General features: G+C 45.4%; 1 protein-coding gene across 2 annotated transcripts; it reads left to right on the forward strand.

The window, feature by feature from the left end:
* Positions 1–2,604: 2,604 nt before the first annotated feature.
* On the forward strand, positions 2,605–59,135 carry ACLY (ATP citrate lyase). 2 transcript variants are annotated; one of them, XM_053360934.1, is made up of 29 exons: positions 2,605–2,761; positions 17,378–17,542; positions 21,519–21,641; positions 22,127–22,189; positions 22,531–22,721; positions 24,923–25,002; positions 26,724–26,854; positions 28,720–28,838; positions 29,736–29,872; positions 32,114–32,175; positions 32,619–32,736; positions 33,540–33,694; positions 34,718–34,808; positions 35,691–35,720; positions 39,241–39,382; positions 41,131–41,299; positions 42,636–42,740; positions 43,401–43,597; positions 44,722–44,803; positions 46,246–46,356; positions 48,298–48,425; positions 48,587–48,680; positions 49,778–49,932; positions 52,036–52,186; positions 53,260–53,403; positions 53,555–53,668; positions 55,613–55,695; positions 57,719–57,795; positions 58,279–59,135. In XM_053360934.1, exons 2-29 carry the CDS (start codon positions 17,384–17,386, stop codon positions 58,371–58,373), a joined length of 3,306 nt encoding a protein of 1,101 aa, XP_053216909.1. In that variant the 5' UTR covers positions 2,605–2,761; positions 17,378–17,383; the 3' UTR covers positions 58,374–59,135. The 2 variants fall into 2 exon arrangements, with proteins under 2 accessions (XP_053216909.1, XP_053216910.1); XM_053360935.1 differs by lacking the exon at positions 35,691–35,720.
* The last annotated feature ends 1,264 nt before the right edge of the window (positions 59,136–60,399 follow it).

Here is a 60,399-nt window from a genome sequence, read left to right on the forward strand (position 1 = left end):
AGTCAATACCGTTAAACCGCTCAGGACTGTAATACTTTATGGACCGCCGCTTTCCATATGAACCTACCCGGACCCTGAGATCGTCTTCTGAGGCCCTCATTTGTGTGCCTCCTCACTGAGAGGTCCGGAGGGTGGCAACACGAGAACGGGGCCTTCTCTGCAGTGGCTCCCTGTCTGTGGAATGCTCTCTCCAGGGAAGTTTGCCTGGCGCCTTCATTACACACCTTTGGGCACCAGGCAAAATGTTCCTTTTTAACCAGGCCTTTGGCTTACCTGATCCGACATCCCATGCCCTTTTAAAATGCGGCTCTATTTTTTTTTGGGGGGGGTGTTATAGGTTTATTGTTTGTATTTTGATTTTATATATTGTGATTAGTTCTGTGAACTGCCCTGAGACCTCCGGGTATAAGGCGGTATATAAATTCAATCAATCAATCAATCAATCAATTGGTCTCAAATAAAGTTGTGCCACTGATAGTGTCAGGGCTCTGAATTGAAGGGGTACAGGATATGGCGCATGTGCGATCTTCCCCAGTGCAGTTCATGCCCTGCCAGTGACTCTGCACCTTTTAACCTGTTTCACCAGCATGCATATCTTGTGTTGTTCTGCCAGCACCTCTGCCTGGGCAGTGGCGTATCTGACATTCTGGTTTGGTGTACTGGGGCTTCCACCGAATCTTATTGTGCTGGAGGATCTCCAGTGGTGCTCATAGCCTCCAAAATTTGTTTTAGATACCTGTTTTCTAAGGGCTCGTTCACACTTCCACTTGCCTGCTCCTTAAACCCCCTCTTTAGTGTTCAGCTGGAAATCCAGATTGCCAATTGTTCCGATGGAGCACTAAAGGGTGGCTTTTCACTAAAGAGAGCAGCAGGATAAAAGGCAGTGTGGATGAGTCTTAAATTGGAAGTTTGGGCTGAGATGAATAAAGTTTTCACCAAGGAACAGGTGGGTGTTAGGCCGGGGCATCCTATAGTCAATAACTGTGTGGTTGCCCAATACACTTTGCTGCCTGAGGCGAAAGGACAAGATGGCACCTTCTCGACTGATGGTGGGCTAGAATTTCCGCTGCACCTGAGAGCTGCCTCACTCTTCCTAATGGTGGGGCTGGCCCTGTGTCCGCCATCTGACGAATAAAATGCATAGATAAAACAAATATATGAATAATAATCAGAAATTGTATGCTGCACAATTGCAGCCTAAATTATAAACTGATAAGGGGAAATGTTCCCAGAAGTACTGGGACTTGCCACGTGTTCCAAGGAACTCTAGCTTCTGCATGAGCCTATAGTGACCCATTTTATAAACATAATTATACATTTGAATCATAAAATTGCAGAGCGGCACCAGAGTGGTAGGGTGGTGTGGGTGGTTCTGCTGCACAGGGCACGGAGCTAAGGGGGTACAAAATAACAAAAACAATTAAAAAACCTATATTTAAACGGGTAAATATATAAGTAAAATAATAATAATAATTTTAAAACCTATATTTATATGGATAAATATACAAGTAAACTTAGGGGGAAACTGTACCAAAAGGAATTGTTGTAAAAATAAGAAATATCTGGGGGAGAGGGCAGCCAAATTTTGCTCAGAGTGCTCTATTACCAAGTCCACCCTTGTTGTAGAGTTGGAAGGGACCCTGAGGGTCATCTAGTCCAACCCCCAGTATTCAGTTTCCATTTTTTTTTTAAATTATAATTTCACTTTAACAAAAAAAATTAAAAGTAACCCACATGGGTGTAACCTCAGGGGAGGCAGGAGGGCAGGCTGCCCTCCCCCAATCAAATAAATAAATAAAAATACTTAAATAAAAGTAGAAATTGTGGGAAGATTTTGATAGATTTTTCTGAGCGCTTGGGGTCAAACGGCAGTAATTTAGAACTGTTCTTGAGACATTTCATTCCAATTCTGCTCGACAGACCTGGATGGAGGATGTTGACAGGTGTCTTGCCCCCACAACATAATCCTGCCTACGCCAATGGTAACCCATTTACAATATTCTAAATAAAATTTAAATGTCGTTGCTTAGCCTCCTTTCACGTGTCCCTGTTTTCCAGGGACATCCGTGACTTAGAGAAGCCGGTTTCTGATTTGATCCTGGAATGTCCCACTTTTCCTTAGGAGGTCGATATTTTTCATTGGAGAAATGTTGGAGGGTTATGGAGTTACCCGAGCCGTCTGAAGGCAATCCTGTGTAAGGAAGTTTTTACAAAAATGTTTCATGTTTTATTATGTTTTTATATATGTTGGAAGCTGCCCAGAGTGGCTGGAGCAACCCAGTTAGATGTGTGGGGTATAAATAGTAAAATTATCATTCTGGAATGGGACGTCCCTATTTTCATCGGGGGAAAGTTGGAGGGTATGAAACACCCGTCTTGTTAAGTTACAGTAAGGAAAGTGGGAGCCGGCAGATCGAGAAAACTACAGCTCCCAGAAGTCTTTGCAACACCTCCTCGCCACGCATCCCCGTCCCCCAAGCATCCCGTGTTCAGCTCGCAGGCGGTGAGCCAATGGGCGAAGTCAGGCATCGCTCAGGCAAGCAGCACGTGGGGGCCATGCTGCCCAATGGCAGGGCCGGGAGTGCATCTAGCCATATGAGAAGAGGCAGAGAAGGAGGAGTGAGCCAAAAAGAGGGGAAGGCGACGGGAAGCGAGGGGAGAGAGAAAGACTCCGACAAGAAAGCAGCAGCGGGGAGCAGCAGCTTCCGAAGTTGGGAAAGGCCCGGGGGAGGGAAGAAGGACAAGGCACTTTGCAGCAAAGGTAAGAGGAGGGAGACATTGATGATGATAATAATAATAAGAATGCAAACTCAAATGAATAAATGCATCTGTTTATTTCCATCGCCTCGTTCTCCGCATGGATGCAATGGGGGTAAATATATATCTATATCATTGCATCTCCTGGGCTGTCAAGGGGAGCGGGGAAGAAATGATTTTAGAGGAGCATTGTTCGAGAACGACCAGGGACCCATCACTTTTTCCCCACCCCAGCATCCCTGCAAGAGGTACTAGAGAAAAGCAGGGCCCCTTCACCCCAGGGAGTTTACCTATTGCTAGTTTTAGATTGTAAAGTCATCGGGGCGAATGCCTGCTCGGTTTTCTCATTAAAATTGAGTGTAAATCTTGGTCGTTAAACTTTTTTTCTTTAAGCACAATACACTTGGCACAATTTTAATAACTAGTCTTCCATTCTGTGTGCATAGCACCAGAAGTGCATCACTGTTTTTATTTCCCGAGAATGCATCTATGCGCCAGGATAGAAGTGAATTGTCTGCTCCCCCACACCCAGAGGGGTTGCAGCCAAATTATTTGGGCGAAATATTGCCAAGAACATTGGAGGTCTCGTTTGTTCCATCAGCCCTTGATAGGATTAAGATGACAAAGGGGCAAGACTTGGGTGGAGAAAGGAAGGTCTGAAGTTTTGAACCATGGGCATGTTGAGGGAGAAAGGGATACCTGCTTAGGTGTGTTTTGGAAGAATGGAAAGTTGAATCAAGAGAGAGAGACTTTCCTCCTTTTCATAAGTGCTAGCATGTAGGCATGACCTAGTGAAACTGACTGCCACAGGTTCAGGTCAGAGACAAGGAAGTACTTGCACATCGCATAATGAAATTACGGAATGCCTGGTCACAACATGTGGCCATGGGTGATAACTTTAGATGGCTTTTAAAAGGCTTAACAAATCTTGTGGAAGTTGAACCTGGCACTGGATATCAGTCTTAAGAGCCAAAATAGAGTCCATATTCTCAGGCAGTGTTGCATCAGAGATGTTTGGGAGCAGAACAAAGGAGGGCTTAATGTGCCCTTGTTGTGGGCTTCCAAAAAGCTACCAATGTGGGAAATAAGATGCTGAACTACAAAGATCTTATACCTTGATATAGAAATGCCATTCTTGCTAAATTTACCTTACCATCCTAAATGTAACCGGGGAAATCGGTATGGTGTGATCGAATCAATCCAAAGCCAAAGCTTCCTATGGTACTTACTGAGTTTTTTTGTTTTGTTAATTCTTTTAAGGAAAGGTGTTTTAAGTCCTTTGGCTCATCAGGTAACAGGAGATTAGCAAGTTTAAGAAATCATCATTACCACCTCCTCCCCTGGCCTTGCCACACTTTTGTCAAGTCTTTTGCCTCAGCTGTTGACTTCATTTTGTCTCTGGGCAGATCATATTCTCTCTTGATAGTTTTCTGTAGGCCCTACAGTGTTATGTTGGCATGAGCTAAGTGTTAAAAAAATAATAAGACAGCAACATGATAGAGAGCATAGGACACAGGAACCTTTAACTCAAACAAACACATATTTCACTACCCACTGAGAGAGCTCATGTTATTTTTGCTGTTAAGGATATATGGAGCTGCCTCATGGTGACTCAAAACAATGGCTTAGTATTGTCTCCTCTGGCTGGTAACTGGTCCACCAATGTTTTGGGCCAAGATACCTTTTACAGCTCTGCGATGGCAGATCATTTTTAATTGGAGACATTGGGAATTAAACCTGGAATCTTCCACATGTGGTCTTTTCCCCTTAGTTGTGACCCCCATCTCAGAGGACCCGAGAGACTGTTTTCTTTTTACTGGAAGAGTTTATGAGTAGTAAAAAGGCAAGAACATTGGTCAGTGATCCAGTCTGAGAAAGTTGGAAGGCTTACAGTATTTAAAGGGCAGGTTATTGGTAACAAAATATTCCAGAGCCCCTATGATGAATATCTTGCCTCCATCAAAGCAATGTCACTCTCTGCTGTTGGAGTTCACGTGGGCTAAACAAGCTGGTACCAAACAGAGAATTCAGGGTGAGGGGGTAAATATTATTGAGATTTTACTTAGCTGACCTCTGGTATATCATGTCGGAGACATCAAAGTTATATTGACATGTGAACCTGGGAAATCAAGAAAAACAGCTGAAAGTTCTGCTGGCCAAAACATTATTCTATAGAAGTCTGGGGGCTCTTTTGGTATATATCAGTATTTCACATCTCTAAGTCGAACAGTGAATTGTTTTCTTTTACTGTAGAAAGAGGACTGGAGTGTATAATTAATGATATTGGGAGCTCTTTGAAGGATGTTCTGGACTAAAGTGTGTGGGTAGGTTTTGTAGTTGTAGATCAGAGGGGCATCAGGATTATTGCTAAGTGCTTAAGCCCAGGCTGCTGACACACATTTGCAAGTGCTAATTTATTTGTACAGGAGCCTCTGGACAAGTTAAGTTGGTAGCTGGCTGGGGTGGGGTGGGGGAGTCTTACCAACATGCTGCTTTGGAGGATGCCCAACTGCCTTATAAGCAAGATTAAAATATTTTTAAAATTGGGGGGGGGGGAGTAGGTCAGGAGACATGTAAAAACCGCAGGGTTTGGGCCCCCTGAGACCCACCACTTTTGTCTGATCTTCCCATATGCCAAAGCAATCCAATAATGGGGCCGGAGGGAACCATGAGGTTATGAAGTCCGACACTGCAACCCAGGCTTTCTTGTAAGTGTGCAGTTTTGACCTTCTTTTAAGCAGCAAATTGGGAGCTTTCAGAGATGCTCTGTTTCATTCAAATCAGAGGCTGGGAACCTGGTTCCCTCATGTTGTTGGACTACAACTCCCATCATCCATGGCCATTGGCCATGTTAGCTGGGGCTGATGGAAGTTGGGAACCCAGCAATACCTGGAGAACTGCAGGTTCCCAGCCTCTGGTTTAAATGCTCTAGTTTTCAGACCATAGAGATGTTTGGAGGGACTATTCCAGTGTTAAAAGCTTGAGACTTTATATAAACGATTCCTTCCCACCACCATTTTTAAAAAGCACAAAATGTGTTCTGAGACATTCTGCCTGATACTGGTTCCAGCCAGAGCCCACAAACCCAAAGTGCTGCTTAGTTTTCTTAGCTTATTGTAAGCAAGATGAAAGATGCACTTTTAACTCACAGGTTCGTGGTATCTGTGCAGATATGAGGGATTTTAACTGTGCAACTGAGCAGCTCTTTACACATGTGTGTTATTTAAAAATGGAAAAAAATAAAAATGTAGGCAGGCTCCATTGAAATCCATGGTTTGTTGGTTTCCCTCTCCCTCACCTCATGTCATCTTTCACTGACTCCAATCAAAGATGGATTGCAGCCATAGATTTCAGGTATGACCTGTGTTACGAAAGCACAAACATGACAGACTCAGCCTGCTTGAAGCCATGCGTTGGCTTCTTTAATAAATCAGAGTGAATAATGGGGAAAGCTGATCTTGATCAGTGTTTTTGTGTCTTGGCTGGCACCTTCCCACCCACTATCCTCCGCTAATCCAGAACAAGACCTGTCTGTTAAGTACCCATTGAACTTTCTTTACAAAGCAAAGAGGGCAGATTACTGGGGTTGGCTGGACTGCGTAGCCGGGACTGCAGTTTGCCTGCCTTCTGAAGGTGGCACACGCTTGTAGAAATTACAGTTTTTAAAAACCTGGATACTTCTGCAGTCCGACGGCATAACATTTGGTGTAACAGTGGTGATCTGTTGTGCTTCTTAAGCTTCTTGGTCAGTGTCATTTCAGTTCTTTCCCCCCCAATTGTCCAACGGGAGAATTAAGGTCAAGGGTTAGGTGGTAGAGAAGAGGAAGGACTTTGACATTTCTTCCCCTGTGAGTTCTGTTAGGAACCAGTGTGGATAGCTAATCGGTGCTAGGGCATTGAGCTCTGTGCGTCGGTCCATATCTAATCCCTTGCAATGGCTGTGGATTGTCTTGTCTGAAGACCAGTTGCTGGGGAAAGTGCTTTAGTCCTCATGCCCTCATTGCGGGCTTTCCATAGGCCGTGAGAACAGGATCGTAGAACCATAGAGTCCAACTCCCTGCAATTCAGCTGTCTCTTATGGGGATTGAACCTGCAACCTTGATATTATCAGCTTCATGCTCTGAGCTTTTGGTCTGATGCAACAGGGCCCTTCTTATGGGTGCAGTGCTCTTACATTACACACACAAAGTCTTCCTGAGTACCAAGTCTGATGCTTTCTTTGTCTTGGGCAACAATGGACACTTACGGTAATCTTCTGCTTTGCTCTCCTTATCTGTATACAGGAGTCAGTGGATAGGAATTGAGGTTAGCTGTGTTGTCCTTCCTAAGTGTTGGCTAAACTGTCACTGCAGACTCAAACTGGCTGAATCCAACTGGTTAGTTTCTTATGGGGTGTTTCCGTTTTAGTCGGCTGGGTGGTGGTCATTATGGTCTAGATGTTGGGGGAACTGTGAGTGAAGGCAGTAGAGGATGGAGCCGTTCTTAACATTTGCATTATTTTCTGTGCTTTAACCAGAATTCTTAAGACATGTCTTCTTTTTGTGTGTTAAATTTACTGTTACCTGTCCAGGACTTTGGGATGAAGCAGGTGCCTACCTGCCTTTTATTATCAGTCCGCACTACAAGATGCATCAGTAAGTCTAGAAACAACGTCGTATTTGTCATGATTATTATTATTTATTGGTCCAAACAATTATTTTTAAAGACCTTGCAAGATTTTTAGTGTGATGGAACTCTTACATCAATCAGGTAGAACAGGCATGGATCTAGAATAGCTGTTTTCAAGCTATATTCCCAGGTGCTTAGTGGTTCCTTGCCAGGCAATCCTGTCCATGTTTACCTGGAAGTAAGTCCTGTTGACTTCAATGGGACTTACTCCCAGGTAAGTGTGTATAGTATTACAGCTTATTGGAGGTTCTGCAATGGTTGACTAACCATTTAGTTTGGCAGCATATGGGGGGCTATCAGTGTTCAAATTTAAAAGGTAAAAGGACCCCTGACCGTTAGGTCCAGTCGCAGACGACTCTGGGGTTGCGGCGCTCATCTCGCTTTATTGGCCGAGGGAGCCGGCGTACAGCTTCCGGGTCATGTGGCCAGCATGACTAAGTCACTTCTGGCGAACCAGAGCAGCACACGGAAACGCCGTTTACCTTCCCGCCGGAGTGGTACCTATTTGTCTACTTGCACTTTGATGTGCTTTCGAACTGCTAGGTTGGCAGGAGCAGGGACTGAGCAACGGGAGCTCACCCTGTTGCGGGGATTCGAACCGCCGACCTTCTGATCAGCAGGCCCTAGTCTCTGTGGTTTAGACCACAGCGCCACCCGTGTTCCTTGTTCAAAATTAGCCGGGCACATTTTGCACCTGGCTATTGGCCCCTTGCAACTAAGTGAATACGCATGGGCTCCAGGATAGTGCCTGACATCTCCACTATCTGGAGGTGCATGCCTGGGAATCATTGATTCTTGTTTTCACACACGCATTCTGTAGAATTCTATCAGTTATGTTTATCTGCACAATCAGAATGAATTTCAGGAACAAAAATGCTTTTTTTCTGTGCAGCCTGAGCAGGGAACAACGTTATAGTTAATCATTGTTGCTTGTCTTCATTTACCGTACCCCACTGCCCTACATTATGAATGGCCTGTGTCACCATTAAGAAAAATAGGTTGGAGTGGGATCAAGCGACTTGTCTTCTTTAAGTTCTCCAAGCTCTTAACTTTGCTCAAGGTTGTCTTCTGAAGCAGCCAGGTGTTGAACTGATAATCAGTCACAGCCAGTCCATCGTTTGAAAAACCAAGACTTTAGAGCCACCTGGCCCCAAGATGGCAACCAGACATTCCGTTTGGGCGACTGTAACCATGGTTTAAGGAGCCATTTGGCGCCTAACTTATACAGTATATCTTGAGTTCCTAACACTGTTTCTAAACCTGGCTTATACCTGCTGATTGTCTCTACCTGTAGGGCCTAGGAAAGGTTATTGTAAGGCTTGCCTTGTTTGTTAGGGAGAAAATGTTCAATTGCATCGGGGAAAGGAATGTTTCGGCAATTAGGTATTGGGCAATATTTAATATTCCAATCCTTTTGCAAGCCAAGATCCTGTTCCCAGTATTTGCAGAGGGGCAAAAGTGACGGAGGAAGCTCAGCTGCTGACGTAGCCATGCTTTGGCTGAGGTAGCCTCCTGTCTGTTAGCACAAGGCAACTTGCCAGCTGTTACACCTTTTTGTGGAGTCGAAACCCCCGTTGAGAATGGCAGCTGTTCTGCCTGAGATCAGGCAAGCAGAACAAGGATATGTAGTCCTTCCTGTGCATTTGACAGCTACTTGAGGAAGGCTTTGAATATTTATGGTTGATGTGGCATTTTGTCTTGCTTTAATTTGGTTTTTTTATTTCTTTTAAAAATAAAACCTTATCGTATGCTGAGCACCAATGGGGAGATTGCCCCAGAGTGACGATGCATGTTAATTTATGAGAGCAGGAGGACAATAGCAATTCATCCAGTCCATTTCCCATTTAATCCATAGAAGTGCATGGTCATTCCTGGACCCACTTTCAGGGAACCTAAACTGAACATCTCTCCCTTGTATGACTTAGCTCACGTAAGTGTTTTGCTAGCGGTGCTTGAATTTTATTTATCTGCTCTTAGAACATTTTCTGTTTGCGCTTCTCTACAACCCCCCCCCCTAAAAGAAAAAAGTTCTCCTTTTTGATGGATGCCAGTGGGGAAGCTCCTGTGATGGTGCATATTAATGTTACAAATTTGGTCAGAGGCAGACAGAAAAGCAAATGGCAGGTGCAAGGCCAACAGCAATGCTTTGTTTACTCAGCAAAAGCAGACACTGAGCTAGCTGTTTTGCATGAAGACTTTTGTGAAAGCAACTGAAATGTGGCAACCTGTAAAAGGGTAAAAGAGTGCTGGGAAATAATTCATAATGAATTGGAAAAAAAAAAGTTTAAAAGTACTTTTCCAAAACAATCCAGAGTCCTTTTTGTTGGGGATAATTTAGACTGAAATTCCCAGGTGTCAAAAAAGGTTATTTACGTATGCCACTACTGCAGACCTTGGTTTTGTTAGCCCAAAGATGGAAAAAAAGCGAGGTCCCAACAAAAGAAGAATGGCAACTTAAGCTGATGGAATATGCGCAGCTTGCAGGCCTTACAGAATAAGACAGGCTTCCTCAACCTCGGCCCTCCAGATGTTTTGAGACTACAATTCCCAGCATCCCTGACCACTGGTCCTGCTAGCTAGGATCATGGGAGTTGTAGGCCAAAAACATCTGGCGGGCCGAGGCTAAGGAAGCCTGGAATAAGAGAACAAGAAAAACATACGTTTGAAGAAGATTGGAAAATGTTTATTGATTATTTGGGGGGGGGATTGTGTACACTTGAAAACGTTGGCAGCATTAAGATAAATTCAACAGTGTACACAAGTTTTGATGAATGTAATAATGGAATACTGAATGGTTTAGTTATGTAAAGTATGCAGGGATTTATGCATTATGAACCATGGAAAGAGAAGAAGGGAAGTCATTGACGTTTTAAGGTTGCTTAAACGAATATTCTAAATTGTAAAACAGAACATTTCATAAAAATTATAAACATAAAAAAATACTTTTGTGAAAGCTCCTTATGCAGATTTTAAGATCCTGTGCTGGTAACCAAAGAGTGTAGGGCAGGGGTCAGCAAACTTTTTCAGCAGAGGGCCGGTCCACTGCCCCTCAGACCTTGTGGGGGCGGGGCTGGACTATATTTTTTGGGGGGCAAATGAACGAATTCCTATGTTCCACAAATAACCCAGAGATGCATTTTAAATAAAAGGACACATTCTACTCATGTAAAACACACGGATTCCCGGACCATCCGTGGGCCTGATTTAGAAGGCGATTGGGCCGGATGCGGCCCCCAGGCCTTAATTTGCCTACCCATGCCCTATACGATGACCTGTTTTTACTTGAGTAGAATGTGCCCTTTTATTTAAAATGCATCTCTGGGTTATTTGTGGGGCCTGCCTGGTGTTTTTACATGAGTAGAATGTGTGCTTTTATTTAAAATGCATCTCTGGGTTATTTGTGGGGCATAGGAATTCATTAATTATTTTTTTTCAAAATATAGTCCAGCCCCGCACAAGGTCTGAGTGACAGTAGACCGGCCCCCTGTTGAAAAAGTTTGCTGACCCCTGAATAGGGTGACCAAAGCAGTTTCTGATACTCAGGAACCTTGCTCAAGAAGGGTATTCTTTGGTTATGACCCCTTGGTTGGGGGTCTGTGTGGCCCCCATGCCGTGTAGGAGTTAGAGGGGAAAGTGGAATTCTTTGTATGGAATTGCTTGTCTTGTCACGCTCTTTGGAACTGCTCCGATCTCCCTTCTTCCTGTCATGCTCCCCTGCCCTTTTCTGTCAGATTCGGAGCGCTATTTGACAACAGCGTCTGGAAGATTGATGTGACCTCCGTTCATAGAAGACCTTTGAGAAGCAGGTCTCTTGCAACATTCCAGGGGGGAAACGAATCCTTTGCAAGCTTTTCATGACTACTCCTTAAAATGAAATGGAGACTTGTGTCTCTTTCAGCGCCAAGAGAAGTAGCAAGTGTTTGTGGTGGGTGGAGGTCTTCCAGAATAGGGAACAGGGTGCAATTCATTCTCTCCCTACCCTGGCAAAAGGTGGGTTGTACCCAAAGCAGGAGAGGGGAGGAGTGAAATGATGGGGGCATGGCTCTTGGGCCTGAAGAAATTAGACACACCTTCAGTTCAGAGATGTAGCAGAATTGACTGCCCTCAGAGGAGGTACAGACAGAAAAGTGATGTGTGCTGAGGGACAGGAGGTGAGCTTCCGTAAGGGCAGTTAGTTCTCTTTCTTGCACCTTCTAAGGCTCTGTGCACATCATTTGTAGCTCAACCCCTCCCAAGAACCCTGGGAATTATGGTTTACTCCCATTGGAATTCCCAGCACCCATTACAAACTACAGTTCCCATTTTTGAGTGGTAGGGGAAACATGCTTTAAATGTATGTTGTGTGCACAGCCTAAGAATAAAGTTGCTGTTTTAAGTGAAGTGTACCATCACCTTTAATTCAGAGAAAAGTGTTCCTCTACTGCCAGACATTGGGAAGCCGAGCCCTGTGGGAAGATGCAAATGTTTGAGAGTTGCACAGAGGTCTTCTGTGTCTTTAGCAGGTGCATGGCAGACAGAAACCTGGCCAACACAGTCTTTTTCAGCTTGGCACTATGGCGTTTGGGAAAATGCTGTACTTCTGGTGTGGGCAGTGATGAGCAAACTTGGCCCTTCAGCTGTTTTGGGACTACAGTTCCCATCACCCCTCACCACTGGTCCTGTTAGCTAGGGATGATGGGAGTTGTAGTCCCAAAACAGCTGGAGGGCCAAGTTTGGCCATCACTGGGTGTGGGGAACCTTTAGCCACCAGAAAAAGATGGCAGTCCTTGGCTGGGGGGCGGTCAGTATCTTGGAACTCTTTTAGAAATCCTAAAAACTCTCTAGCCCTGTTCAGGTGTTCAAAGAATGTGTGAGGACACCCATGTGCACACTAGCCTCCCACTTCTAATGTCTCCATCTCTTCTGCCTCCAAACTCATGATATTTGAATCCCCTAATGGGGCTTCTATAAATAAATGCATGCTTATTATGGGTTTATTCTGGCCTCCTTTGGGAATAAGAATGCAAGGCCAGCCTTTATCTAAAATGCTCAGTTAAGGGTGGATTTGCTTCATGTGCTTGGGTCTGTTTTCATCCTGGCATCTTGATGGGGTTTCTTTTAGTTATGGCTCCCAAATGCATCCATGCAAAAGCTGGCCCTGGGTCTGTTGGAGAAACAAGTGCTTTGACGGTTCTCCCCGCCACGTTTGGGTGCTGTTGAGAGTGTGCACCTGTGGCTTTCAGCAGAGAGCTCAGTGTGACTAGGGATGCCGGATGTGTCCATGTGTGGATGTCCCATTAAAGAAAGGAAAGGATAGCAGGACCGTTCGTAGCTGTGTTGACTTTTCAGCTAGCTTGGTGGCCCAGGTGCTGTGGAAATGACTCTGCAGCAACGCGTTTGACAGCAAAGGAAAGATGTAGCTTGAGAATGCCTGATTGACTTGTGATCTCTCTCCTTTTAACCTCACTGGCCTGGTACATTAGTGGCAGGGCGTCTGTAGCTGATCTCAAAGGCAGGGGAACAAGAGTTGGTCTGATTCCTGCCTTTCTGCCGTCTGTGAATTAAAATACTGTGCGTCCTTGTCTGTCCTGCTCCTTCATGCCATATCGCATGCTGTTCAGCATAGCAATCGTCCGTCAACTGAGCAAGGGGTGAGCAGGATCCTATTTTCTCATGTTCTCACTGTCGAGAGAAGTCTATCATTTCTTTATTCTCCCCATGTACAACTCTGTGCTCTGAGATCCAAAGCTGTCTTTGTGTGTGTACACACTGTCTTCCCTTGGAGCAAAGATAATTGGTTATCTGTCGCCGGTTACATGCATAAGCAATTGACAGCCTTCATTGGGTCTGTCTGGGCATGTTGAATTGCGAGAGTTCTCGGATTTATCATCCAAGAAAACAACTCTACCAAGAAAGCTCTACCAGGTGATTTCCAACTTCTGGTGGCCGGGGGACACTTTGCTTTCATGCACTGCAAAAGGTTTCTCCTGCAGTGTGAAAAACTTAATAATTTCCTTGCCTTTCCAATGGAGCCTTCTTGCTATTATTCTACATGTATTGCTCCTCTGAGCTTGCTGCCTGTTTAGAGGAGAATTACGATGCAAGCAAGCCTTTCTCTGCAGAGATCCAACAGGATGGGGGTTTGGAATTATAGGCATCTTGAATTATTTAATTTCTCACAGCACAGCTAGGAATTCTCTTGTGGTCCAAGTTCTGGAAATTGTTTTTCTTCCTGAAATGTGGAAAAAGCAAAGCGAAACAACACTTTCACAAAAGCACCCTGCCAGTCTCTTCAGTTCCTTTTTTTCCTCCCCAGCATCCTCCAACTTTCTCTGTTGATAAAGGCTCTTCAATCAGCACCCTCATCAGCCTGATTGCTTTGTGTGTAATTGTGTCCTTAACGCTCTCCTGCAGGGCTGAGATTGTGGTGTCTTCAGGCTTGAAAATGGAAAGGAGAGAACTTTTGGTGGATGCCTTTGTCTTTTAAATTTTGCTTCTAGTTAGTACAGTGGTACCTTGGGTTACAGACGCTTCAGGTTACAGACTCTGCTAACTCAGAAATAGTACCTCGGGTTAAGAACTTTGCTTCAGGATGAGAACAGAAATCGTGCTCTGACGGCGCCGCAGCAGCAGGAGGCCCCATTAGCTAAAGTGGTGCTTCAGGTTAAGAACAGTTTCAGGTTAAGAATGGATCTCCGGAACGAATTAAGTTCTTAACCCGAGGTACCACTGTAGAATTATACACGGCCTTGGATGTTTGGGATGACGGGTGATACAGAAACGTGAAGGCCAGGGGTCAGCAAACTTTTTCATCATGGAGCTGGTCCACTGTCCCTCAGACCTTGTGGGGGGCCGGACTATATTTGGGGAAAAAAATATGAATGAATTCCTATGCCCCACAAATAACCCAGAGATGCATTTTAAATAAAAGGACACTTTCTTCTCATGTAAAAACATGCTGATTCCCGGACCATCCGTAGGCTTGATTTAGAAGGTGATTGGGCCGGATCCGGCCCCCAGGCCTTAGTTGCCTACCCATGGTGAAGGCTATAAAAAGGTAAAGGTACCCCTGCCCGTACGGGCCAGTCTTGACAGACTCTGGGGTTGTGCGCCCATCTCACTTAAGAGGCCAGGGGCCAGCGCTGTCCGGAGACACTTCCGGGTCACGTGGCCAGCGTGACAAAGCTGCATCTGGCGAGCCAGCGCAGCACACGGAAATGCCATTTGCCTTCCCGCCGGTAAGCGGTCCCTATTTATCTACTTGCACTTTGACGTGCTTTCGAACTGCTAGGTTGGCAGGCGCTGGGACCGAGCAACGGGAGCTCACCCCGTCGCGGGGATTCGAACCGCCGACCTTTCGATCGGCAAGCCCTAGGCGCTGAGGCTTTTACCCACAGCGCCACCCGCGTCCCGGTGAAGGCTATAGCTGCCTTTAAATGTGAAGGAGGAGTATCTGTGCAGAATTCATTCCTTTTGCCAGATTTATTTTGCAAGGTATCTTGTCCCCCTGCCCCCACCAGTCCATCCACATTCTCAAGGAAGGTACTAATTTGCAACATGTTTCACGGAGCAATAGGGAATTGGAGATCTCACTGGGAGGGGACCCCACCCCTTTCCATAAAACCTACTATTAACAAAAATGTTTGCCTGAAAGGAGAGCGTTTTCTAGCTCTTGTAAAACAAGTAAACCTGGATGTTAGAGATAAGATTGGTAACAGCATCTGATTTGCTATGAAGGAATAGCCTAAAGTACAGAATTGTCTAAATGGGGTCTCCTTCTCCGTATTTTGAGTGGGAGTGGCAGTGGATTAGAGCATGGGTAGGCAAACTAAGGCCCAGGGGGCCGGATCCGGTCCAATCGCCTTCTAAATCTGGCCCACAGGCGGTCTGGGAATCAGCGTGTTTTTACATTAGAATGTGTCCTTTTATTTAAAATGCATCTCTGGGTTATTTGTGGGGCCTGCCTGGTGTTTTTACATGTGTAGAATGTGTGCTTTTATTTAAAACGCATCTCTGGGTTATTTGTGGGGCATAGGAATTCGTTCATTTCCCCTCAAAAAATATAGTCCGGCCCCCCACAAGGTCTGAGGGACAGTGGACTGGCCCCCTGCTGAAAAAGTTTGCTGACCCCTGGATTAGAGGTTTGTTTCAGCATCCATTAAAAAACTCTTAAGTTTGGCTCTTTGTCACAAAGGGCAGCACACTGGACTCCCAGGCAACTTTAATACAATTCCTGCAGTGGGCTCCCTTTCTGTTTCCAAAGGCTATAGGTTTGAGTACCACACAATTGCTTGGGAATCCAGTCTTGTACTGAATACCCGCCGGCTGAAGTACTTCAGGATTCGGCCTTGATTGCGCAACAACGGGATCTGGCCGTGACAGCACAACTTTTAGCAAACCATATCGCAAAGAAGCGTTGCCAGTTTAAACCCATTGTCTGAAGTAGGAACCAAATCAAAGAAAGGGAAATAAGTACCCAGCCTCCTCACACCTTTACTTTTTGCTTTTTTAAAAGTTCCTCGCAGTTAAGAACAACACCTCCCGCTATCTCCCAACATTACTTAGAGACTTCCAAGGTTGTAGATCCAAAGTGATTATTAAGCTCTATCCTTTATTCCCTCAACCCTTCTTTAATCTGGTTCTCTGCTTGCTCCAGTTAGCATAGGGACAATCACTTGAACAGAAGTAACTGCCTTGACTTCCTCTATCTCCTTTTGAATTCTGGCTAATAATAATAATAGGCAATAGTAAAACATAAAAACTCACTATTACCTAATTCACCTGCTGGAGCAGGGGCGACCCTGTCGCCATAGTAACCCTGGTGAGTGGTTTTTGTTAATGCCTTTTAAAAAATAAATTCCTTCCCCGGAAGACAAGTTCAAAATATTATACATATTTGTACTTTTCTGGGACTAATGGGTTGAGAGCACGGTCAAATGCTTTTGAACTTCCATATGCTTTTTGGAAAGCTTTATTTGGTCTCGACTTGGTTATTGGCACAGAGTGGGCTCACCAAAAGCCAAAAAACCACAGTGGGACTGAAAATTCAGACGGGGTAACGTTTGCACTATACATTTAAATTACATGGCTTCCCCCCAAAGAATCCTGGGAATTGTAGTTTATTAAGAGCGCTGGGAATTAAGACTCAGTAAGGGATAAACTGCAGTACCCAGGATTCTCTGGGGAAGCCCAAGTGCTTTAATGTGTGGGTGTGACCTTGAATTTGCGAAAAAGGCAGTCATTTCTGCCTTGGAGGACAGAAGCTCTTATGTACCACCAGCACTCTACTCCCAGTTTGTTTTACAAAGGGGAGCATCCATGCATTCTCTCCCCCCCACCCCCGCATTTTGAGTGGTACTGCGCATTAGGAATGTGACTACCATTGGGGACTGTGCTGGGAATCTGTACCTCCAGATCAAAGGCCGTATTAATTTACTTTCTAGGATTTACACTTTTCATCAGAACCTTTAAAATCACTGACCTAGTGTGATCTAGTGGGTCAGTGATTTTAAAAGGTTCTGATGAAAAATGTAAATCCTAGAATGTAATTTAGAGATCACACTAGACAAGAGTTTCAAAAAGCATGGGGGAAATGCAGAAAATACTTCACAAAACAGTGCCCTAAAATACATACCTGGACTTGTTTCGATTAATGTCTGCAGGAGACTTTGTGGATATTTAAGTTATAATTAGAAAAATCTTAATAATTATTCATAAAGGAAACAGCTTATAAGAAGCAAATAAGGAGACCAGATACAGGATAAAGGAAGTCTTTTATTTGGTTGTTTGTATTGTTGTATGTTATGCTCATTGTATGTTATGTTCATGTTTAACAAGGGTGGATTTGTGTATTGGGGGGTGGGGGGTTTATGTTATGTTGTAAATAAAATTCCAACAAAAATTTAAAAAATAAAAATAAAATCAAATCACTGACCTAGGTGTATCCTTCTTTTTTTAAAAACGTTTGCATTAGGTAGCCATGTCCGCCAAAGCAATTTCGGAGCAGACGGGGAAGGAATTCTTGTACAAATACATCTGCACGTCCTCAGCCATCCAGAACCGCTTCAGATATGCCAGAGTGACTCCTGATACCGACTGGGATCGGCTAATCCAAGATCACCCCTGGCTCCTGACTGAGGTGAGCAGAACCGGCTGTAGTTGTTGTAACACACAAAGCAAGAACCCATAAAGTAAGAAGCTATACAGGCCCAGAACAAAATGCTTTTAAGCCTCCTTGTTGTGCATACAATGGAACGTACACAGCTGAAAGTTCATGGGCATCGGGAACGCTTACATAAAGGACTCCAGCCACTCTAACATGATTGACGAAGAAGGGCTTTCCAAAGCAGGTTAAACCTTTTGCCCATGGGCAAGAAGTGTTTGGTCCCCCTATGTGCTGGCATTCGTCATGCTTGCCTTGGTGCTGAAATAGACCCTTGTCTTCTCGGTTATAAAAGATTATGATAATACATTTTTATTTATACCCCGCCCTCCCCGGCCAGAACCGGGCTCAGGGTGGCTAACACCAATAAAATTACTATAACACATCATAGGAAAGAAAAAAAACCCAGTTAATTAAAATACGGGTTAAAATACAATTTAAAATGCAGCCTCATTTTAGTAGTAGCCATAAATCAAAACCATAAGGGGAGGGAAACATAAGGGTCAGACTGAGTCCAAACCAAAGGCCAGGTGGAACAGCTCTGTTTTGCAGGTTCTGCAGAAAGATGTCAAGTCCTGCAGGGCCCTGGTCTCTTGTGACAGAGCGTTCCACCAAGTGAGGGCCAGTACTGAAAAGGCCCTGGCCCTCGTTGAGGCCAATCTAACCACCGTGCGGCTCTGGGCCTTGTTGTTATTTGTGGACTTTAAGGTCCTCCGTGGGGCATACCAGGAGAGGCGGTCCCATAGGTACGAGGGTCCTAGGCCGCATAGGGCTAGGACAGTTGGCTGACAAAATATTCAAAAATCATTTGTTCTTTTTTAAATTAGAAAGACGACAAAACTATTGTGATCATCGGCAGCTTCGATTCCTTACCCTAGTTACAGAAACAAATCAAGTTAGCTGTTAATATTAACACATTAACAAGCCTGGATAGCTCAGTTGGTTAGAGAGAATATTATGAAAATGATATACAGGTGGTACATGACCCCAGTCAAGCTTGCAAAAATCTATCATTTGCCCGATAATAAATGTTGGAAATGTAAGGAAACCGAAGGTACATTCTTTCACCTTTGGTGGACGTGCCCTAGGATTAAGGCTTTCTGGGAAATGATATATAATGAATTGAAAAAGGTATTTAAATATACCTTCTTGAAGAAACCAGAGGCCTTTCTCTTGGGCATGGTCGGCCAAGTGGTGCCAAAGAAGGACAGAACGTTTTTTATGTATGCTACAACAGCAGCAAGAATACTCATCACAAAGTATTGGAAGACGCAAAATTTACCCACTCTGGAAGAATGGCAGACTGGCAGAATCCGTGACCAGGGAGAAGAGTCGGCAGAAGAAGATTGGAAAAAATTTAAGGACTGCTTACAGAAATATTGTAAAATTAAGGAATGTTGAATGATGCTGGATTGAAATTGAGTGGTTTCTAGCTGTAATGATATAAAGGAATATGAAAAAAAGGATTGGATAGAAAACAAGGTGTTATTATAAGCTGTAATGCTTTAAGTTAAGGATTTGCTGAACAAATAATTTGAAATGGAATACAAGAAGGGGAGGTATGAGGAGGTCAGAGAAATATGTTATTGAAAAGTATGTATTATGAACTATACGTTTTTTAAATGTTTTTTGTTTGCATAAAAAATTGAAAACTTTAATAAATATCTTTTAAAAAAAATGGATAGCTCAGTTGGTTAGAGCAGGCGTCCCCAAACTTGGCCCTCCAGATGTTTTGGGACTACAATTCCCATCTTCCCTGGCCACTGGTCCTGTTAGCTAGGGATGATGGGAGTTGTAGTCCCAAAACATCTGGAGGGCTGCATTTGGGGGTGCCTGGGTTAGAGTGTGGTGCTGATAACACCATGGTTGCAGGTTTGATCCCCTTATTATGGGACAGCTAGATATTCCTGCATGGGGGGGTTGGATTAGGTGATTCTACAGCTCCCTTCTAACTCTACAAGTCTATGATTCACAGTATTTGACCAGTCGGCTGACAAGTGTGGCCAGTTGCATGTTTGGGGTGCAAACTTTAACTGGCACAGAATCTTAGGTCCTCTGTGTCACCCTCTTGGAGAGTTTTAGGACCTCGCCCCAGTTTTTAAGTGTGCAAGGAGACATCCTGTCCCCAGTTCCTTTCTATAGCTTGATCTCCTGGCTGCCATCCAGTTTAATCACATTTAGCCAAACACAGATCTGCCACACAGTCCCATTTTTCTCTCTGATGGAAGGCAGCTGTACTGCTGGCTAATTAAATACCCTGCACTTAGTTATGTGAGTCAGTGGCTGGCATGCCTCAGCGAGGAGAATATAGTTTTCCGTGAGCTTTGCCGGAAGGCAGCAAGGGCTCCGGGTGCCTTTCTCAATTAATTCAAGGATTAATAGGATCCTTAAAGCAGGAGCTGGAAGAAATATTTTCGGATCCTTAAATGCTGGCATGAATGTTTCGACTTGCGGTTATGTTAGGGCACTTGCTCCCCTGTGGTGAGTGGAATTACCTACAGCTGACCAGACAGGGAAGTGGAAGAAGCACCAATGCATTTGAGGGGAGGCAATTTGAGATAGTTAAAGCTATGGTTTTCCCAGTACAGTGGTACCTCGGGCTACATACGCTTCAGGTTACAGACTCTGCTAACCCAGAAATAGTACCTTGGGTTAAGAACTTTGCTTCAGGATGAGAATAGAAATTGCGGCGCGGCGGCAGCAGGAGGCCCCATTAGCTAAAGTGGCGCTTCAGGTTAAGAACAGTTTCAGGTTAAGAACGGACCTCCAGAATAAATTAAGTACTTAACCCGAGGTACTTAACACGAGGTACCACTCTAGTAATGTACCATAAAGCTGGACCATAAAGAAGGCTGATCGCCGAAGAATTGATGCTTTTGAATTATGGTGTTGGAGGAGACTCTTGAGAGTCCCATGGACTGCAAGAAGATCAAACCTATCCATTCTGAAGGAAATCAATTATGTTATATGCTATTATTGTAATTTTACTGTTGTTAGCTGCCCTGAGCCCGGTTGTGGCTGGGGAGGGCGGGGTATAAATAAAATAATAATAATAATAATAATAATAATAATAATAATAATAATTAATATTAATATTATTATTAAGCCATGAGGAGAGAGCAATGCCTGCACAGTTGTGACTGCTTTCTTGTGCTAAAAATGTGCACAGATTGCTTCCAGGAAGCAACACTTATCTATGATCTTAGCTGTGCCGGTTTCTTTGTTACTTCTGCTATGTGACCTCTTTGCATGGAGAGCGTATGAGAACCTAAACTAGGCCTCGCCCTTCTCGGAAACTGGCAAGTTGTTTGCAAATTTTTCACTTATCACCTGTAGGGATAGTTTTCCAGTTTTGGTTTTCCTTTTGCTAGAACATTAGCAGTGGCAAAATTTTTATCTGTGGTTGCAAGAACCAATGATCCCTATATTCTGAACAAAATGCTTGTTTAACCTGGAGGCAGCGGCGTAGCGTGGGTTGCCAGCACCCGGGGCAAGGCAAGTAATTTGCGCCCCCTAACCCCTAACCTGCCGCCGCTGCCAGCTGCTTCTTGCTGCTGCCTGGTCTGGTCTGGTGTGGTTCTCTCCCGCGCTCAGCGCTGCGCTGGGCGGCCGCTGCACTGTCCCTCCCCCAGATAGTCCCTCGCTCTCTCTCCGCACCGCACGCCTGGCACCCACCCCCTCCACAGTGGGCAGCGACCCGGCGGCTCGGATCGGATTTGCACAGCCAGCACTGCAGTGAGAGTGAGTGAGTGAGCCAGGTAGGGGCAGAGAGCTGCGAGTGCGAGCGCGCCCCCCCCAGATGTTGCGCCCGGTGCGGCCGGCCCCCCCTGCACCCCCCACGCTACGCCACTGCCTGGAGGTAGGCTGTATGAAATGTGTATTGCTTTGTAACGATTTGTTGGGTCTCTGGACCATAATAAAGATTGTTGTTCTTGTTTTTTCCAAATCCCAGCGTCTCGTGGTGAAGCCTGATCAGCTGATAAAGCGGCGTGGCAAACTTGGCTTGGTGGGGGTGAATCTTGACCTGGAACAGGTGAAGGCCTGGCTGAAGCCGCGTCTCGGACATGAAACCACAGTGAGTGTTGCCATTATTTCTCTGCCCCACCTGCTTAACCGAGCTGCTGTCAAGATGAAATGCTGCAATAAGCTTCCTTTTGAGGATGGGCAGGATATTAACGAAGCAAATAAAAAGCGGCAAGATTAATTTATGACCTTAAAAGAAGGCATTTTCCGTGGCAGCCCACTAAGTTGTGGAACTGAGGCACCTTTATTAATATAGCTTCTGGTGAATGTTGAAGACATACCTCTTTGTCCTGGCCTTTGAGGTGCATCTTTTTAAGACCCACCTTATTTTTGTAATTTAAAGTTATTTTAAACTGTTTTTAGTATTGTGCTTTAATGTGGTAACCCACCCTGGGAACTTAGGGTGAGGGGCAGGGAAATGATAATAATTTTGTGAGAATGTAGCACTTCATAATGCAGGGGCGAATAATACCTTTTGTTTTCGATATCTGGGTGGGGCTTCTCATTCAGAGTATGTTTGTTTCTCATTTTCCACAGATTGCCAAAGCTAAGGGCATCCTAAAGAACTTCTTGATAGAGCCTTTTGTTCCACACAAACAGGTTAGTTTTATTTGTACACGCAAGGGGAGATTTTCACACATAACAGTTATTGCAGGAACATCTTTAGTCTTGCATCATAAAGGTTGCTACTCCTTTCCTCCAGGACTCTTTTCCCCACGGAGTGGCTTTTATTAATCAAACCAAAGAATTTTGAAAACCTTGCAGAGAAATTGGATAACCTCGCCTTGAGGCAACGAACACTGTTGCAGGGAAGGGTATTGGAAGCTTTCGGCTAGCCCGTATTCTCCTTCATATACTTCCATTGGTTCCGAAAACGCAAAAAGCTCTGCTGGTCTTTGGTCTGGTAAAACCTTTACCATCCCGGTGTCTCAAATCCACAGGCGGAGGAATTCTACGTGTGCATTTACGCAGCCCGCGAGGGAGACTACGTGCTGTTCTACCACGAGGGCGGTGTGGATGTGGGGGATGTTGACACTAAGGCTCAGAAGCTGCTGGTGCGCGTGGACGAGAAGTTGGACGAGCCCAGTGTCAAGAAGCATCTACTGGCACATGCCCCGCCGAACAAGAGAGAGTAATTCTGAAATCTTGCTCTTTTTATACATATATTAAAATGTTAATTGTGGGTTATGGACAGTCGTGTTTTACATGACCGTGCAGGCTAGGTACCCCAGCTCCCCCCACACCCCCGAGTAGAGCTGGACGATATATTGATAAGTTGTCCGAAACCGGTATGGCATTCAGATCGCACCAGCTCCAGTTGCCTGCGGATGGAAAAGGCTTAGGCAGGCAGGCAGGCAGGCAGGCAGATCCCGAGAAGGTTCTGATGAGCACCTTCTTGGACTCCATCTGCCTATGCCCTTGAGGAAGCCCCCTGCCACTCGTGAACCTGAGCAGTATCGGGGCTTGCTCAGCTGGGGGTGGGGGTGGAAGGCTTCCCATCCCCCATCTGAGCAGTTTAACGAAGGACCGACACTCCTCGTTTGCGCAAGAGCAGGGGAGGCATCTGGCCTTGTTCACTAGGGCTGGGCGATGCATCCCTGCTGCTGTTTCTACCTCCCCTAACGCGGTGGAACAAGAAGCAGGCGAGATACATTCCAGACGTGGTATATCAGCACATCACGGTATTTAGCTGCCCATATAGCACAGTGTTGAGAACCAGCCCTACTCCTGAGAAGAGCTTTGTTTCGAAGTCATCCAAAAGGTGTCTTCTGTTTTGCTTTTACAGTGGTACCTTGGTTTACAACCAGAATCCGTTCCGGAGGCCCGGTTGTAAACCAAAACAGGTTGTAACCCAAGGTGCGCTTTCGCCAATGGGGCCTCCAAAAGGGGGGGGGGGCTGTAATAAAAAAAATGGGTTGTAATGCAAAAAAAGGGACATGCACTTCCGGGTTTGACGTGGTTGTAATCCAAAACAGTTGCAAACCAGGGTACCATTGTACATGGCAGGCAGAGGTTCCCGGGAAGGGTTTGGAAAATGCTTCTGGGCCAGCTTTAGTTTAAAGGGACAGGAAGGAACTGCTTTTCAGTACAGTGGTACCTCTGGATGAGAATGGAATCCGTTCCAGAGCCCCATTTGCATCCTGAAGTGAACGCAACCCGCATCTGCGCATGCGCGTTACGTCATTTTGAGCGCCTGCGCATGCGCGAGTGGCGAAACCCGGAAGTAACGTGTTCCGTTACTTCTGGGTCGCCGCGGAGCGCAACCCGAAAATGCTCAACCTGAAGCAACTTCAAGCCGAGGTATGACCCATCAGATTTCAGTTATTTTCCTCCTCTAGCATCTGAAGCTGTCAGGCAGGACTTCCACGCTCAAGGCCCGGGTATATCTGTGGCTGGAGCAGGCCAGCCATATAGTGGTTGGCTGGGCTTGAACCAAAGCTTGTAGTCGCCACTTGCTTTGCCCCCTCTGCCCCTCTCTGGACAAGATCCCCTCCAACCAGCCATTCCCATAGGAGACACCAGTGGATAGGGGAACATACCCTTCTGGACCACAATGCTTGAAGGTGCCCTGAACAACTTTGGGTAGCAGTGCCCAGCTCTCCTCCGCCTGCGTTCCTTGCTGTAGCAAGAAAAGCCAGCCCAGGGAGGGTTTCCTGCATGGCAGAGGCTGTTTAGGCATCTTGACCAAACAACCCCCAAGCCTTCATCTCAGCGTAGGAGCTGGTGCAGTGGCAGGGACTGCAGAGCAACCCACGGGACAGCCCTTCACCTGCCTCTGCGGCTTCGAAATCTAGAGGAAGGCCATCAGCTTGCTAGAGGGAAGTGCTGCTTGCTATGGCGAGCATAATTGTCTGAAGTCCACCTGGTCTTTAAGAAAAGCATCCTTAGTAATCACAAAGGTTGGTAGAGAAAACATCCTCTGTTTTTTTCCTGTCCTTTTTTTGTTTCTGTGGTGGTGAACAGCTGGGTTCTTTCCCCCCCTTTTTCTTTTCTTTTTACACTAAAAAATCCTTTTCTCGACATGGAGGTGCCCTGCTGACATTTTGAAGGAGCCAGCTTTCCTTTCAATGTCGTCTTCAGGCGGATAATAAATGGCCTTTAGGGAGGGATCGCGATGGCAGATGACGCAGTCCCAATGTCTGACTCATTCAGGCCTGGGCGTCTGAAACCTCAGCTGGACTGACGGCAGACAGACTGAAGAAACTAACGATAGGGCTGTATAACAGGCCCAATGTGGAGTGTCTTTGGTGTGCACCCATTTGGTTTTGATGAATTTGTCTGTGTCTGTGTCTGTTTTCCCATTTTGTGTGTGTTTCTGCCTTCTTTATATAGTGTCTTGGCGAGCTTCATCTCTGGCCTCTTCAATCTTTACGAAGACTTATATTTTACGTACCTGGAAATCAATCCGCTAGGTAACTCCTCTCTGTTGTTTTTCAGTGAAATGTCCACATCTCATTCATTCTGTATTCTGCAGTTCTCAATTATACGGCGAAGTGTGGTGGAATAGAAAATGAAGATGGAGCACAGGGCCACCACTGCAGACAGGCAATGTGTTTCCATGAACTTGTTCTTGTCAGAATAATTTAAATTAGACCTCCTCCACAAACAGGGAGCGTAGAAAGTGTCCATCAGTCTTTGAGAGCGCTGATGCAAGCAAATCTTTTCAGAGATTAATTTTGACGTCGAGTTCTCGTAAGCCGCCAGAAACCAAAGTCTTCGCCAACAGTGTAGAAGAACAAATCTTCAACCTCTGTAAATCAAACGAGGGTCAAACTAGATGCAATATAAAATGCACTGTCGTCATTCTCCCTCCCTTGTGAGTTTAAAATAACAACCATGTCCCCTCCCAGCTTTTTTAAAAAATACATTAAAATAAATGAAAAAGAGGGTAAATGATGAACAATGATGTTTAGCATCACATCTAGTCCGGTCCTGAGAAATCCACTTTGATCAGAACATGTAGCATCCTTTATTTCTGAGGAACACTTAATAGTTTTATTTATCTAGGAATTTTATTCGTCTAGGGATATATTGTGCAAATTCACTGCATCCTTGCTGCATGTAGCAGGCATGGTTGGTGTATTGCATGATGTGTGACCTTCCCTTCCCCCAGCTCTATAATTCCCAGGGGCTTCTTTTGGCCCATGGTGGGTATGCGCAGGAAGCAGAGGTGGGGTTGGGGATGACAAATTTGCCTGCCACTTCCTGTTATTGTTAAAGATACATACTGCTTATATGCCAACATGGCTTCCAAGTGGTTTGCAACTATAAAATCAACCCACAATTAAAATACACGTAATATTAAAACATCCTTAATTGAAATATATAATCAAACAAATAACAAAAAAAGCCACTAAAAACCCACCTCTCAGATTAAAAGAACTAAATACTTAATAACCAGACCCAGGTGCCTTCATGAAAAAGGAGGGGGGAACGACCCACAGATCATCATTAAACTATTATACACTTAATGCATTCAGGAGATAGTTGTAAGAGAGGTATTTGTAAGAGAAAGCCAGTGAAAGTTGGCTTATTCACGTGTTACGCAATGTTACTGGCCTTTCACCCAGTAAAGATAAAAGGGAAAAGTCTAGCTCCTCTTTCAGGCCCTGAGGGAGACACATTTTTTAAAAATACTTCAGGATCCACTGTGTTTATTTTCTAAGTAAAAGTTTTGTTCTGAGTCTTTGGATGCTTTTTGTTTTGTTTTGTTTTCTGGGGTACTCCTGCGATGTGAAGCAGCCTGCAGCCATGTTCATAATGGTCAGAAGTAGTTTGCTGCAGACTAAAAGGCACTTTGGCACATAAACATCACAGAAAGTGACCATGTATGGAGTTGACCTTCTTCAGCATGGACTGGCTGTGGGTCTTGGGTAGATGTTAGCCACCCCTGTCTTTTCTGCGTCCAGATTTATTCCAGAAGTGTGCTCCAGCCATTGGAAGGTGCTGGTTGTGCTATGGTGGTGGATCTGGTTCAGCACTCAACAGGGAAAGACCCCATGAAATTGAGAACCATTTCCTACCTAGGCAACACCTTGAAACTAGATGTTTTCCATTCGTTTCTCCTTGTTAGCTGGTTCATGCTGACTTCCTCCTTCTTCTTCTGTCTCCCCCTCTCCCTTCACCAACAAAGTTGTAACCGCAGATGGCGTTTATGTTCTTGACCTTGCTGCGAAGATCGACGCAACGGCCGACTATATCTGCAAAGTGAAATGGGGCGATGTGGATTTCCCCCCTCCCTTTGGAAGAGAAGCTTATCCAGAGGTAAAAGAAAAGGGCTGCTCTTAGGGTGGTGTTAGGGAATTAAGGTAGCCTAAGTGCGTTCTGTTGAGCGTGAGGCTCCTTGACTCCAGCTAACTTGCAAAAAAGCCTCCATCTCGAAATCCGAATTCCCATCAGAACAGTTTGGTCCCACTTTGGTCTCCCAAAATCCCCTGTTGCTTGGCAGAATGTCTCCAGCGTTTATCTGATGCTCTGGCATTTCTTAATTTAGTAATTACAGCAATTGCACAAAATACAAACCAAGGTGGAAGGTTGTTGTTTTTTAAAAAAGAATTGTTGTCTAGCCAAGAAATCCATTTAGATACCTCTTTTCTTCCCTGCCCGCCAACCCCCATTAGTGTGTTATGGCTCAAGTGCTGACACTTAACTCAATTTGGCCAGGTTTCTAATGGATGAGTTTTAAAAAAAACAAACACAACCTCACTGAATCATCCCCCTTGCCAGGCACTAATGAAGACTCTTAGACTGTACACTTGTTAAGAATATTAATGAACTTGGGTCTGGCCTCTGCAAGAACAGAAATGAATGTTCTCAAAATGCACAGGATAGGAGCAGCTCCCATAGGAAGCCTCAATCTCTGTTGTTAACTGAGGTTTGGGCCCCTACCTAATCACTTCATCAACCCCCTTTTCCTTCGTACACCTTTCTTGAACATCGGTTCTTTCGTCGGTCCCTCCAGTGGTAGCTGTGGTAGTTTGGCTAGCCTTGGAGATGAACAGAAAGCACCTCTCCTGTTTTTCACTGGTTTTCCTCTCTCTCATTTTGGGGGGGTGCTTCTACAGCATTATTTGGGACCTGGGGTAGTCCAACTTCCTTCCTCTTCAGATCTAATATTTGCACCAGAGATTTACATTGGCCTGGAATCGTTTAACTATAATTTATCAGATTCCCATAGCACCTCACAGTATAAAATTGCCAGGATGACAAGTCTGGTATCCATACTTGACAGGTGGGGCAAGCACAGGGGTCCATTATCCTGGAGGACCAAACACAACTGATACCTGACTGCCTTTTTTAGAAATAATAATAAGGGTTTTTTTTTAGTGGCTTGATACTTTGAAGAGAAACCCCAGTCCAGGCGGTGGCTGAATCCCTCCAACGTTGTTATCCTCAGTACCTCTGCCCCCATCAAACACCACTGGGGAATGCTACTGAAGTACCACTGAGCAGATAGTTTTGCTGCTTTCAACACTGCCACCCAACCCTTCTGCCTCGTTAGTTTTTTGGGGTGAAAGAGTGGGAAAGTTTATCATGCCCGGTGGCCTCCTGAGACCTGGCCTTGACCTTACAGGCTTGTTTACATTATTATTATTATTATTATTATTATTATTATTATTATTATTATTATTATTATTATATTCAGCTTAACAGGAGACTGGGGACTTGGGTTGAGAGATCAAGGGAATGCCTGTGTAAACAGGTGTGCCAAATGTCACGACCTCCCTCAAGGAATGATGGAATCGTATTGATGTAGGGGGAGAGGAGCCATGATCGATGACACACCTTGTAAATTCCTGAGGGTGGGACTAGATTTTATCTTTGGAAACATTGGTTTCAATATACGTGTTTGAAAACACAGAAATGAGTGCGAAGATGTGCACCTTGCCCCATTTTGACTCCAGAAAAGACATTTATCTGGCTTCATAACTCAATGGGCGAGCGAGTGTCATTTAAATTGATCTACGGGCATTTGTGGGGGGAAATGGAAATATGGGGAAAGGATTACTTGCTCCTCCTTTATTTCCCCCCACAAATGCCCTTGGCTTTGTGTTATGAGAGAAGTGTGGAGTTTACTGTTTTTTCCTTAGAAGTTTTGATTCTAATAATATGAGGGTTCTTGTCTTCAGGAAGCCTATATCGCTGACCTTGACGCCAAGAGTGGAGCCAGCCTAAAGTTGACCATCTTGAATCCCAAAGGCAGAATATGGACCATGGTGGCTGGAGGCGGCGCCTCTGTAGTGTACAGGTACCAAGCACATATCTTGTGGGAGTGGCAGCTAAATAATGTATGGTTCATCCTAAACTCCAAGTTCCATCTTTTGATTAGTCATCGTTTGCTCTTCCTTGCCCAATCATCCCACACGGGTTAATCATTGTTGAAATGGAATGATGAGACTTTTGAGAGGTGCCTGGAACTCTCTCGGCGGTACATTGCCCTTAATACTTAGGAGATTTTGCTATCCCTGAAATGGAGCCTACGCTTAGGCCTTAGACAACATATTCCATATAAATACACAGACTGATAACCTGATACATGATTTGCCACCCTGGGAATCTCTGCTATTTTTGCTTTGCTTTCAAAATGCAGTTGTAGCAAAAATGTATAGTGAGAATTCTCAGGTGTTTAGGCTTGTGGAGCGCGGCTTCACATATCAATGCTTGAGACATGGTGGTCCTGCCACATTTTTTTCCAGTTGCCATGGTGGCTGGAAGAAACTGTGCTTAGGCTCAGTTATGACCACTGCTGGGTAAATTCTTACCAACCCTTAACTTTGGGAAGCCGAGCATATTTTATGCAAGATAATTTGATACGCATGCACACACTTCAATTCTGCTAAGTGGGTTCTAATCCTCGCTAACTAAACTGGCTTCTCTGTTTCTGCAAAGTTCAAAACTTCACCACCACCTCCCACTGTTGGCTGAGCTGCCGTGTTATCACATGGACATTTTATTTAACTACTGTGGCAGAATTTTCTGACTCTGAAGAGCAGTTCAGCCAGGCTAGCTGATGCTCTTGCCTCAGTTCCTCGTTGTGAACTAGGAACGCAGCCTCGTTCTTGCTCCGCTTTCCATAGGCTCTTATGGGCATCCTTGGTTTCGCAGACTGAGCCTTCTTAATATCACTTGTGTGCCTTCCACTTAGTGACACCATCTGTGACCTTGGTGGGGTGAACGAACTCGCCAACTATGGCGAATATTCCGGAGCTCCCAGTGAACAGCAGACCTACGACTATGCCAAGACTATCCTCTCCCTCATGACACGGGAAAAGCACCCAGAAGGTAAAAGAGAATGTGTGGGGTGGGCGGCACCTCAAGCCTGGGGACTGTTAGAATTCCTCCTCCATGATTGCAGTCATGGGATTGTTGTCTATCACATGATGGTGTATGTTTTGACTCCACAGAGTGGGAAGTCACGGAGACAGGATGTTTAAGTTACTCTGTTCCATGAAGTGGGACTATTGTCCCTCATTCTTTTTCTCTTTGCTGTCTGATGCTAGAGAGAGAGGGAGCCATGTTACAGTGCTCCGTGTGTGTTTATATGTAAATAAAGTCGATTAGCCAAAATGCTGAGTTGCTGAAGTCTGTTATGCATAATGCACAAACTCTAAGGATCCCTAAGTGTGCCGGTGTCGGTTGGCATTGGTCGCTGTGACGTTCGGGCTGAAGAAAGCTTTTGAAGCTCCTGAACGATCAACCAGGAGGGAGAGAACATGCCAGCTGGGCATGTGTCTCTGCCAGGGTCCTGCTTGAGTGTAGGCCGAGCTCCTGACAGGGACCATTCTGATTAGCCCAGGAGGCCATGCCCACTCCCCAACCAACTCCCCCTCTGACCAGTCATGCTCCACACCTTCCTCAAGCTTTTTTTGCCTTCCTGGAATGTGCTGCTGAACTGTGACAATGCTTGGATGTGGAATGGAGAAAGGTGTGTTTTGTGTGTGGATGTAGAAACCTTGGGTGCGCCTTTTGTGTGTCAGGAGTGTGGTTTACTATGAAGCTGTTTCATAGAAATACTTGTTGCTCTTCGATGCAACACCTTGGTGGTTGGATGTTGGAACCACCGTTATCTTGAACCCATCCTAGTGCCTAGAAATGACCCAGTTAATGGTCCAGGCAGGATTGGCCAGGAAAAAGAATGTGACAACAAGCGAGGGAGAAGCAGATAAAGAGAAGAGAGGGAGCTGGCAGGTAGAGAAACTCAGATGGGAAAAGAGGAGAAGGTCAATGAGAGGTGAGAGGAGGAGGGACAAGAGGAAGGAACAGTAGCAGGAAGGACCCGGTTTCTGACCTGGAAATGCTCCTACCTGGCTCAGTGAAAGCTGAGGGGCTTAATGGCCTCCTGGCCCCACAACCAGCCAGATCCTTTGGGGACTGAGACTCCCTGCCCCAGTGGTCCTCTAGGAAGGCCTAGCCTCAACCAGACGCTACAGGACTTCTACCCTGGTGCATTTTCAACAACACCTTCCAAAGAAGCTGGTAAGCATTTAAGTCCTGTAACTGCTTGCTGCTGAATGTGGTGATAATGAGCAACTGGGTTTGTGCAGAGCTTGCTGAAAGACAGCTTTTCTCCCACCCCCAGAGACATCTAGGTGCATTCAGAATTGCTTCAGGGAACCAATGTGTGCATGTTATTTTAAAATGACCCACGGCTATATTGGAGCATCCTCCTGGCCAGTGCTGGATTTACATATAAGCTAAACAAGCTATAGCATAGGGCCCCACTCTCTTGGGGCCCCCCCAAAAAATTAAAGGAAAACTGGATGTACCTATTACTAGAAATACCGTCTTTTACACTCACTAAGTGTAAGAGGGCACAAAGGTCTGCTGTTCCAATGAACAGTGTGGGCTGCTATGCTGATATTGACATTATATAAAAAATCCATTGTATTAATGACAATTGCATTGTACAGGTTATAACCTTAATTTCATATTAATAAAGCTTTTTATAATTATTAGTAGTTTGCATCATATATTTACACCTATTATTATTTCATTTTATAGTGAGTTTCTAGAGACTAGATTATGAGTCTTTGTAAATTGTGTTTCTAAAGGAACTCTTGTTATTGCCAAATGCCAACGTGTTTGCATTATTAAGTTTGTTACGAATAAAAAATCATTTTAAGTTAGAGCTTAATAATTATTTCACTATTAATATACTACTACTTCATTGTATTTCACTGTTAATATACTTCTTCTTAATTGTATTTCAGTTCAACAATTACTTTGATAAAATACATATTTTGTTAGGTGCAAATGGCTTTAGATACCTATCAGGTCCATCAATTACCATATAGCATATATTCAACACAAAAACAGCGACAACTTGTTGTTGACAAAGGACAGCTGGACATATAAAGGGCCTTTTTACCTTCAGTAGCTTAGGGCCTCATCAAACCTAAATCCAGCCCTGCTCCTGCCTATCAGCTGCTTCTAAAGCGCTCCAGGCCTAGAATTATGTTCTGGTATTTCTTAACAAATCAACTCCTTTCTCTTCCCTCTTGTTGCTTCCTCTACCTTGCACAGGCAAAATCCTGATCATCGGAGGGAGCATTGCTAACTTTACCAACGTGGCTGCCACCTTTAAGGTAAAGTTGATCCCGAAAAGGTGCATGGCACTGGTCATTCATATTGGCATCCTCATCTGAGTACGCTGGTAAAGAAACATTTACGTTTTGCTGAGTTTCCAGGGTGGATTTGAACTGAACTGAATGGGCTGTTGACTCAGCACTGTCTGTGCGAGTGCTGAGGGGAACTTAGGTTTCGTCTGGGGCAAGTTGCAGCACTGTGATAAGGTTCAGTACCCTTGCGAGGATCAGAAAATAGGTACTGCCTCTGGTCTTTTATCCTAATTGCAGTGCACTGACCAAGGTAGCCTGTCCTTTAGCTTCTGCGGTGAGAGGAGGCAAGATCAGGCGAGGCAGAGAGATGTGGTGTGAGCATCGTTAATGTGGATTTTGTTGGCTTGATAGCTAGAGCTAGCCATGAGTGTCTGTGCATGATTCTCTGTTTTTCATATTTCCTTCTGCAGGGCATTGTGAGGGCTATTAAAGATTATCAGGGCCCTCTGAAAGAGCATGAGGTCAGGATTTTCGTGAGGAGAGGAGGCCCAAACTACCAGGAGGGCTTACGAGTCATGGGGGAAGTAGGTAAGCAAAACCCTGAGGATTATTTAAACTTCAAATACTTCCTGCTTCCTCATTTGCTTTTATTTATTTTTGCTCTCAACCCGGGTCCTTAGCCTCCTTTAAAGAACGTTGATGACAGCTGGCAGCAAAGGTTTCTCAATATGGCCCCTGGGGTTCCCCATCTGACTTCCAGCATGGCTGATGAAAATAACCTTTATGCCCCTCAGCCAATCTCTTGAACTGGAGCCCAGAAGCAGGAGAAGGAAAGCCAGCAGACTTTCCAGTGCTTGTTCCGTTCAAAACATGGTTCTCTGTTTAAAAACCAGTGGCTGGCCCCAGGGCATTAAAGACTTGGTAACTCCAACTTTTGATATTCGGGCTACGTTTTTTTTATGCTGCTAGATTAAGACTTCTCTCTTACACCTTCTCCCAGTAGTCCTAAACTTAACAGGTGATGGTCATTGCTGTGCACTCATAATAAAGCAAGGCCTCTCTTTAACTTCACCGTACAGTGGACGCTCGGGTTGCGAACGTGATCCATGCGGGATGCATGTTCGCAACCCACAGCGGCGCGTCTGCGCATGTGCGGGTCGCAATTCGGCGCTTCTGCGCATGCGCAAAGCGTGATTTAGCACTTCTGCGCATGCACGACTGCCAAAACCCGGACGTAACCCGTTCTGGTACTTTCGGGTTTCGGGGGTCCATAAGCAGAAAAAACGCAACCTGAAGCGTCTGTAACCCGAGGTATGACTGTATTTCTATAGTGAGTCTTTGCAGGGAGGCTGCAGCCTGTTCTGATTCTGCTCTTTTTCTTTTGCATTCAGGGAAAACTACTGGCATTCCTATCCACGTCTTTGGTACGGAGACCCACATGACTGCCATTGTCGGCATGGCACTGGGACACCGGCCCATCCCAAACCAGCCTCCCACGGCAGCCCACACGGCAAACTTCCTCCTCAACGCCAGCGGCAGCTCCTCGGTAAGGCTGGTACTGCAAACCTGAGAGCCGGAGTGGGTAACAGTGTCAGACTAGGACATGGGAGTAAAGGTAAAGGGACCCCTGACCTTTAGGTCCAGTCGTGACTGACTCTGGGGTTGCAGCGCTCATTCGCTTTATTGGCCGAGGGAGCAGGCGTACAGCTTCTGGGTCATGTGGCCAGCATGACTAAGCCACTTCTGGTGAACCAAAGCAGCGCATGGAAACGCCATTTACCTCCCCGCCGGAGTGGTACCTATTTATCTACTTGCACTTTGATGCGCTTTCGAATTGCTAGGTGGGCAGGAGCAGGGACCGAGCAATGGGAGCTCACCCCATTGTGGGGATTTGAACCGCCGACCTTCTGATCGGCAAGTCCTAGGCTCTGTGGTTTAACCCACAGCGCCACCCACATGCCACCAGGGTTCAAAACTCCAGATGGCCTTGAAGCTCGCTAGGTGACCCTGGGCCTAGTCACTGCCTCCCACTCTAACCTACCTCACAGGGTTGTTGCAGAGGGATTAAAGGAGGGAGGAGAGAACCTTGTAAGGCCGCCTTGAGCTCCTTGCAGGAAAAGGCGGGACCTGCCAGTAAGAAATAATAATAACCCTATAGCACAAGGGTGGCTTATTTCCTGGCCCGAGGACCCACACTGATCCAGCAACCACTTCAAGGGTCACATGCCAGTTCACGCATAGATCACATGCGGGCACACTCAATACGCATTCATGCTCGCCACAGGAACAAATGCACACAAACTTAGGTAGACAGCCCTCCCTGCTCCAGCACTGGGAATGTTGCCTTTTACGCTTAAAGAGTAAGGATTTATCTCCTGTCTTGGTGCTGTGGCGTTCAGTACTAAGATGAGAGGTGGAAGTTTCCTCTTCCTGCCCTTTAGGGGAGATTTCTAAAGAGCAGGCAGAGGGATTTCATCTCCTTCCACTGTGGTTTGGTGGCCTTGATTGGGGCTGTGTGTGTGAGCGAGCCACTAACCCCCTTTTTTCTGGCTTCTCTATTCCCCTTCAGACCCCAGCAACAAGCAGAACGGCATCTTTTTCTGAGTGCAGACCAGACGATCTGGCTCCGGCAAAGAAGGCAAAGCAGACAACGCTTTCTGGTAAGCTCCCGGTTCCTCTCCCGTTTCTTTGGATTCCCTCGGAGTGCCTCTTTCCCATTCCTGCGTGCTCTCCCTTTGCACTGGCTGCTGGAGCGTGGAAATCGGAAACGTAATATTTTCAGGGAATCCTTTCCACGTCTGTCCGTCCGTCCCCCTCTGCCCCTGCCCTGCCAAGGAACATTCGCCATGGAATCCCTGCATTTTGCAGATAATTTTGGTAGCACGCTCTCTCCTTTTGCATGTTGCGTTGACTAGGTCTGTTGTGCCTTGTTTCTTGCCTTGAGAAAAAAAAACCCTAGGCATCATTGTGTCTTTCTTTAAATTCAGGGACAGGGTGGGTGGGTTGGAGATCTTCTGAGCATCGCCTTCCACTGGAAACCTCCCCTTCAGCATATGAGCATGTAACGTCTTTGCACATAGCAGCACTCACTTCCTGATTTGTGCAAGGCAAGGTTTTTAGCTTCCGTTGTTGGCAGCTGCAATGCGAAACCAGTGCTGTTTGCAGGAATGTGGCTCTGGGTCTGCCTCTTGTGGGATCCTCTCCCTTCCCTGGAACTTTTATCTCCCACACCAGCTCCCCCTGCACATCCCTGGGGTTGATGCCCCAAAGTTTGAGATCCACCAATTCTGGGCCAGTTGCCCGCCACAATAGTTTTCAACCGCCCCGCATTGATTGACACCTTTCCCCCTGTCCCTACTAGCCTGGTAAGATTCGAAAGAGCTCCTGGGTTCCTAGGCACCCGGTTTGAAAACCACTATACTTAAGATTGCAGTCGTTTAAGCCCCTATCCCAACCGCCCGCCCCCCCAGCATAATGTGAGATGAAAGCCAAGACAGGCAGCCTTGTTGGATTTCTTGCAATGGTGATTCTCTCTTTAACAGATGCGTCCCCACCTCCAAGACCTGTTCAAGGTAGGACCCCACCACTAGCTCAGCTCAGTGTCCAGCCTTGCTACCAGCTGCTTGTGCAGTTAATTTTCAACGGGTGTCCTGTGTGGTTTTTGGTTTGGGTTGGCCGGTGTTATTCCTGCTCTTTATCCTTGCAGTTTTGTTGCCTGGTTTGTCTCTGTCCCCTCTTGCCCCTGGTAATGTGGCTTTTTAAAAACACCTCTCTCTATCTCTCTCCTTTCCCCTCTTGCCTCTTATTTATTTTAATTTCCCCCCCTAAAACACAATTGTGGGAAAAGAAGGGCCTGTGATCACCAACTACCATATTAGTCTGCATATAAGTTGCCCTCGAATGCAGGCCACACTCCTAAAATGAAAGCGGGGAGGAAAAATACCATAAATCACTGGCAGCATCCAGTGTCTTTCACGGTCTCTGGATTCCGCTCACAATGAACAATTCTCTTGGCAACCAGTGCCACCTGTTGAGAAGGACGGGCAATGGTTATACACAAGGTCCCACCTTAAATCACAGCTTTTCTACCTGTTAAGACAGTGATTATAGACCTGTCTCAGGTTTTATGCAAGCCAGAATTGGGGAAAGAGTGCAGACTATATTCAGACTGATGTGGTATTACTGTCAAGTCTTTTTAAACCTCTCCCTTGCTCTCAAGAGTGGTACAGTTCCAATGCAATCTTTATTGGCCCTCCTGCTATTGAATTGTGAGCTGGTTTGCCACCAACTTTGCAGATGTCAGGCATATAGTGCTTTCGCCACTGCAGAGGGCAGAAATCGACTGATGCCCCCCCATCTGTGTCCATAGCCAGCGGTTTTTAGTGCAGTGCTGCAAATTCAGACTGGATTTATTTATTTTTTAAGAGCGGAGGAGGAATTCCACAAAAATTCAGACTGTGTCTATCTTTACCTGTCTCTATTCGTGCTCTTTGATCGGCACCATCTTATCCTTTAGTCACTGGAGTTTAGAGTAAGCTGTTCTTGCTGAGGAATTTTCTGTTGGGAATCTTCATCTGCATGATTTTAATAGGCTCACAGGAATGCAGTGCTATAGGACAGAAGATGCTATTCCAACAACGACAACAACGTCCTTCCGTCAAAATATTCCCAGGAAGGATCACATCAATAAAACCATTGCAAAACAAGTTTTTTTCCTGTGGCTTACAGTTTGTGGTTTGTCTGGGGAAGCTGAACCACCAGCTGGGTTTGGATAATGGCTTGGCTTAGCTTAGCACAGCAAAGAAACAGCTGGGGAGCCCCAGTCTTCTCTCTGGGAGCCCACATGTTGGTTCGCTTGCTTACATTAAGCCATAGCACAGGGGTAGGCAACCTAAGGCCCGTGGGCCACAAGTGGCCCAGGGGGGTCGTTTAACTGGCCCATGAGCCACCCCCAAATTGAGCTGCCCTCTCGGCGAATCCCCATGCGCTGCACTAAACTGGTGCAGCACAGCACTGGGACTTGCTTCCGCAGCGCCAGAAATTGCATCTGCGCAGACACAGGTGCCGAAAATCACTTCTGCGCAGACGCCGAAAATTGCATGCTCAATCCGACCCCTGCATAGCATTACCTTAGCGTTGAATGTGGACGAGGGCGCTAAAATAACTTCTTGCATATTGCCTGGCGTTCCTTGATGGAAGAGCAGCAATAAGCGAATCAAATCCTGGATTTCTCCTTCCAGCTAGGAGACGGGATACTTGTTTTCTTGGTCCTTCTCCCTTGTTTTCATCCTGCCTCTGTGTCTTGCTCCCTCCCCCAATCCTTTAGGCACTTTAAGGTTTGGTCTGTCATAAAAAAATCAAATACCCTTTTTTGACCCTATCCCACTTCAGCATTTGTGGTAGATTGTGGTGGTTTTTAGAAGTCTGGTTGGTGTGTTTACGCTGCTTTTGTGTGCTGCCACTCAGCAGAATGAAACTTTGGGTGGGTAGCTGGGGTCTCTGGTTGGGGACTTCCCTGGGAGTGTGTTTGCGTGTTGGCGATAGAGTGGCTGCCATTGTAATGAAAACCACCAGGGCAGCCTTCCTCAGCCCAATGCTCTCCAGATGTTGACTCCATCCTCCCTGACCATTGGCCAGGCTGGCTTGAAGGTCTGATGGAAGTTGGAACCCAACGATACCTGGAGGGTCACCCCTGTTTTAGAATCATCATTACAGCTCCTAATTCCAATATAGCTTTCAGTATCTACAACAGGAAAAGCATATTGCAATGGAGGGATTGTCCCACCTCCGTAATTAAATACTGGGCAACCTTGTTGGTTGCTGCTCTGTCCCCACAGGTGTCAGGTGTTTGGGATTACAATTGAGGAGCTCTCAAACTTTGCTATAAGTGAACTTTCAAGTCTCAAATCACTGCTTCCCAAGTCTCTGCAGATGTACCACAAGACAAAGCCAGATACCCATATACTCTCCTTTCCTGGTACTGTGGTTGGCTGGTTTTCAGTCTTGTGGTTTCAATATTGAGCAGGTTCCGTTTTATGTGAGTGGCCTTGGGGATCCCTCTGAGATAGGAGGGAGGTGTAGAAAGCTATGGGACACCTGCTGTTCCCCCTACGCCATCAGCACTTCCAGGTATGCTCCAAAATATGTAGCTGGGCATTTCGGCATTATTTCAAAACTCCTGATAGATGTATTAAAATGGGAGGCATGTCACTCTTATACTTGAAAATACTTGTGGGGTTTTGTGTGTGTGTGTGTGTGTGTGTGTGTGTGTGTGTGTGTGTGTTTTGAGGATAAAATTGCCCTCAGAGAAGCTGCCCTTGTTTCTGCACAAGTTGCTGTTTAGAGCAATCCCTTGATTTGGAGAAAAGCAGAGACTCGTGCAGAGATGCAATGGGCAGCTTCCTCTAAAGCTGAATAGTTTTGCTATGGCTCTGCACCAGGAGTCACTGAATGATCCAATGCAGAGGGACACCAAAATTGTTCAGTTCAGAGTGTTTCACTCTCCTGGGGGGTGCTTAGGGATCACAGAAGCTTTCCAATATGAGTCTTTATTTATTACAGCTTCGTAGTTTTTCTCTCTCTCTCTTTGTGTGTGTGTGTGGCAATATTTTGTGTCCACCATCCTGCAGTTTCTCTCATTCTTTCTGGAGAGCACCGACTTTCAGGAGTGAGAAGTGCAGCCGCTTTTCATTGTATTGATTTAGGGGAGCAGTTGGGTCAGTCAAGATGTCCATTTAAGAGGGGATTTTCAGAAACGCCCCAAGATTGTCTGAACCCCCTTTGGAAGAAGCTTACAGCTTTGTTTACATATCTTTGTAAGAATAGCCAGTGTGTAAGAATAGCCAGTGTGGTGGACAGGAAACCTTCCCAGTAAGAAGCTGACGACTTTGGCTGCTTTCTGTCTCTCATGCTTTGCTTCCTACGAATGGCTGGTATGCGCCTCCTTCCTGTAATGCAGAGAGAGATGCTTGGCCAGGGATGGCTTTTGCGGTGGCGTGCCTGGCCATGCGTGCTGCTTGGAGCCTTTCTGTATGGATGTTAAACGTCTGGCCCTGGGCGGGCGGGGTCGTCTTGTCTTTTCCCCTCATGCAGGTAAAGCCACCACCTTGTTCAGCCGCCACACCAAGGCGATCGTCTGGGGGATGCAGACCCGGGCTGTGCAAGGCATGCTGGACTTCGACTACGTCTGCTCCAGAGATGAGCCTTCAGTGGCTGCCATGGTTTATCCATTCACGTATGTTCGCAGCGCCTCTGTCCCACGTGGGGGTGGGGGGCTGCTCCCATTCCATCTTCCGGGATCTCAATTCCTTTCTGCCATTTTTCTGCGGCGGTGGAAATTTGTAGCTAGGCTGGGACAAGCGCTGTCCTGCTAAATATTATATATTTCCTCTTTCCCCCCTCTTTTGTTGCAAACTTGTACATTGCTTTTGTGCTTTGCCCTCCTCAATCTGGTTCCCTTTCATCTCTTGTCTCGGATTGAGGCCCCAGTGCAGTGCCGGATTTACGTATAAGCTAAACAAGCTATAGCTTAGGGCCCCACTCTCTTGGGGGCCCCCAAAAAATTCAAAGGAAAAAAAACTGGATGTACAATTCCAAAATATACGATAAAAAACAGATAAAATAAAACCTACATACAGCAACAGTGTTTTGTGTTGTGTAGGCTCCTATGATGTAAGTCATGGGCCCCGCCTGCTAGCCTGCTCCCTAAAATATCACTGGTTTGCTCATTTCTATATATAGGGTGCCTACATTCTGCATGGACTGGTTGCCTCGCAACATGTGCAAATGGCTTGAGATACCTTTTAGGTCCAGAAATTACCATATAGCATATATTCAACACAAAAACCAGCGACAGTTTGTTGTTGACAAAGGACAGCTGGACATAGAAAGGACCCCATTACCTTCAGTGGCTTAGGGCCTCATCAGACCTAAATCCGGCTCTGCCCCAGTACATCCCATATCCTCCTGCATCATCTATGTTACACCTACCGTACATTGCAGCTTGTGTCATGGTCCTTGGCATCATTTGACATTACCTGGTCCTGGGGATTACATAGTACTTGTAGAATCTCTGCCATGCATGTACTTGTTGCTTCTTTCCACAAACTAGCAAGCTGGTAGAATTCCATTATCGCCCATTGCATTTGCATAGCTGCCCCTTTCCTGTCCTGTTTCCTTCCTTTTCTTTTCCGTGCTCTCGTTAGGGCTGGGCGATACCTTGTTTTCAACATCACGATATATCACCAGCTAGTCATCGCAATACATCACAATATCTGAAATAAGGATGGAGCTATGTAGAGGCATTGGCTGGCTTCATGGTTTTCTCCGCATCGTGGTTTTTGCATAGAGCACACACACACACACCCATCTTTGATTTGCAACATATTGCCAGGTCAAGAATGATGTAAGCAATATCACAATACGGACCTCAAACTGGTTTTGGACGATATATCGCCTAGCCCTAACACACGTCATGATTCGTGATTTATTGCCAGGCCAAAAATTATGAAACCAATATCAAGACAATAGACTTCAAACTGGTTTTGGATGATAGATCAATATATTGCCCAGCCCTAGGAAACTCAGCCACAGGTAAATTAGCTTCATCTTGGCTGTGCATAGAAAACTAGCCTGTTCCAAAGGAGACTAGGCTGGAGCCCTCCTGCTTGTGAGCTCTCTTCTTGAGGGATTGTTGTTTCTGTTGTATGGATGAGCATTCAGACATGTTTGCCCCTACCCTGAAGTCTGGCATACCAGATGGAGATTGACCACCTCAGGGAGAACTAAGGCTTAGATGGAGCCGGGAAGAGAAGTTCCCATTTACCTACAGCAACAGAAGCTCCACAAGTGTTGCCCAAAGCAGTAATGCACATTCCCCACACTGGGAAACGTGCCACTGTTTTCGCCCGCATGTGCACCTTCATTTCTCTCTCTGTTGCAGCAGATAATTAATGTTGGGGCGTGTGATGCGTTTCCTTGCAGTGGGGACCACAAACAGAAGTTCTACTGGGGCCACAAGGAGATACTCATCCCTGTCTTCAAGAACATGGCAGACGCCATGAAGAAGCACCCGGAAGTGGATGTGCTGATCAACTTTGCATCCCTCCGCTCGGCCTATGACAGCACTGTGGAGACCATGAACCACCCGCAGGTGTGTGGTGTGGAGTTGGCGGGATCTGTGACCCAAGTCCTGAGGAGGAACAGAAGCAAACAAAAAATAATACAGTGGTACCTTGGGTTACATAAGCTTCAGGTTACAGACTCAGCTAACCCAGAAATAGTACCTCGGGTTAAGAACTTTGCTTCAAGATGAGAACAGAAATCGCGCAGCGGCAGCAGTGGGAGGCCCCATTAGCTAAAGTGGTGCTCCAGGTTAAGAACAGTTTCAGGTTAAGAACGGACCTCCGGAACGAATTAAGTACGTAACCCAAGGTACCACTGTAATTCTGTTCCTGTGCAAGCAGTTACACCACAGCTTCCAGTCACACATAGACTGAATGTGCAAAGGGCGGGGGGGGGGATTGGGCCTGCTGGCTCCCCCTGTGCAGGGTTCCTGATCTTGTATGACCCCTGTGCACATAGGGCTAGGGGGATGCGGGTGGCACTGTGGTCTAAACCACTGAGCCTCTTGGGCTTGCCGATCAGAAAGTCGGTGGTTCGAATCCCCATGATGGGGTGAGCTCCCATTGCTCTGTCCCAGCTCCTGCCAACCTAGCAGTTCGAAAGCACGCCAGTGCAAGTAGATAAATAGGTACCGCTGCGGTGGGAAGGTAAAAGGCGTTTCTGTGCGCTCTGGTTTCCTTCACAGTGTCCCGTTGCGCCAGAAGCGGTTTAGTCATGCTGGCCACATGACCCGGAAAGCTGTTTGCGGACAAATTCTGGCTCCCTCGGCCTGAAAGCGAGATGAGCGCCACACCCCTTAGTTGCCTTTGACTGGACAGGGTCCTTTACCTTTTTAGCTTTACTTTTACACAAGGCTATATACACATATATCTAATTGTGTCTAAGGGCCACATTCACAACTTCTATGAAATACATAAAAGTCAGGAGGTAGAAACATCGGGCACAGTCTTCCCATCTGCCTCATTCCTGGCCAAAATGATCAGTATACACAAGATCTGAAAAGCCATAGCATTTGGGCAGTTCTGGATGAATGAGATATTTTCAAAGTTTGGGGGGACAGAGCTGCTTTGCTTTTTCTGCGCGCCCCCCAACTAGCAATGCTATGCAGAATAATGTAAATTTAACTTGCCTAATTTATACAGGTTGCAAAATCCAGCTTTTATTGTGGCAGATGTTTGATTGTCTGATGATACCCACAGTCCTGGTTTTAGGATTTCTAAGGAAACTTCTTCATTTTTAAATCCTGCACCCAAGAGCTTTAAAAAGCCTTGATAGTTGCCAATGCTTTTCTGATCCTCCCTATCGCTGAGAAGGGAGAGACTCCAGGAAGTCATTGCCGGTGTTGATTTTTTCTTGGGCTGCAGATCCGCACTGTGGCCATCATTGCAGAAGGCATCCCAGAGGCGCTAACTCGCCGGTTGATCAAGATGGCAGACGAGAAAGGCGTCACCATTATCGGGCCTGCAACGGTGAGAGAAGAAGGAACCATGGCTTTCTGTGGCTTATTCTGCTTCGTTAATTTGTTTTTAACGTGCGTTGATGTGAAAATCTATAAATTATTTCCTGCACAGTGGTAAAGTATAATAATAATAATAATAATAATAATAATAATAATAATAATAATAATAATTATTATTTATACCCCACCCATCTGGCCAGGCCTCCCCAGCCACTCTGGGCAGCTCCTAACAGAATATTAAAAACGCAATAAAACATCAAACATTAAAAACTTCCCTGAACAGCGTTGCCTTCAGATGTCTTCCCCGCCCCATTTTTGTTCCCACCACAAAAATTGTGGGATCTGGTGAAGCCATAAATAAATACATGGGGGCTGAATCAGATCCCCAAATTGTGGGTCACACCTTCTACTCTCACAGATGGATCTGTTACTGCTACGTTGATGAAAGACCTTTTTTTAAAAAAAGGCAAATGGAGGGTAAATCAGTTAGGAGCAAATATGCTCTGTGATTGGCTCTGGGCCTGATTTGCATATCCAAAAATCCCTTGTCACATGTACAAAAATTCTGGATTTGAATTTCCCATTTTATGAGAGTTTTCGAAACTGTTGAGCTGTTACTACACAAACTACAACTGCTCCAATATTTCATCTCCTTCGTTTTTGTTTATAGGTAGGTGGAATCAAGCCCGGCTGCTTCAAGATCGGAAACACAGGTGGAATGCTAGATAACATCTTGGCATCTAAGCTGTACCGCCCCGGAAGTGTAGCTTATGTCTCCCGCTCAGGAGGGATGTCCAATGAACTTAACAACATCATCTCCAGGACCACAGACGGCGTCTTTGAAGGGGTGGCCATTGGTGGGGATAGGTGAGAGCGGCGGCCCAAGCGATATTCCGTGTATTCTGAAATCCTTGTTCAATCCATCCATCCATCTCCTTTATTGGCACACACAGGATACAAAAGTATACAAGTCAAAGCGTAAAATTGACATCTGTTCGTAAAAGGAGATACTTTTAAGACGAATCTCTTACAGTGATACCTTGGGCTACGAACTTAATTTGTTCCGGTGGTCCGTTCTTAACCTGAGACCGTTCTTAACCTGAAGCGCGCTTTCGCTAATGGGGCCTCCCGCTGTTGCCGTGCCGCCAGCACATGATTTCCGTTCTCATCCTGGGGCAAAGTTCCTAACCCGAGGTACTGCTTCCGGGTTAGTGGAGTTTGTAACCCGAAGCATCTGTAACCCGAGGTGTTTGTAACCCGAGGTACCACTGTACCATGGTACCTCGGGTTACATATGCTTCAGGTTACAGACTCTGCTAACCCAGAAATAGTACCTTGGGTTAAGAACTTTGCTTCAGGATGAGAACAGAAATCGTGCTCCAGCGGCGCAGCAGCAGCAGGAGGCCCCATTAGCTAAAGTGCTTCAGGTTAAGAACAGTTTCAGGTTAATAATGGACCTCCAGAACGAATTAAGTACTTAACCCGAGGTACCACTGTACAGACATAATAAGGCTAAAAAGTGCCTCTCAAGTCTTACGGCGACATAGTTTTAATTCCACATTCTCCCTAATGCCATGCCTACAACTGTTCCGTTGAAAGGAAACCCTGAAGAAGCCAGAGCAATCTTAACTTTTCTTTCAGCATAGGGTTTAAATATTTACCACAGATTTTTGCATGATATGGGGAGTAAAATAGAACAGTTGCAATGGTTTTGACCTGTTTTACACCCTAAGGAAATCCTTGTTGTGTGAATTGTACTTCTAGTTTTAAAATACACCCACCCACACCAGTTGTGCAGCCCAGTGTTTTGTGTAATGGAATAAATTCTTCTATCCCTCTCTGTTGTGGACAGAGAGCCGCCGATAAAAATTGTTGAGCCTTCGAGACCGGAGTTGAAATCTGGGCTGTTTGTGTTGTACAATATTCTTTAAGCAGCAGAATCTTCTTAACATAAATGCCTGATTAAAAAAATGTTGTTCCCTTGTGCCTAGATACCCTGGCTCCACTTTCATGGACCACGTTTTACGCTACCAAGACACGCCTGGGGTGAAGATGATAGTGGTGTTAGGAGAAGTGAGTACCTTCAAGTTTGTTTTTCTGTCTCCAGCATCACTTGGCAATGGTATCTTTGTGGCTTCATCTCAACATAGGAACATACGGAGCTGCCTTATAAGTCCTGTTGCTCCATCTAGCTCTGAATTGTCTACATTGACTGATAGTGGCTCTGAGAGTTTCATCTAGAAGTAGATGATGATTTGTGTGGTCAGTATGCCCAAAGCTCCACTGTACACTACAGAAGCAGGAATGTTTGGCCGCAGAGGAGGCTGACTTGAGTCCTCACATGACCTTCCTTTGCATTTGCTGAGCATTGTCTTCTCAGTTGTGCCACCACTGTTGCGAAAGCCCCTCCTTCCAGAAGGAAGCTTGACCAACAGCACCTCTGTATTCCCTTTAGACATCTTGCGCTCTTATTTTGCCTGGCATTTGGCATACGGGCTTTGGGAAAGTATTTTATTTTGCACCTGCTTTTTCTCTGAAGATATGGGACTTCTATGAGTTCTTTTAAATACAGTGGTACCTTGGTTTTTGAATGCTGTAAACCCGGAAGTAAATGCTTCAGTTTTCAAACACATCTCAGAAGTCAAACATGCTGCAGCAGTTTCTGTACTGAGTTTTCCGTATTGAGTTTTCCATACTGAGGCTTCCGTATTGAGTTTTAGGATTTCAAACATTTTGGAACTCGAACGGTCTTCCAGAATGGATTACGTTCGAAAACCGAGGTACGACTGTGTGTGTGCGCGCGTGCACACACACACACACACACACACACAGTTGTACCTTGGAATTCGAATGGAATCTGTTCCGGAAGTCCGTTCGACTTCCAAAACGTTTGAAAACCACAGCGCGGCTTCCGATTGGCTGTGGGAAGGTCCTGCAGCCAATCAGAAGCTATCGGACATTCAGCTTCCAAAAATAGTTTGCAAACCGGAACGGTCACTTCCGGGATTGCGACATTTGGGAGCCAAAACATTTGGGAACTAAACTGTTCAACTTCCAAGGTACGAGAGAGAGAGAGAGAGAGAGAGAGAGAGAGAGAGAGAGAGAGAGTGTTGTAGGTAGCCTTTAAAAAAAGCAACCTCACTGGCCTTTCATTTTATGGGGTTTACTTTAAACTGCATTGAATGGCACAACAGCATACAAATATTTAAATTAAAACAAAATCTGCACATCTTCATCCTTCGATACAGGATTTCCCAAACTTGGGTCTTTGGCAGTTTTTGGACTACAGTTCCCACCATCCCTGACTACTGGTCCTGCTGGTTAGGGATGATGGGAGTTGTAATCTTTTTATGTAGCTCTCTTTATAGTTCTGTAGCCCTTGTGGTCCAATTTCACCTGCAAAAGTGGGGACTGATTTAGCGAAATACTTTTTTCTATTTTAAAGAGCGCTGTGCCCACATGGGTTGAGTTGCTGCCCTTGGCTCCTTTTTTCTTTTCTTTTCCCTTTTTTTTAGATTGGAGGAACGGAGGAGTACAAGATCTGTAGGGGTGTTAAAGAAGGCCGGATCACTAAGCCTGTTGTCTGCTGGTGCATTGGGACCTGTGCCACGATGTTCTCTTCAGAGGTAAGGGAGGAATACATTGAATGGGGGTAGAAAAGCTATTTATTATAGTTGGGAGTGCTGGATCTCTGATTATATTAAACAGCTGTCGAAGTCACGGATTCTAAAACTGGGAATGCATATGGGGGCGGGTACGTTTCAACGGCAGCAGAATTCCCGGACCTGTAGCAGAGTGGCTCAGCAAGTGCTGCTTGTGTGCATGAGCTCGCAGAAGAGAGAGTCCATATGCTGTTGTTTCAGTAAACTAGACAGCTTTATTTACAGCAAGATAAACAATCCATCAGGGACGCGGGTGGCGCTGTGGGTTAAACCACAAAGCCTAGGACTTGCCGATCAGAAGGTTGGCGGTTCGAATCCCCGCGATGGGGTGAGCTCCCGTTGCTCGGTCCCTGCTCCTGCCAACCTAGCAGTTCAAAAGCACGTCAAAGTGCAAGTAGATAAATAGGTACCGCTCCGGCAAGAAGGTAAACAGCGTTTCCATGCGCTGCTCTGGTTTGCCAGAAGGGGCTTAGTCATGCTGGCCACATGACCCGGAAGCTGTATGACGCCTCCCTTGGCCAATAAAGCGAGATGAGCGCCGCAACTCCAGAGTCGTCCACGACTGGACCTAACGGTCAGGGGTCCCTTTACCTTTACTTAAACAATCCATCGGAAGATGCAGACATTGCGTATTCCTTGTCACGGCAGAAAAACGAAAGCAACTCACAGACCAAGAAAACAGCCTCCCCCCCCCCATGTGGAGAAAGCCCCTCCCCAGATGCAGGACACACTGAGCTGTTAACCCTGTAAGCTCTAAACCTCACAATGGAAGCCCGGCAGCAACCCAAAAGGGCTCCTAGGTGCAAGTTACATTGTGATGAAGCTTTTGGCACCGAGAGAGGAGACCGCTGGATTCTCGGTGGGAAAATGAGGTCGAGGTACATCCAAATACGAACAGAAGAAAAGCCCTTTTGGATCAGGCCCATAGTCCAGCATCCTGTTGCTGCAGTGGCTGCAGGAAACCGTCAAGCAGGGCTTGAAAATGAAAGCAGCCCCCCCCCCCCCAAACCTGTGGTTTCCGGTAGCTGGCATTAAGTAGCATTTGTTTGCTATGATGTTAATTTAATGAATCGAACACTTGTCTTGCTAAAGACCAGGGCTGGATTTAGGTTTGATGAGGCCCTAAGCTACTGAAGGTAATGGGGCCCTTTATATGTCCAGCCGTCCTTTGTTAACAACAAATTGTCACTGTTTTTTGTGCTGAATATATGTGCTATATCATGGGTGGGCAAACTAAGGCCGGGGGCCGGATCTGGCCCAATCGCCTTCTAAATCCGGCCCGCGGACAGTCAGTCCGGGAATCAGTGTGTTTTTATATGAGTAGAATGTGCCCTTTTATTTAAAATGCGTCTCTGGGTTATTTGTGGGGCCTGCCTGGTGTTTTTACATGAGTAGAATATGTGCTTTTATTTAAAATGCATCTCTGGGTTATTTGCGGGGCATAGGAATTTGTTCATTCCCCCCCCCCAAATATAGTCTGCCCCCCCATAAGGTCTGAGGGACAGTAGACCGGCCCCCTGCTGAAAAAGTTTGCTGACCCCTGTGCTATATGGTAATTTATGGACCTAATGGATATCTAAAGCCATTTGCACATGTTACCATGCAACCAGTCCATGCAGAATGTAGGCACCTTATATATAGAAAGGAGCAAACCAGTGATATTTCAGGGAGCAGGCGGGGCCCATTACTTACATCAGAGGAGCCTACACAACACAAAACACTATTGCTGTATGTAGGTTTTATTTTATTTGTTTTTTATCTTATATTTTGGAAATGTACATCTAGTTTTTTTTTCCCTTTAAATTTTTTTGGGGGCCCCAAGAGAGTGGGGCCCTAAGCTATAGCTTGTTTAGCTTATACGTAAATCCGGCACTGCTAAAGACCCACCTATCCTTGTTATAACAGGTGCAGTTTGGCCATGCCGGAGCTTGTGCCAATCAGGCATCTGAAACCGCAGTGGCCAAGAACCAAGCTCTGAAGGAAGTGGGCGTTTTTGTACCGCATAGTTTTGACGAGCTGGGCGATGTGATTCAGTAAGTAATATTTTTTTCAAATAAGCAAACATCAAGCTGTATTGTTGTTTCATTGCTATGGCCAATGGCTGACGCAAATAAAGATCCATCCATTCATTCATTCATTCATTCATCAAGCTGTAACAGGCCAACACATAGCCTCTTCCATGTCCTTCTCTCAGGTCAGTGTACGAAGACCTGGTTTCCAAGGGAGTGATTGAACCAGCCCAGGAAGTGCCTCCCCCTACTGTGCCAATGGATTACTCGTGGGCAAGGGTAAGTCTGCTGTTTTCCAAGCGGTTACTGAAAGAGCTAGGAGGATGCCTGGCTTCTTGGAATAACACAATCAAAGTGTAATGCTAAGAGAAATTGGTGGAAGCAAAAGGACAATTGCATTATCCACAACCAGGGTAGATTTGATTTAAATCAAATCGATTTAAATCCCGATTTAAATCACTAGTCAGTAAGACTTGATTTAAATCACTAGTCCATTAAGTCTTGATTTTAAACTTTTTTTTTTTTACAGAAAGACTCTTTCTTGCTGGTATAATCTTAATATTCACAACCAGATGAAGGTTTCATTTTTGGAATAATAAATTTTCAGGGTAGTTTTTACAGTTGTATCAGAAATTGCTGATGTGGTTATACTATTAGAAATACACAGACAGATAATTATGAAATTATTGTGAGGTTTAATAAGTTAACTGTTTATATTTGGACAGCTTTTCTGCTGTACTTTATTGGAAGGAGAAAAATAAACATTTCCTTAATAACAATTTAGACAATTTACTTAACTCAGCAATAACATTATAGCATATATATCCATGTTTGTTAACTGATGTGGTTAAACAATTTTTTTAAAAACAACAACCTTAGACTGAGTTTTAGCACACATGAAAAACTTAAAACATGATGACTAGCCTTTGGACTATAATGGAACTTAAATAGAAAACTATCTTTAGAAAGATTTCCCCTCCAAAAGCATTTTATTTTAAAAATCTGATTTAAATCACAAAAATCCGATTTAAATTTTAAAAAATCCAATTTAAATTTAAAAAAATAATCCGATTTTTATTTTTTTATTTTTGTAAAAAATAATTGATTTTTATTCACCCTGTCCACAACATGCCTTCTGCAAACCTTTCTGAAGTGACTATATAAAAGCATTTCCTTAACAAAGAAAACAGTTCTAGAAGAGTTCTAATCTTGTTTCTACACGGAGGGGATTCTCTGTTTGGAAGAGTGTTTGTTCGTCCCAACCAGCAGTTTGACACGAAATTGCTGAAGCTCAGGTCTGCAACTTCCACAAGGTCTAGATCAGGTTCTCTCTTGTTTATACAACTTCTTTGTTTGTTTGTGCACTCAACTTTCAGGAGCTTGGTTTGATTCGGAAGCCAGCTTCTTTCATGACTAGCATCTGTGATGAACGGGGCCAGGAACTGATCTACGCCGGCATGCCCATCACTGAAGTCTTCAAGGAAGAAATGGGAATTGGGGGTGTTCTGGGCTTATTGTGGTTCCAGAGAAGGTGGGTGTAGTTACTGCCCTGCTTGTTATTGTTTGTCTATTATTAGTGTACCGTGGTACCTCAGTTTAAGAACAGTCCAGTTTAAGAACGATTCGGTTTACAAACTCCACAAAACCGGAAATACAGTGGTACCTCGGGTTACATACGCTTCAGGTTACATATGCTTCAGGTTACAGACTCCACTAACCCAGAAATATTACCTCGGGTTAAGAACTTTGCTTCAGGATGAGAACAGAAATTGTGTTCCGGTGGCACGGCGGCAGCAGGAGGCCCCATTAGCTAAAGTGGTGCTTCAGGTTAAGAACAATTTCAGGTTAAGAACAGACCTCCAGAACGAATTAAGTACCACTGTGGTACCACTGTGCTGTCTTGGTTTGAGAACTTTACTACCTTGGTCTAAGAATGGAATCCGAATGGTGGAAGGGCACTGGCAGCAGGAGGCTTCATTAGGGAAAACACGCCTTGGTTTAAGAACGGTTTTGGTTTAAGAACGGACTTCCGGAACGGATTAAGTTCGTAAACTGAGATACCACTGTATTTATAATCCTCTTCAGTGAAGAACATTGCACATAATAAATCTGTAGATAAAACACAACTGAAATCCACAAAAACATATGAAATAATTAAAATTGAAAGTTGTAGGGATAGTGTAGCTGTTCGCCTGCCAGCCTTGGACGTAATCAATCGATAAATGGCATGGGTCAGTCGGGCTGTGCTATTCTGTTGGTTGCTTTTTTTAAATAATAATTTTTATTAGTTTTCAGTTACAACAATCCAATAATAGACTCATTGTAACGATGCCAAATTATAATACAATTAATAATACCTATCATTGAGATACCAAATTATACAATTTAGGTGGCCCCCCACGTGCTAGAATTGATGGTTTGATGATTTATCAGTTATCTTGTCCGTAATGTTTCTTCCTGTCCTTGTAATATATTGTGTCTATCAGTTGTTGCTGTTCTCCATTATGCCTTGGGCGGAGCGAGTGTCCCATTTGTTGTTTCATGAGTTCCCCATTGCTCCGCCCCAGCTTCATCGTTTTGCAGCTTCAGAAGCATCTGCAAAAATCACACTGTCCTGATAAATATCCCGTCCTCGCCATTTTTCTCTCAGCCTGGGAAGGAGATTGAGCTGTCGAACTTCAAATACAGTGGTACCTTGGTTCTCAAACTTAATCGGTTCCAGAAGTCTGTTCCGAAACCAAAGTGTTCCAAAATCAAGGCGCTCTTTCCCGTAGAAAGTAATGCAAAATGGATTAATCCGTTGCAGACTTTTAAAAACAACCCCTAGAACAGCAATTTAATTTTACTACCTAACGAGACCATTGGTCCATAAAATGAAAGCAATAAACAATGTACTGCAGTCACACAATCAATCAATCAATCAGTAGCTGAACTGGGTTCCACACCGTCACATAAACAAACCAAAAAAGAGCCTCAAAACCACAAAATAAATAGCAAAAACAGCGGAAATGTGGCACTCAAAGACGCATTTCCCTATGGGCTTGCTTCGCAAAACGAAGCTTGCCCCACAAGCTCCGGGGATAGCGGGGAAGCGCAGTGCGTCTTCCCCTCTGTCCCCGGACCCCTTTTGAACCAAGGGGCGGCAACGGGGAGAAGCGATTCTCCCCGCTGCCCCTTCCCTTGCTTTAAAACAGGTCTGGGGACAGAGGGGAAGGCGCGCGCGTCTTCCCCTCTGTCCCTGGAGATTGCGGGGCAGGCAACGGGGAGAAACAATCTTCTCCCCGCTGCCCCTTGCTTTAAAACAGTTCCGGGGACAGACGGGAAGGCGCGCGGCGCTTCCCCTCTGTCCCCGGACGGTCTCCATAGGAACGCATTGATTGATTTTCAATGCATTCCTATGGGAAACCGTGCTTCGCAAGACGAAAAACTCGCAAGAAGAAAAAACTTGCGGAACGAATTAATTTCGTCTTGCGAGGCACCACTGTAGTGAATCTTATCAACTCCTTGGCAAGCTCGCAGATTTCTCTCATCCATCCGTTCAAGCTGGATGCTTTTTGTGACACAGTTGAAAACAGTTGCGGAATGGAACTTCTAAAGGCAAAAGTACATAACAATTGCACCTCTGGCCTCCCAGGTTGCCCAAATACGCCTGCCACTTCATAGAGATGTGCTTGATGGTGACGGCAGATCACGGCCCAGCGGTGTCAGGAGCTCATAACACTATTGTCTGTGCAAGAGCTGGGAAGGACCTCGTATCCAGCCTCACCTCGGGCCTGCTCACAATCGTAAGCATTGAACAACAGCCGGGCGAAAGTTGCCAATGATGCCTTTGTTGGAATGTAGCCGAAGTTCTGTGCAGGATGAGCTTCAGCTCCCATAATTACAATGTAAAGATGGCCTTGCAATGGGGCGACCTTTAATCTGTGTAGCAAATATTCTAGAGTGTCTGCATGACTCTTCTGCCCCCTGTTTGCACTTTTTAGCATTATTTTGATTTTAGGATGATGGTGATGACGACGACAACAACAACATCAACAACAACAACTTATTATGTATACCCCGCCCATCTGGCTGGGCTTCCCCAGCCACTCTGGGTGGCTTCCAACAAAATATTAAAATACAGTAATGCATCAAACTTTAAAAGCTTCCCTAAACAGGGCTGCCTTCAGATGTCTTCTAAAAGTCTTGTATTTGTTGTTCTCTTTGACATCTGGTGGGAGGGTGTTCCACAGGGCGGGTGCCACTACTGAGAAGGCCCTCTGCCTGGTTCCCATTGGCTTCTCGCAGTGAGGGAACTGCCAGAAGGCCCTCGGCGCTGCCCTGGACATCAGGATTCCCCCCCCCCAATGTCAGGCTTTGGGGACCCTTGGCCGTAGATAAGCAGGACAAAGCGAAAAGAGACGCTTACCATTTAAAGAGTCTTTAACAATCACAGTGAAAGAACAAAGCAGCCATTCTCAGAATGACGGTGTTCCCAATTAAGGTTTCCACCTTGCAACCTGATCTCGCAACCACTGTGCTTTTTGTGTAGCCACCTTATCTGCTCTACGTGACCTTGGACTGATAGGCAGGAAACTTTCCAGCGAGAGAGAGTCTGTTAGCTCTCTCTCTTCCAGTTCTTCTTCAGTTTGCTGTTCACCCCCCAGTTTGCCCCAACTTTTGTCTTCAGAACTGTGCCCCTCTGCAAACCATTGTTCCAAATCTCTACTGCTCCTGAGCAGCTTCAGGATCCTGGTCAGGGGGAAGGGGAGGCTCCCACCATTCCTCATCAGAGCTGTACTCCTCAGCCTGGTCTCTTGACACCCACCCATCCCCAGTAGTTTTGGTGTGAGTTCCTTTCTTGTTTGCTGCTATGCAGGGCGATAGGTTTGGCGGTGCTCTGGATGCAGCGGCAAAGATGTTCAGCAAAGCATTTGACAGCGGCATCATCCCCATGGAGTTTGTGAACAAGATGAAGAAAGAAGGGAAGCTGATTATGGGCATTGGGCACCGGGTCAAATCGGTAGGTGCCGAGAACAGAGTCTGGTAGGGTGAAGTGGGAAAGGGGCACACAGCTGCCTGTTCGAAGTTGAGTTCCAAGGGAGGGGTTATTAACTGAGATTACTTTTTCCAAAGTTTGTCATTTCTTTCATTTCTGTTTTCCAAATTCGTAGATCAATAACCCAGATATGAGAGTTCAGATCCTCAAGGATTACGTGAAGCAACATTTCCCTGCGACACCTCTACTAGACTATGCACTGGAAGTGGAAAAAATTACGACTTCCAAGGTATCAGCCTTCTCTCCCCCCGCCTTTTTTTTTTGGTGACAACTTTTTAAACCTTGGTCTTTTTGTCCTACCCCATCACTCTGGGAGGTACATGTTTATTTGTTTGCTTATTATTATATTTATATCCCACCTCTCTTCCTAAGGAGCTCACGGTGGTGTAGATGTTTCCCCTCCCTCTCCATTTTATCCTCACAACAACCTTGTGAGATAGGTTAGGCTAAGAGGTGGTGACTGGCCCAAGATCACTCTGTAAACTTTATGGCTGAGTGGGGATTTGAACCCGAGTCACCCAGGTCCTAGTCTAGTACTCTTTAACTACTGCACCACACTAGTTTTAAGTGTACATAAATATTCTGGGTCCATAAAATAAGAGTTACTGGGCTGTTGTTTTATTTTACTAGCCCATCTGCCCCAGTATTCTTACTCCTCATCACTAGTGGTACATACAGAGCCTGAAAAAATAGATGCATCTGGTTAGGATGGATGGTTGGGAAAGAACTGTGCCAATAATAATAATAATAATTAATAATAATAATAATAATTTTTGTATGCTACCCATCTGACTGGGTTGCCCCAGCCACTCTGGGTGGCTCCCAACGAAAAACAGTAAAAGCACAATACAACATCACACACTAAAAACGTCCCCAAACAGGACTCCTTGCAAGCAATTCTTACTTGCCGTAGGCGACCAAGCAAATGGTTATTAACAAGCTGTGCTACATAATGGATGCCTGGACACGATTAACACCTAGATGTAAGGAACTGCCAGTGGCCCAGCTAAGCCAGTCAGTTGTCACAGGGGAATTTTACTGGAGAAGTGATATATGAAGCATGCAAATAAAATTAGGAATATGATACAGTCTAAATCTGGCCTGCAGTTGACTCTCCAGGATTTCAGGCAAAGTGCTGTTCCCTTCGGAATAATAATTATAATTATAATTATAATTATAATTATACATACATACCCTGCCCATCTGGCTGGGTTCTCCCAGCCACTCTGGCCAGCTCCCAACAGAATAATAATAATAATAATAATAATAATAATAATAATAATAATAAAGTGATAAAAGATCAAACATTAAAAACTTCCCTAAACGGGGCTGCCTTCAGATGTCTTCTAAAAGTCAGATAGTTGTTTATTTCCTTGACATCTGAAGGGAGGGCATTCCCAGAGGGCTGGCACCACTACTGAGAAGGCCCTCTGCCTGGCTCCCTGTAACTTTGCTTCTCGCAGTGAGGGAACCGCCAGAAGGCCCTCGGAGCTGGGCCTCAGTGTCCGGGCTGAACAATGGGGGTGGAGATGCTCCTTCAGGTTTACTGGGCCGAGGCCATTTAGGGTTTTAAAGGTCAGCACCAACACTTTGAGTTGCGCTCGGAATTGTACTGGGAGCCAATATAGGTCTTTCAGGATTGGTGTTATATGGTCTTGGCGGCCACTCCCAGTCACGAGTCTAGCTGCTGCATCTGGATTAGTTGTAGTTTCCGGGTCAACTTCAAAAGTGCCCCCACGTAGAGCGCATTGCAGTATTCAACTGTAGGTGCAAGGGACCGGACCAGAGAATCTCAGGTTCTTCCCATGTCCCAGCCCTTGTTTTCATATTCTGTAGGCAATGTTTTCTGTACAGCTTAGAACCTGAAAGCTGTGGTACCTCTTGCTGTGGAGAATCTCAGGAATAGGAGGTCTATGGCAGTGCCAGGGATCCCTTTAAAGTCTGTGTTCCCTCACTCCTCCACATGTGACTAAACTTAGGTTTTTTAATTTCAGTGGTTCCACTCTTAAGTAGATTTGTATGTCCCCAGCCAGAGAGATCAGCTGATAAACGCCTCACAATTTACCACTGAAATACTTCCAGCTGAATTCAAGTCCCTGCATGTTGCTACAATCTCTTGAAGGAAGAAGCTTAACTTTTCCATCCCTCCCCCTCCCCTTTTCTTCCACCCCAGAAACCCAACCTCATCCTCAATGTTGATGGGTTCATTGGTGTGGCCTTTGTTGATGTGCTCAGGAACTGTGGCTCCTTCACACGGTGAGCAGTCTATTATTCTCCAGCTGTGTCTGTATTGTGGTTCAGAAGTTTGGTTATGGTGAATTGCCCTGATCAAATGGGACAACTGTGAGTTGAAGTAAACCCAATAGGTAGAAGCTGTAGTTTAGAGTCAGAGCATGTGCTAGACTTCAGTCAATCTGATTAATTATTTTATTAGCCACAGGCAGGCTTAAATAGCATCTTTTGATGCCCCAGTAGCCACCTCAGATGCAAAAGGGGTATGTGGAGACAGTGGAAAAGAAGAGGCCGCTGGATCAGGCCAGTGGCCCATGTAGTCTAGCATCCGTTCTCACAGTTGCCCAACAGATTCCTGTGGAAAAACCCACAAGCAAGGACCCAAGCACAGGAGCGCTCTCCCCTCCTGCAATTTCTAGCCTCTGGTATACAGGACGTGGGTGGTGCTGCGGTCTAAACCACTGAGCCTCTTGGGCCTGCTGATCAAAAGGTTGGCGGTTCAAAACCCCGCGACAGAGTGAGCTCCCGTTGCTCTGTCCCAGCTCCTGCCAACCTAGCAGTTCAAAAGTACACCAGAGTGAGTAGATAAATAGGTACCACTGCAACAGGAAGGTAGAAGGCGTTTCTGTGTGCTCTGGCTTCCGTCACGGTGTCCTGTTGCGCCAGAAGCGGTTTAGTCCTGCTGGCCACATGACCCGGAAAGCTGTCTGTGGACAAACGCCGTCTCCCTTGGCCTGAAAATGAGATGAGTGCCGCAACCCCATAGTCACCTTTGACTGCACTTAACCATCCAGGGGTCCTGACCAGTAGGTCCAGTTGTGGCTGACTCTGGGGTTGCGGCGCTCATCTCACTTTATTGGCCGAGGGAGCCGGCGTACAGCTTCCGGGTCATATGGCCAGCATGACTAAGCCGTTTCTGGCAAACCAGAGCAGCGCATGGAAACGCTGCTTACCTTTCCGCAGGAGCGGTACCTATTTATCTACTTGCACATTGATGTGCTTTCGAACTGCTGGGTTGGCAGGAGCAGGGACCGAGCAACGGGAGCTCACCCTGTTGCGGGGATTCAAACCGCCAACCTTCTGATCGGCAAGTCCTAGGCTCTGTGGTTTTAACCCACAGTGCCACCCGCATCCCAAAACTGCAAAACAAGAACTTGCAAAAGGGGTCCTTTACCTTTTACCTTATTCAGAACCACTGCTGGCTGCAACCATGGAGGCAGAGCATAGTGATCATTGTTAGTAGCCTTGAGTTTGTCCAATCCTCTTTTAAGGCCACACAAACAGGAGTGTGTGTGTTGGAGGGAAGGTACACTGCTGCCATGTGAGGTATGAAATGGCCTTTGCATTTGTAAGAACTGTTTGCACTGTCCCAAGTACAAAGTAAGATGGAAACAACTCCAACGGCTAGAGCATCTTTCCCTGACCTCGTGCCTTCCAGATGATGCTGGACTCCCACGTCTCCTCAGCCCCAGCCAGCATGGTTAATGGTCTGGGATGGTGGGAATTGTAGTTCAGCAACTTCTAGAGGGAACCACACGAGTTACACCTGGTTTATCCAGACCCGCAGCAACCCTCCAAGGTCTCAGACAGAGGCCTTTCCTGTTCCTGCTTCCTGTGATCCTTGTGAACCCTCCCCAATACCATGTGGTTGCTCGGTCACTGAGCTATAACCTCCTGACTAAAGTATATTGGAAGCTTCCTTCATTAAAAAAATAATAATCCATTGCCAACAGCTGAGTTGCAGCGGGGCCTAAGGGATAGTAGGTTTGCACAACCAAACAATTTCAACATAGAAGTATGGTCACTCATGTTACCTTGACTGGGTTGTGATGGGAAAGCTCGTTTAAATGTCAGGAAAAAGAGCATCTCATCTCTGGCAACTGCTCTTGCCTCCATCTTGATTTTTTTTAGACCAGGATTCTGCGGTATGTGTCAGATGGGAGCAGGGGTGGCTTCTATGTGGCTTTTATATGTTAACCAGCCTCTGAAAATATGCAATGCAATAGGATTAATGTTTTAAGCAAGAATTGCTTGGTTTGTATTGCAGGGAAGAAGCTGACGAATATATTGACATTGGTGCCCTCAATGGCATTTTTGTGCTTGGTAGAAGTATGGGGTTCATAGGTAAGTCCTAAAGCACAAGTTTTCTTCCATAAGGCAGCGGGGCTGGGCTGGACACATTTTTATACCAGGGTGGAGAACTTCAGGCCTGCGTGCGAACTCAGGCCCACCAAGCCTCCCTATGGCCCGTGAAGATAGTTTGCAGAGCAGCGACAGCCTTCCACCTGCTTCTAGGCCCCTCTCCTACATAGGGCTGGCAAAAACCTGTGTCGTCCCCACAGTTCCTTTGAGACAAAAAACACCTTTGCACAAAAGGGGTGGCAGGAAGCTGTTGCAGACCTGTCCAACAGATGCTGCGGTTAAGAGTGGTAGAGTTGTGTTTTGGGTCTTCACCTCTTGCTCAGCAGTTCCCGGGACTGTGACGTGGAGTGGGAAGAATTTTAATTTCTCCTGTTTTAGTTATTTTTTTATTTTATTTTAAGAAAACATTGTTTCAATTGAATCTGAAAGATTGTACACAGTAAGAACCCTCTGTGTTAATTTCAGGGCATTACCTGGACCAGAAGAGGTTGAAGCAGGGTTTGTACCGTCACCCTTGGGACGACATCTCCTATGTTTTGCCGGAACATATGACCATGTGACAACAACAGGGAGCGAAATGAGTTGCCTTTATGGAAGGCCAGTATAGGCATGATTGTACTATATGTCCCGGCTGCCGATGTATAGGAAAACGAGGACTGGCTGGGCTGAAATTCTATACAAGGCAGATTTTTATAGCCCTAGAAGTGGATTCTATTAAAAAAAAAAGATAAACCAAAACCCTTCGCTATTTCCTGCTGTATTTAATATATATAAGCAGTTGCACTGTCTTGCTTGTTCTGTGTTTTTATTTTTCTCCCCTCTGCTTTCTGACCAAGTTTTAATGTTTTTATTTTGATCCATGACCTCATTAGACTTGAAGAACCAGGGAGTCATGACTCCTGAATTACCAAACCCTTGAAGAATGTTGTCCTCACAAGCTGTATAATTTTGTGGTACATTTGTCCTTTTTTGTCTTCTGTGTGTTCATCTGCACAGTCTGATTGTATTTCTAGTCGGGGGGGACTACTGCTGATTTAATAAGCCATTCCAAGTCGGGTGTAGTCATTTTAAAATGTAAACTGGTGATATAAGCTGTTCTTCAAAACTGTGAAATCTGCGAGTATTCCAGTTTCTGTATTTATGCAGCTAATGTTTTTACTTATCATAAAATAAAACCTAGATCTACGATTCTTGCAAAGACTGACCTGTCAGTCACCTTACAAGATACACCATTTCTCGGCCCTTAACTTATATTCACAACAGTATTCAGTGCTCTGTCTCTGTATCATATAACCTGTCTCAAATAAATAGTACAATAATAAGTTGTCTTGGTTTGATTTTGTAAAGGGAGACGCAGAGCCCCTTTAACCCAAATTTGAGCTACCTATGAAGAAAATATTTTTACGTGACAAAGCTACATGCTTTCCCCAAAGTGGTAAAATTTGGCTCACATTCAAGCATATACAGTTATTTTAATTATCTGTTCTGGTGCTTTGCATTTTTATTTATTTTTATTTTATTAGCTTTGCAAATTTCAACAAAAATGCCTTATTGAAGATCTTGAAGACATGGGGCAGTTTTTCTCAAGTGTGAGAACATAACTTAATGAATAGTGGCCATCCTATCCATTGTTAGAAGTGTTTGTTTATTTATTTATTTAAAGGAAAGATGGGGAATGTTGGCGTTGCTGTGGCCTCCCCTGCAGGACCATTATTTCCAGAGAGCAATGAGCAAGTTCAGGTCTAATTAACTAAGCTTGGTGACTCCAGCTGACATTTTAAGCATTGTAAACCCTAACTGTCAGACTGGTTGGATGCAGAGGAATGGTGGGAGGAGCCAGCCGAAGAAGCTTCAGAGCCAGAAGATTGGTGGTTGGAGGACGATGAGTGGTCAGAGGGAGACCGCTCCTGCTATGACAAGCTCCCCTCCCCACTGGTCTCCCAGAGCCAGGAGAGGCATGAAGTGAGAGGAGCAAAGGTAGGCATGCAGGCGCAGTCTCCCGATTGCTTGGGGAGGGGGACTATGGAGAGGAGGAGACACAGACGACTGTGGCGAGGCAGGGTCCTTATTCAACAACTGCTTCATGGGACCAAGACCTGACAGATGAGTTGCTGTGCTCCTTAGACCTGGCACTCCTCTGCAGATCTCTTTTGCTAATAAAGAGTTAACTACAACTCAACTTGGTGTGATTGACTGCCCCTCCTGTCAATAACATAATGCAGACTTGGCATCCAAAGAGAATAATCAACACTGCAACAGAATGTTGTAGTTTAGAATAGAGTCCCATTCACTGTTCCAGTCGACCATGCTTCCTTCCAAGCTGCTTAATTCCATTGCCTCCATTAGTGAAGACAGCATTCCTTGCCCACTGAAGATGCCCCGTACTCAAACACTCACTGGGCTGTTTTTTGAGTCCCCTCAGTTTAGGATTTTTTCCCCCTAATTATTTTTTTATGCTACTTCTTCTGCACACCTTGGTGTTCCTTTAAAGCCATTTTGGCCACCTAAGGATGATTGGATAAGAATGTAGAATTTCACTCTCTGTTTATTTGTATCATCTATAAAACGTGGGCGCCCCCTGATTGG

The sequence above is a fragment of the Podarcis raffonei genome, chromosome 13, assembly GCF_027172205.1.
Source record: "Podarcis raffonei isolate rPodRaf1 chromosome 13, rPodRaf1.pri, whole genome shotgun sequence".
NCBI lineage: Eukaryota > Metazoa > Chordata > Lepidosauria > Squamata > Lacertidae > Podarcis > Podarcis raffonei.

Coding starts and splice junctions, on each gene's coding strand:
- ACLY (XM_053360934.1), top strand. CDS start 17,384: ATGTCCGCCAAAGCAATTTCGGAGCAGACGGGGAAGGAATTCTTGTAC. Junction 41,300..42,635: donor AGACCATGAACCACCCGCAG/GTGTGTGGTGTG, acceptor CTTGGGCTGCAG/ATCCGCACTGTGGCCATCAT. Junction 55,696..57,718: donor AACTGTGGCTCCTTCACACG/GTGAGCAGTCTA, acceptor TTTGTATTGCAG/GGAAGAAGCTGACGAATATA.